This window comes from Schistocerca serialis, chromosome 10 (genome assembly GCF_023864345.2).
Source record: "Schistocerca serialis cubense isolate TAMUIC-IGC-003099 chromosome 10, iqSchSeri2.2, whole genome shotgun sequence".
Lineage (NCBI taxonomy): Eukaryota > Metazoa > Arthropoda > Insecta > Orthoptera > Acrididae > Schistocerca > Schistocerca serialis.
Window position 1 is genome coordinate 172,504,262 of NC_064647.1, and position 72,089 is coordinate 172,576,350.

At 39.2% G+C, this 72,089-nt stretch overlaps 1 long non-coding RNA gene across 2 annotated transcripts; it reads left to right on the plus strand.

Moving 5' to 3' along the window:
- Nucleotides 1-26,706: 26,706 nt before the first annotated feature.
- On the plus strand, nt 26,707-57,276 carry LOC126424537 (uncharacterized). Of its 2 annotated transcripts, XR_007576182.1 has the most exons (4): nt 26,707-26,776; nt 26,897-27,033; nt 28,840-29,034; nt 53,029-57,276. It is a non-coding gene; the product is annotated as an uncharacterized LOC126424537 (long non-coding RNA). The 2 variants fall into 2 exon arrangements; XR_007576181.1 differs by lacking the exon at nt 26,707-26,776 and having other exon boundaries at nt 26,783-27,033.
- Nucleotides 57,277-72,089: the final 14,813 nt, after the last annotated feature.

Below are 72,089 nucleotides of genomic sequence, written 5' to 3' on the forward strand. Positions count from 1 at the left end.
AGGACATCATCAGGGAGGGGGAGCTGGCGGAAGCCACCTTGGGAGAGGGTAAGGAGGGTGGAGAGATGGAGACCGGGTGGGACGTGCGAATACAGGCGCGGCAGCGCGCGTGGACGGGAGAGGATCGGGGAGACGAGCGGGTGAGGAGGATCGAGTTTGCGGGAGGTGTACAGGAGCCGTATCCTTTCAAGGAAAAGGAGGAGATGGGGGAAGGGGATGAGATCGTACAGGATCCGCATGGGGGAGTGGAGACGGATGCGATAGGCGAGGCGGAGAGCATGACGTTCAAGGATTTGGAGGGATTTAGAAAAGGTAGGGGGGGGGCGGAGATCCAAGCCGGATGGGCATAACAAAGGATAGGGCGGCTGAGGGAGTTATAGGTGTGGAGGATGGTGGAGGGTTCCAGACCCCACGTACAGCCAGAGAGGAGCTTGAGGAGACTGAGGCGGGAGCGTGCCTTGGCTTGGATTGTCCGGAGGTGGGGAGTCCAGGAGAGGCGAGGGTCGAGGGTGACGCCAAGGTACTTAAGGGTGGGAGTGAGGGCGATAGGACGGCCATAGATGGTGAGATAGAAATCAAGGAGGCGGAAGGAAGGGGTGGTTTTGCCTACAATGATCGCCTGGGTTTTTGAGGGATTGGCCTTGAGCAACCACTGGTTGCACCAAGCGGTGAACCGGTCAAGATGGGATTGGAGAAGGTGTTGGGAGCGCTGTACGGTGGGGGCAAGGGCAAGGAAGGCGGTGTCATCGGCAAACTGGAGAAGGTGGATGGGGGCTGACGGCGGCGGCATGTCCGCCGTGTACAAAAGGTACAAGAGGGGGGAGAGGACGGAGCCTTGGGGCACACCGGCAGAGGGGAGAAGGTGTAGGAATCTGTGTTATGGATGGTGACATAGGAAGGACGGCGGGAGAGAAAGGAGCCGATCAGACAGACGTAGTTAATGGGAAGGGCGAAGGTTTGGAGCTTGAAGAGGAGACCGGAATGCCATACGCGGTCATATGCACGTTCGAGGTCCAGGGAGAGGAAGATTGCGGAGCGACGGGAATTAAGATGTTCGGAAAGGAGATGAGTGAGGTGAAGGAGAAGGTCGTCGGAAGAGAAGGATACGGTACGTGGGCCCCAACGTGTTATAAGCGATAGCAACGCACTGCAGCGGCAGTTGCGGGATGTTTCTAGCTCGTAAATCACACTGTTTACTAAACGGGTGCGCGTAAAATTCTCACATTAACTCTATCAAAACGCACATTTCCTCCATTGCCCATAGGCTAGTCACTTCAATATCGATGTACATGTTTTAAGACGAAAAGGAAAGTACCATTTCCAATCAGTAAGGACACAAGCTCAAAAAAGTCCTATTACAAACAGTGCGATACCAATTTGCAATAGTTCTCCATTCCCACATTTTAGTAAAACCCTAAGGTCATTCTTACTTTATTACTTTTCCCACCCAGTAGGAGAATTTTTCCAAACACGTGAATTAAGAAACGTGAAAGAAAAAGGAGCAAAATATCGTTATACAAATAGCGCAAGCTGTCCTATAGATTAAGCCATCAAACGAAGTCACCCCTCAAAAAAAGGTGAACTTATATTTACATAACATCAAATATTATAGTATATACTTATATGAAACTAATAATAATGCGTCAGAACCTATTACTGGAAAACCCGTTGTTAATTGTGTGATTCGTTCCAATAAAATAATGAGAAAAATCATATTCGTGGCAAAAGAATTATTGTAAATTGCGTATTATGAGAGTAGGCTATTTGAAGGCAGCGACACACTGCAGATCCACCCAAAACGCATTGTTCTTGGTACAATTTGTTATAATTAAATTTCAATTAGTAACATATCTACGATTAAGGTTTTCAGCAAGGGGTAACACACTATAATTAGAAGCTCAGGCTGTATTGTTGGCCTAGCGTAATGAGTAGAATCACCGTCTTGACATTTCCAGATTTTTGTCCTAACATTCGCGTTTTTATTAGGTTCTGATACTTTATTATTGGTTTAATATAAGTATATACTATAATATTTGATGTTATGTAAATATAAGTTCACCTTTTTTTGAGGGGTGACTTCGTTCGAGTGGCTTAATATTCTAGACAGCTTGCGCCACTTCTATAGAGATATTTTGCTCCTTTTTCTTTTACGCTTCGTAATTCACATGTTGCAAAGATTCTCCTACTGAGTAGGATCAGTGATCAAGTAAGACTGACCTTGGGGTTTTACTAAAATGTGGGAATGATGAAATTATAAAACTTATTTATTATTCTTATGCGGAGAAGTATTCAAATTTTGTACCGCACTGTTTGTAAAGGAACTTTTATAAGCCTTATTGATTGGACATGGTACTTTCCTTTTCGTGGACGATGTAAGAAAAGTGTGTATTAATAGAGCTAACGTGGGAATTTTACTCGGGCCCGATGAGTAAACAGTGTGATTTACGAGGTAGAAACATCGCTCAACTGCCGCTGCAGTGCGTTGCGATCGCGTATACCACGTTGGGGCCCACGTACCGTGTACACAAGTCGCATCGTTCCTGAGCGTTCAGCAGCACGTTGAACTTCGCACGCTCAACGCTCAACGTTCGACAGCACGGTCCGTGTGCCGACGGCTTAACTTAATACGATGTATAGCAACAAAGGAGCATCTGCGTAGAATTGTTTGTGTGTTACGAGGCTCCTGGTGACTATTTTTTGTCGAATATCGTCACAGGCGATCAAAAATGGGTTCATAAAGCGGGCTTTCAATAACTACGTACCCTCCGACTCAGATTTGCAATATTAAAAGTTTTGGCTGGTTTCGTTCTGTAGGGGCCGGGTTACGTAGTTGCCGCATTACAGGTCAAATACTGCTGAGTCTACAGTATACGATAAGAATCCACGCACGAATCGAATGGTCGAAGGTTTATAGCACTCGGCAATTGCGAATTATGACCGTAACGTATAAATTTATAAATGAAATATTGCAGTTAAATAAAATCTGCAGGTACTATCTTAACGACTTTAAATGATGAGTATTATAGTAAACGTACCTTTGAGAATGCGGTATATTTCTGCAAAACACTTATTGGTGTTGATGGTCCAGCAATTCAATAAAACATAAGTTGAATAACAGGCAAACAATAGATTCCTGCTGGACGTAATTACACTACTGGCCACTAAAATCGCTACACCACAAAGATCACGTGCTACAGACGCGAAATTTCACGGACAGGAAGAAGATGCTGTGATATGCAAATGATTAGCTTTTCACAGCATTCACACAAGGCTGGCGCCGGTGGCGACACCTACAACGTGCTGACATGAGGAAAGTTTCCAACCGATTTCACGTGGCCTGTTGAAACGTTGTTGTGATGCCTCGTGTAAGGAGGAGAAATGCGTACCATCACGTTTCCGACTTTGATAAAGGTCGGATTGTAGACTATCGCGATTGCGGTTTATCATATCGCGACACTGCTGCTCGCGTTGGTCAAGATCCAATGACTGTTAGCAGAATAAGGAATCGGTGGGTTCAGGAGGGTAATACGGAACGCCGTGCTGGATCCCAACCACCTCCTATCATTAGCAGTCGAGATGACAGGCATCTTATCCACATGGCTGTAACGGATCGTGCAGCCACGTCTCGATCCCTGAGTCAACAGATGGGGACGTTTGCAAGACAACATCCGTCTTCACGAAGAGTTCGACGACGTTTGCAGCAGCACGGACTATCAACTCGGAAACCGTGGCTGCGGTTATCCTTGACGCTGCATCACAGGCAGGAGCGCCCGCGATGATGTTCTCAATGACGAACCTGGGTGCACGAATGGCTAAACGTCATTTTTTCGCATGAATCCAGGTTCTGTTTACAGCATCATGATGGTCGCATCCGTGTTTGGCGACATCGCGGTGAACGCACATTGGAAGCGTGTATTCGTCATCGCCATACTAGCGTATCACCCACCATGATAGTATGGGGTGCCATTGGTTACACGTCTCGGTCACCTCTTGTTCGCATTGACGGCACTTTGAACAGTGGACGTTACATTTCAGATGTGTTACGACCCGTGGCTCTACCCTTCATTCGATCCCTGCGAAACCCTACATTTCAGCAGGATATTGCACGACCGCATGTTGCAGGTCCTGTACGGGCCTTTCTGGATACAGAAAATGTTCGACTGGTGCCCTGGCCAGCACATTCTCCAGATCTCTCACCAATTGGAAACGTGTGGTCAATGGTGGCCGAGCAACTGGCTCGTCACAATACGCCAGTCACTACCCTTGATAAACTGTGGTATCGTGTTGAAGCCGCATGGGCAAGCTGTACCTGTACACGCCATCCAAGCTCTGTTTGACTCAATGCCCAGGCGTATCAAGGCCGTTATTATGGGTGGTTGTTCTGGGTACTGATTTCTCAGGATCTATGCACCCAAATTGCGTGAAAATGTAATCACATGTCAGTTCTAGTATAATGAATTTGTCCAATGAATACCTGTTTATCATCTGCATTTCTTCTTGGTGTAGCACTTTTAATGGCCAGTAGTGTAGCTATGAACAACAACATAGCTTGCGAGATATTCACTTCTAAACACATACTACGTCTTCACTGTAGAAGCCACAGAAATCTCACAAGTGCACAAGTCGACACTCGGAAGTATTTCTATCTGCCGCGACCACGCACAAACCGCCCTACTCTCCAGGTCCTTCCCGCGACTGTACGGTCGTCGCGGCGTCGCGTCCAGCACTTGCCGTGTCCAGTGCGACGATCCCTCGCGACGCACTCCTGAGAACTCCCGCACGTGTCCTCTCCAGAAACGATGCTCCTCCTCAACCACCATACGTCTCTCTTAGTAACGAGCGCTGTGATTGGCTAGAACGCTCCCCCCATGTCTCCAAGTCAACGTACACTCACAAACATATTGAAACACTTTCGAAATAGTGTATTTACATGTAAATAACTTGAAATTAAATAAATATTCCTACGGCTGGGGCATAAACACGCTCTAACACACATTATTAGATACATAAACAAATTAAATAAACATATATCAAAGGAATAGAACAAAAGGTACGCCAGTAGCCAAATGTCTCTGTGCTTTCTAAAACACAGTAAATATTGAACCAATTTCTTCATGAATAGTATATATCGAATATAAACAAAGACATATACGAATAAATATATTTACCGTTTTTTCGTGTCACTGTGGAGTACTTATTGCCTGACGCGATCGATAGTAATCGACCATTTTGACCACCAATAACTCATGTACTATTCATGTTATATGCCTGTAATTCAAACCAATTTAGGTTTACACTAATAGCTTTCTAAAGACACGTCTGTCGACGGAATCGTCTAGATTTTGGAAATTCGTTACTGTGTGTTACTCCTATAATTTACCATCAGATACTGAACTTTAAACTAATAAAGATATTGAATATATGATTACACTATCAGAATCGTCGTACAAATAATAGTAATGTAGATGTTTCTTTTTGAGGTATCGTGATTCACCTGGCTACTATTAATTTCTATACGAACTGTGAAATGTCTGCCATGATGGTTTCACAAAGTCCGCCATCTTCGGCACTCCTGGTGTGTCTCCTTCATCGACACAGCGTCACGAATGAATTCCCAGGGCGCAGAACTGCTATGGTCATTAGCGCCCGGGATGGACCGTGTGCTGGAGCTAGCCCTCTTACAGCGGCCAATGTCCGGCACCACACGGCCGGCCTGCCAAACCCCAGCTTGCCGAGCCCGGCCCGTGCGGCCGTGCCAACTCCGAACTTAGAATATTTTCAGGGCGCCACAATTCGCCCGTTACCTCACAATCACTTCAAACCAGAAACAAAACAGCAATCCATGGTGTGGCGAATCATCATATCTGCTCTAAAGAGAAGGTTCAAAGTAGCGCCCTGAGGTGGTGAAGTCAATAGCGACGGTCTTCTGGCACTCTGAAGTGGTTATTCTGTTTGATGTCCTCCATCATGATGCAACGATTAACTCTGAAGTGTTCTGTACTACCCTCAGGGAAGTTGAGAAACAACTCCGGCGTGTTTCTCGTCGCAAGAATACGAACGAACTTCTCTGTCTCCATGACAACGTGAGGCCCCTCACAGTTCCGCGGACCTGACAGGAGAGCTCACAAAATTTGGTTGAACCCTCCTTCCTCATCCACCCTACAGCCCGGATCTCGCACCTTCTGAATGCCATCTGTGTGGCCAAGTGAAGGATGCACTCCGCGGGCAGGAGTACGTCACTGATGAGCCGGTTATTGATGCAGCTAAACGTTGGTTCCACCGACGACCATTAGAGTGTGCCATATGGGCACACGCGCCTTCAGTGTCCCGTTGGGCTTGGCATGAAGGGATGACTGAGTGTTGCAATACTTGATATCGGATAAACGGCACAAATTTCGAACACCATTTATAAATGTAATGTGTTGTAAAAATAAATTACAAAATTTTTATCCTCGGTGTAAACAACGAAAAGCTCTTATTTTTGTGTTCCTTCCCTTCTGTCCTTTTTCTGTTTACTTGCACTATTTTTTGAAGAAAACGTGGATTTTACTGCTAACAACGCAGTTCAGAAGCTTATACTTATTTACTTATGACGCAATATAGTATGTTTTTGTTGTACTCCATGTGTTGTTTGTAATATGTATGCTGTGTTGCGTTCTATGCGTAAAGTGGCGTGTTTTGTGTGTACACATGCAGTGCATTAAGCTGTGTGATTTGTAGGCACTTACACGTATAGTTACACATCAACTGGCACCACACACACCAAAGTCTAGGCGCGCAGTCCGGAACCGCGCGACTGCTACGGTCGCAGGTTCGAATCCTGCCTCGGGCATGGATGTGTGTGACGTCCTTAGCTTAATTAGGTTTAAGTAGTTCTAAGTTCTAGGGGACTGATGACCACAGATGTTAAGTCCCATAGTGCTCAGAGCCACACCAAAGTGACAACACAACTTATCACGGGCAAATTATAGTCTTTTTTATGGAATTATTATTCCAAGGTTTAATGCCCACAATATGAAAGAGGTAATTAATGCAGCTAAACGTGATAGACCGTACAAGCTCAGGTTCGTTTAGCATTGCATTGCATCGCAGTGCAGTTTCACTTAAATTAGTACTGCTTTAATGTCATGCGTTCGCGTAGTGAAATATTATCGTGTGGCATGTTTATCACCGATCATTTCGGAGTAAGTTAATTTCTGTGAAGTTACGTAGCTAAGATTCCTGTTACGCGGCAACCACACGAATTGAATGAAAACTGCTATTAATCTTTGCAAATAAATGACACTGAAGCTAAGTAATTTAATTAGAATGCAAACTTTGCATGTTATTTCTGCAGCTCTGCGCCGCTTAATATTGGCAGTATTCAAATAAAGCTTTGTGGTCGTGCAAACGGTCGTCAACAATCAATGATAGGTTCGCGCTGTGTTGTGCTTTTTATGATATTCCTAATATGTAGGGTTGCTGAAGATACGTAAAGGTTTAAGACCAAATGAACACACATATTTGACAAAAAATGCAACAGTCTCTCTCACGTGTGTCCTCATCCAAGATCAGTACCTGAGAAGGTAATTACATAAAATCGTTCGACGGATTCACAGTTATCATTATTTTTAACGTAGAACAAAGAATAACATACATAATAAATCGTTATTGTTTTTAAATACAATTATGTTGAATGATAAATGTTTCTTTCGTAATTTCTACATACTTATTTGAAGAATCATAAGTCTTCATTCATTGCACTTTTCGTAACTCTATATAGAGAAATATCGTTCTCCTCATGGAAACAAGTCCGCAGCTCGTAGTGCTGCGGTACCGTTTTCGCATCCCGCGCACGGGGTCCTGGGTTCGATTCCCGGCAGGGTAAGGGATTTTCCATGCCTGTAGATGACTGAGTGTTGTTGTATCGTCTTCTTCATCATCATTCAAACCCATTACGGTTGGAGGCAAACCACCTCCCCTTGGACCTTGCCTAATACGGCGTTGCGGGCTTCCCGCATCGTCCCCTACGCTCCTCGGAGTATGGGGCTTCACCATCATGATGCGAACACTTACATACACTTTGCACGAAACAAACGGAGAGCGCGAGACCAGTGGATAAAATAATAATTCTTACCACAGTGTAAACATGTAATGGTCTGCACTACTGGCCATTAAAATTGCCACACCACGAAGATGACGTGCTACAGGCGCGAAATTTAACCGACAGGAAGAAAATGCTGTGATATCCAAATGATTAGCTCTTCACAGCATTCACACAAGGTTGGCGCCGATGCTGACATGAGGAAAGTTTCCAACCGATTTCTCATACACAAACAGCAGTTGATCGGCGTTGCCTGGTGAAACGTTGTTGTGATGCCTCGTGTAAGGAGGAGAAATGCGTACCATCACGTTTCCGACTTTGATAAAGGACGGATTGTAGCCTATCGCGATTGCGGTTTATCGTATCGCGACATTGCTGCTCGCGTTGGTCGAGATCTAATGACTGTCTGCAGAATATGGAATCGGTGGGTTCAGGAGGGTAATACGGAACGCCGTGCTGGATCCCGACGGCCTCGTATCACTAGCAGTCGAGATGACAGTCATCTTATCCGCTCTCGATCCCTGAGTCAACAGATGGGGCCGTTTGCAAGACAACAACCATCTGCACGAACAGTTCGACGACGTTTGCAGCAGCATGGACTATCAACTCGGAGACCGTGCATCACAGACAGGAGCGCCTGCGATGGTGTACTCAACGACGAACCTGGGTGCACGAATGGCTAAACGTCATTTTTTCGGATGAATCCAGGTTCTGTTTACAGCATCATGATGGTCGCATCCGTGTTTGGCGACATCGCGGTGAACGCACGTTGGAAGCGTATATTCGTGTGATGGTATGGGGTGCCAGTGGTTACACGTCTCGGTCACCTCTTGTTCGCATTGACGGCACTTTGAACAGTAGCCGGCCGGTGTGGCCGTGCGGTTAAAGGCACTTCAGTCTGGAACCGCGTGACCGCTGCGGTCGCAGGTTCGAATCCTGCCTCGGGCATGGATGTGTGTGATGTCCTTAGGTTAGTTAGGTTTAATTAGTTCTAAGTTCTAGGCGACTGATGACCTCAGAAGTTAAGTCGCATAGTGCTCAGAGCCATTTGAACCCTTTGAACAGTGGACGTTACATTTCAGATGTGTTACGACCCGTGGCTCTACCCTTCATTCGATCCTTGCGAAACCCTACATTTCAGCAGGATAATGCACGACCGCATGTTGCAGGTCCTGTACGGGCCTTTCTGGATACTGGAAATGTTCGACTGGTGCCCTGGCTAGCACATTCTCCAGATCTCTCACCAATTGAAAACGTCTGGTCAATGATGGCCGAGCAACTGTCTCGTCACAATACGCCAGTCACTAGACTTGATGAACTGTGGTATCGTGTTGAATCTGCATGGGCAGCTGTACCTGTACACGCCATCCGAGCTCTATTTGACTCAATGCCCAGGCGTATCAAGGCCGTTATTACGGCCAGAGGTGGTTGTTCTGGGTACTGATTTCTCAGTGTCTATGCACCCAAATTGCGTGAAAATGTAATCACATTTCAGTTCTAGTATAATATATTTGTCCAATGAATACTAGTTTATCACCTGCATTTCCTCTTGGTGTAGCAATTTTAATGGCCAGTAGTGTAACTCAATGGAAAAATACTTCCTGCCACACACGAGACTCCAACCCTGAGGCGTGCGCCGGCCGCAGTGGGCGAGCGGTTCTAGGTGCTTCAGTCTGGGACCGCGCAACCGCTACGGTCGCAGATTTTAATCCTGCCTCTGGCGTGGATGTGTGTGATGTCCTTAGGTTAGTTAGGTTTAAGTAGTTCTGAGTTCTAGGGGACTGATGACCTCAGATGTTAAGTCCCATAGAGCTCAGAGCCATTTGAACCAACCCTGAGGCGTGCGATCTATCTGACTTTGACAGAGGGCAGGTTGTGATGTCCCAGACGCTCGGCACGAACATTTCGGAAACTACACGACCCGTCGGGTGTTCGAGAAGTGCTGCGGTGAGCGTGAACGCGTGGCGATAACACGGTGGAACCGCGTCCAGACGTCATCGGGGTGGGCGGCCAAGCCTCATTACGGATGTCGGACGTTGTAGACTGGGCAGGCTGGTAAAACAGGACAGGCAACGATCTGTGGCGGGACTTCTACGCTGGGCAAAGTGTGTCTGAACACACAGTGCACCGAACACTTCTAACGATGGTTCTCCGCAGCCGACGACCCACGAACCCATGACAGAGGCACTGGACGTTGGCGCAGTGGCAGAGCGTTGCATGGTCTGATGATTCGCCAATTGGAGGGCGCGAATCCGTCGTCTTCGGGCGAACTTCTCCTTGACGCCTGTACTGCGGGACGTAGACAAGCCAGTGGCGTCTTAGTTATGCTCTGGGGAACAATCATGTGGGCAATGTGGTGCAAGGAACCATAACGGCCTAGAAGTATCGTACACCAGCTGGCAGACCACGTAGACCCCTTCATGACGATCATGTTTACCGATGGCAGAGGTTCAACAAGATGTCACAAGGCCTGGTGTTTGATGCTGTGGTTGGAGGAACACAATGACGAGTTCCAATCGATGTGTTGGCCCTCAACTGGCTAGATCTGAACCCTATCGAACACATGTGGGATGTCGTTGAACGTGCCTCAAGATCTTATCGCCTTCCTCCACAGAATTTACGGGAATCATGTGATAAGTGTGTGCAGATGCAGTGCCATCTCCCTCCAACGACCAATCAAGACCTCATTGCTTCCATGCCACGACACGTCGCTGCTGTTACTCGTGCCAAAGGTGGACATACCACCTATTCGGTAGGTGGTCATAATGTTAGGGCTGTTCAACGTTTATAAATGCACTCGTAGTTTTATAAGGCGATTTCTAATGTGTCCATAGTCTTCTTATTCATAACCAGGTGTAAAATAGTTCTTAATATTTTGTCTAGAACGCTAGTGGGGGTTTCACGTTTGTTCATAAATCGTTTCAGGCAGGAGAGGTTGTGCACCCACATGGTTTTGCCCCTTTTTGAGTGAACTAGTTCCACTCCAGTAGGGTTTACATTTCATTTCACCTTATAGGATGCTTGACATACCTGGAAGAACTCCCATCATTGGAGGCTAGTGTGCCTCTTTGAGGGCTAGATCTATGGCCTGATACTCACTAGGAACTTTTGTCATGGTTGGTAGTTCTCGCTCCGGCTGATTTTTCTACGTTTCCTCGATTCATCTTGCAGTTTACAGCAACATGCAACCCTTTTCCAGCTGGAAATTCAGTGCATTCTCTTACTAAATCAGGGAGCTTCTCCTCAAAAAGGACCTCACAGTGAGTGTAACGAGTGAAGTCATCTAGCAAGGAAATCAAAACGTCTTCCAACTCACACACTTCATTAGCTCATGTGTCGCCATTTCCGAGATAGTATTCTCCAAATAATCGGCATGTTTCTCTCATTATTCTTTGCGACCTTCCCCTCTCTTCTCTCTCAACAGTGTTATTCCTAAATACCATCAGGATTTCAGAAGATAACCGCGTGAGAACTACAAACTATACACACATATCAGTGGATAGCACATCTCTCCAAGTTTTTAACTCACATCACGGGTGCTAAATATGAGCACCGTTTGTGATGAGACAATAGTCAATCGATAGTTAATTTCTCGCCACTTACCATACATGTCCTAACACATCGTAGTCGATATCAGTGACAGCATTAATTATCCTTCCTTGTAAGTCCTAAGTGGCAGTGGAAGAAGGAACACCTGTCCGCATAGCCGAAGTCACTAACACACGCCTCTGTAAAGATGTTCGGCTCAGAAGTAATCCGTTTGAAAGGCCGGTGGTGCCAGTCTTGGCGCCAGTGACCTGGACAAATTCGTAACCTCTTCGAAGTGTCTCATAGAGTGAGGTAATGTGACACCTTTTGGGGGCAGTAAGCTTCGAAGCCACCTTGGTGCTGTCCGAAAGGAATAGAGTGGTTCCACCCGCTCCCTTTCGTTCATCCACAACACAACCCCAACACGACACTCCAGAATCGTCGACTAAGGCTTCGTTCACAGAGGCACCGACGACGGTCGTCAGATACCAACGCCAGAGGTCGCCCGATAACAAATGGTTCAAATGGCTCTGAGCACTATGGGACTTAACATCTGAGGTCATCAGTCCCCTAGAACTCAGAACTACTTAAACCTAAATAACCTAAGGTCATCATATACATCCATGCCCGAGACAGGATTCGAACCTGCGATTGTACCAGTCGCGCGGTTCCGGACTGAAGCACCTAGAACCGCTCGGCCACGGCGTCCGGCGCCCAATAACATCGACTGACGGTGTGATCATAGTGCGTCCGATCTCCTTCGTCAGTTTTTGGTAGGGTCAAGGAGGTTAGATTAGGTTAGAATTTTTGTATGGAGTAGGTTAGATTTTAACCTCTTAGGATGGGGTGGATACCAAGACGCTTCTGTGCTTGGATACAAGTGCTGCATGGCGGCTTCGGCTATTTTTTGTTGTTGTTGTTGTGGTCTTCAGTCCTGAGACTGGTTTGATGCAGCTCTCCTTGCTACTCTATCCTGTGCACGCTTCTTCATCTCTCAGTACCTACTGCAGCCTACATCCTTCTGAACCTGTTTAGTGTATTCATCTCTTGGTCTCCCTCTACGATTTTTACCCTCCACGCTGCTCTCCAGTACTAAATTGGTGATCCCTCGATGTCTCAGAACATGTCCTACCAACTGATCCCTTCTTCTGGTCAAGTTGTGCCGCAAACTCCTCTTCTCCCCAATTCTATTCAATACCTCCTCATTAGTTATGTGATCCACCCATCTAATCTTCAGCATTCTTCTGTAGCACCACATTTCGAAAGCTTCTATTCTCTTCTTGTCTAACCTATTTATCGTCCATCTTTCACTTCCATACATGGCTACACTCCATACAAATACTTTTAGAAGCAACTTCCAGACACTTAAATCTATACTCGATGTTAACAAATTTCTCTTCTTCAGAAACGGTTTCCTTGCCATCGCCAGTCTACATTTTATATCCTCTCTTCTTTGACCATCATCAATTATTTTGCTCCCCAAATAGTAAAACTCCTTTACTACTTTAAGCATCTCATTTCGGCAATTAGAGATTTTGAATACCTACGAATGAGCTTTCCTGTCTCGAAAAGAACGTGGTGAGTACTGTACACTCTGTCCTCAGTTATCGGAATTACCAATCAAGTTTTACGAATAAATATATGAGATGAGGGGAGAAACGTTCTGTTACATGCTCTAAATAATTCTTGGTGACCTTGAAAAGCAAGTCATGAACACTCTGTTTCGCAGTACTTATTTAAAGTTGCACAGACGTACATCAGTTAACCTCCAATGACTGTCATTTTGTATACGAATGAAAAACAAGCCTAAAGTGTAGCATTAAGATACTCTGAAAACCTAAAGTACTTGAAAGTAGAAATACATACCATACACATCGTTTGCAAACCACCTACCCTACTGGCAAACGCCAGTAAGCAGTAATAATTTGTAGACAACCAATGACAACATACCATAAAAAAGATCCAGTTTAGTAGTTACAGGCATATAAGAGACGCCACCTTTTTCACTAGAACAATTTTTTTCCGGCAGTGTGTGTACACTAAGGGAAAGTAGCGATAGTGTGGACATGTGGTAAGAGTGGACACAGAGCAGTTTCAGTGCAATAATCTTTCAAATATTTGTATGATCAGTTGGTAGTTCTTTAGGGTGTAGTAAACAATTACATAAAACTTGACGCTAGTTGGATAATTGTTGCCAGGAGCAGAAGTTAAAATATGATTTCAGGCTTATGATTATTGTGTTAAACAAGTTTCAAGATTAGTCCAGATGATTAGTACTGAAAACATTATAAGTTGTCGTTTATGAACCTCTAAACACTGACCTATCTTTTTCTTCTGTAGCATATTCTCTGAACAAACTGCATGTACTAAAATAGGGTTTTGTATCCAAAATAGCACTTTGGGGCAAATGTAGGCAGCTGAGGAGAAGTGTGGATGGTGCCCTCTGTTATCCTAATCCTGATTTAGGACAGATGCCAAGTTTGTTTCATAAATTTACTTTATAAATGATTTGAAGTGAATTATCTATATTTTAGAAGGTGATGATGTATATGGGAAAAACAGACAGGACTAATATTAGTGAAGAAAACGTCCAATGTGATAAAATAAATTTTTGTTCAAATACGGGGCAACTGAGCAGCATGTGGAAATTACAACTTTGAGCAATGCTTCACCTTCCACTTAAGGTGAAGACTTCGCTGAAATGCCAACTCCTGGAAATAGTACACATTTCTTAAATTTTGTTAGGCGAAAAACAAAATCAAGGAGTATGGCGTAAGTTGCACAACTGGATTCATGATTTCCTGTCAGAAAGTTCACAGTATGCAGTAATCGACAGAAAATCATCGAGTAAAACACAAGTTATTTCTGACATTCCCCAAGAAATTCCCTCTGCTGTTCCTAGTTTTTGCGAACGATTAAGCAGACAACTTAAGCTGTTTGCAGGTGATATCATTTACTGTCTAGAAAAATGATCAGAAGATCAAAACCAACTGCAAAATCACAATACCTGTATGGCCCAAAAAGTGGCATCTGTCTCTGAATATGGCAAAGCATGAGGTCACATATAAGATTCTAAAAGAAATCGGCTAAATTTTGGTTACACTATAAATAGCATAAATCTGAATGGTGTTTATTCAACTAAATACCTAGCAATTACAATCATGAAGAATTTAAATTGGAACAGTCACTCAGTTAATGCTGTGAGGAAGGCAAATAAAATACTGCATTTTATTGGCAGAACACTTACAGGATGCATCAAGTCTACTAAAGGGACTGCCTACACTAAGCTTGTCCACTAGAGTACTGCTGCACAATATGGGGTCCTTATCACATAGGATTGATGGAAGACATCCAAGTAGTCCAAAGAGAGGCAGCTCATTTTGTATCATCTCGAGATAGGGGAAAGAGTGTCAGGAATATGATAACTGAGTCGGGGTCACAGTCACTAAAACAAAAGTGTCTTTCGTTGTGACGAAATCTTTTCACAAAAATTCAATCGCTAACTTTCTTCTCAAACTGCAAAAATATTTTGTCATCAGCCCACACAGGAAAAAATAATAAATAATAAAATAAGAGAAATCAGAGCTGATACAGAAATATTTATCAGTTCATTTTTCCTACATGATGTTAGAGAATTGAAAGGTACAGAAATTGTCTGAAGGTGGTTCGGAGAACTCTCTGCCAGGCACTTAACAGTGAACTGCAGTGTAGTCAAGTAGATATAGATGTAGAAGTAGAAGGCAAAAGAAATCTGTAGTATACATTAGTACTCTAATCAATGATTAATTGAGGGCAGCAATGGTGGGTAAACTGAGACCAGCTTTAAAGAAGACATTTTATCAGAGGGAGAAGAAATGGAAGATTTCTGTAAAAAATAAAACTTATACTGGTACAGACAGTAAGTTAGAAAGCCTCTCATCAAGTGTGCCAAAATCTGAAAATGAGGGATGCTGTGAAAGAGAAGATGATGAAGCCCAAACTTTACAGAAGTTTGTAGATGATGAAGTGTGGTCTGGTAAGATTGTTTTTGTTCGTTCCATTACCAAGAAAACTATTAAGTAATATATTGGCCAGGTTAGGAATACCACTGTGGAAAGAGGAAATGTATGTCTGCTATCTGTGGAGAAGGGCTCTGGATGTATGTTCCCTATTATCCCCAGTAAGTCAGTAGCAGAGTGGTCTGACAGTACTTCCCTCCTGACTTCTGTAAAAACAACTAGGAGACAAAGGCAAGGGAGGATGCTACATTTTAATGTTAATTTTGAAATGTATAATGTTTGTTAGAGAAATAAAACATATTTGCTTTACAAGCTTGAAAAGGGCAAACACTCAACAGCTGTATTTGAGTTTTAATGAAGGATGAAAACAGCCAACTCGTTGCACAAAATTTATTTCATTGACCTGGTTTCGTTAATAGGGGTATCTTCATCAAAATACGAGGGTCATTCAATAATTAAAGTGACAAATGGGTCTGGGGAAACAACTGTTAGCAGGGCAACCTTGGTACTTTCATGGCTTTAAGTTGGCATCACTGTAATGAGACCTGTTCACATGATGTATCCACATTGTTTTGTTTATAACCTCAAAAATACATTTCAAGATGGCGAGTCCACTTGAAACGTCGACATTAGTTGAACTACATTCAGTTGTTCATTTCTTTTATCTTGTTGAAGGCGAGAAACCTGTGGATATATACTATAGAATGTTTAAAGTTTATGGTGAAGATTGTATGAATCGTACAAATTTTTACAAGTGGGTAGAGCAGTTCAAAAATGGTCGCAGCTCAGTGACTGATGAACACCATTCTTGCCGACCAGTTGCAGTTTCAACTCCCTCACTTGAAAAACGAATTGATGACATTATTCGTGCCGATCGGCTTGTGACTGTGGAAATAATAGTTGATAAGGTTCAAGTTAGTATTTGGACAGCTTATAACATTATCTGTAACAAGTGGAAGTACTGCAAAGCAGGTGCAACATGGGTCCCAATGGAGTTGACACAGCTACACAAGGAAACAAGGTTGAGAGCGTGCACAGAGCTAAAGGAACATTATGAAGGGAAGGTGAGCACTTCCTCAACAAAATTTTAACTTGTGATAAAACTTGGATTCACTATTACGAGCCAGAAACAAAAAGACAAAGCATGGAGTGGAAGCCCACCAACTCATCTGTCAAGGAAAAATTCAAAACCCAATCATCAGCAGGAAAAGTCACATCGAAGGTGTTTTGGGATGCTGAAGATCCAGTTTCTTGTTATGTCGAAGAGCAGCATACAATGAACAGCCAATACTACTTGGATTTGCTTTCAAACAAGGTGAAGCCCACCATGAGAGAGAGACATCGTAGATCTGAGCCGAGGTGTGATTCTTCAGCAAGACAATGCACATTCTCATATTGCTCAACTAACCCTTGAAACCATCGACAAAATGGCCTGGGAAGTACTGCCTCATCCCCCTCACAGTCCTGATTTAGCACCTAGTGATTTCCATTTGTTTGCTGCACTGAAGGAGGCATTACGTGGGAAGAGGTTCCAGGACAACAAGGACGTGAAAAAGTTTATGGAAATTGGTTCAAACAACAAGATAAAGAGTTCTTTACAGCTGGAATAAAAAAGCTTGCAGCCCTTTGGAACAAGTGCATAAATTTTAAAAGGGGGTATGTTGAAAAGTAGAAAAAATATTGTTTTGAAAAAATAAACAATTTTTTCTCTAGACCAATTTGTCTCTTTAATTATTGAATGACCCTCATAAGTTACAGTTGCCTATAAAAAATTTTAAAGAAGGTACAAGAATAATAAAGACTGAAAACCCCGAAGTAGCACAAGAACTATTATAAACAGAACAAGTATTACTTACACAGGTTCACATTGCTTGGTGAGAAAATAAAACCATATGAGCTGAAACGCTAAAGTCAAGTAAGTAAATGTTATGTGGGGGCTTTAATGTTGATTTACAGAATAACTTTTGCTTATTTGACTTGAGCACTTCAGCTCATATGGTTTTACTATTTGTCTATGCAGTGTGAACCTAGGTAAGTAATATGCATTCTGTTTTTAATTTTCTCTGTACTGCTGAAGATTTTGCAAATATTTCTTATTCTCCTACATTCATTAAAAATCTTTTGTAGGTAACTATATCTAACTCTGATGGAGATTCCCTTGATCGGTTCCAAAACCAGTTCAATGCAATAAAATTTGTGCAAGTTGTTGGCTGTTTCAATTATTCACTAAAAATTATATTTTGATAATTGTGAAATATATGAAGGAATAAATAAAACTTTTTGGGAAGATTGGCCTTATGTGTATCAAAACCACACTGTCCACTTTTACACCATATAATTTCAGCTATGGGGTTCCTCATGGCTGGAACTGCATGGGGTAAATGTGGATGAATTGTAGGACCTTTCTCTTCAGCTGGTGGTCAGAATACAGAATACACAAATAAGTGGTTTAATGCTTGTCTTAGTATGCAAACTCAATAATCCAATGTATTAAACTCTGAAAATCAGCCTCAAACAGTTTTAACATAAAACATGAAATATAAAAAGCGTCCACACAAGTATTACCCTCCCCTAGTGCTGGAAATGGGAAGCTGAAGTCATGAATTAAATATGTTTTCTCAACTGCGCAGAATTTTCAAACGAAGAAAATAATGTATAGAATGACTTACACATTCTTAGAAGTTCAAAAGTGTGTGAGAGAGACAAAGATAGGTTTTATTTGACATTAAGTGTACGCATTTGATTTTAACTGCACATAGGTTCAATAAAAAATTTTCGTACAATATCGTCATCTACCTCTGATCAAACAGAGTCGTTTCAGTGCTTGCATTCTGAAAATCGTACATTTTGGTAGTGAAAAGATCAGGAAGCCCTTCTGCTATTTGTACTGTTTACTATTGCACCTAATAGTTCGACTTAAATTAAAACGATCGCCTGTTTTGCCTTGATGTAGTCATTGCTGAACAAACGAAATTTCGCACAACAAATTAGTTACCAACTGTCTGGTTGTGAGCATTCCTTCACCAATGTATGCTGTATTTAAGTACAAAGATGTGTCTATCAGTTAAATGACTTCAAGTAGAGGGCAAGTTTCGCCTGAAACTATCTTCAATGAACATACTGATCTAGCAAACCAACCCATTTTTTCAGACCTTTAAAGACTCTTTAACCTTCAAAAACTAAGCAATTACTTTGAAGCTAAATGCCAAGAAAACATATATACACAATGAAATAGAGCCATAATATAATTAAACCATAATCAATATGCATAAAACAAGAACAGACATGTTAAATGTAATTTCAGTACAGAAGTTATGGAAGAAATATCATCCTGAACTCTAGTTTTATAGATTGTAAATAGCACATTTTAATTTCGCAATGATGAACCTATGTTTCTTTGATAATAACAAATGGAATTTAGTAAGTATACATATCTACTGTTGTCAGTGTTTACCTTTCGAAAATGTTATCAGTGTGCAACTTTCGAAAATGTGAGTGTTGGGCAAAGAAAATTAACGTTAGTTTAACTTTTTGGTTTGTGTACATCTTGGAAAACGCTACGTTCACCACAGTAACACTTCACTGTAATGTCGCTATGACTTGTACATGCCCACTTTCGACCGTATTGGATATCTTTCGACTTTTCTGGTCGTATCAAGTCTGTGGACATTCTGAGCAGCCTACTTGCCAGTCTGTCCAGCTGTTGGACTTCCCAATTTCATTACATTGCAGCTTCATTAGTCAACTTAGGTTATTCCACGAGAAGAATTCCGTGGGAAATTCACAATACTGACTGTTTAGCATCCTGCATGGTGCTCATACACAAGTGAAAACCGTTACTGTTAACTTCATGACTCAGGTGAGGACAGATGTTCGGTACTGCAAAATTATGTCATTGACTCAGTGGGAACAGAAGACAGCTATAGTGGTCCTAGTAATCGAAAGGAATCTAAATGTAAGGGTTGGAAAAAAAATTTAGAAAAGTCGGGGAAACTAAAACTGAATTTAAAGGTTCTTTGTGTGCTGATGAATCGAACCCTGAAAGGGCTGATGTAGAATCTGCAATGTAACTTTTGCGTCTTAACTGGGATGTGTTAAAAAGCATTCTATAAGTGAAAAACACGTCAGAAAAAGTTAAGGTGGTGACATCTAAAAGCCAGACAATTTTGAGTATATTTTTGAAATCAGTTACAATTGATATGTCTTTAAATAGTCAGGCTCACATTGCTGAAATTAAATTGGAATGATTCGTGGCAGAACACAATCTTCCTTTCAATGTTGTTGATCACCTGGAGAGAATAGTTAAGAGTTGCTTTTCTGGTCCTAAAATCGCCAATGCTATTCATCTGCATAGCACTAAATGTTCCTAGATCGTAAATAACATAGTTCCCAGATCATAAAGAATATGATAGGAGAGAGCCATAAGAACAAACTTCTAGAAAATCTCAGAAATTTAAAATTCAGTGTTCTTACTCATGAGTGAACACAGTATCTGTTAAAACGTTGTGTGTCGTGGTTAGATGCTTTGATAAAGACACAAATAAAATTGAAAGTAAATTTTGGAATCTTTGTGAAATTTTTGAGCAGGCTGAATATGGTAAGGCAAACGAAGGTGCAACAAGTAAAAACATTTCTTCTAATCTAATGCTTTCATTTTCTGAGTACAATGTTGCTGAAATCAAGATTATAGTATTTTCTTGTGATGGTTGTAATTCTATGATGGGCTCAATGAACTCTGCCGCTAATTGGTTAACTGAAAAATGTCCTGGATTACCATAATTGTTCTCAAATGTATATACCACTCACTTCACATAAGTGCCAGTGAAGCTTGTAAATGTCTTCCCAGAAGTTGTGAAGACTTGGATAGGATCATTTCTAACCATTTTAAAGCTAGTGCTAAGAGACAGGCACAACTACACGAATTTGAAAAGTTTTTAGATATCAAAATTAATTAATTGTTGCATCCATCACAGGCTATATGGCTATCTTTGAGCGCCTTTGTAGTAAGAATTTTAGAACAGTGGAATGCTTTGCATCCCCATTTTGATTCCAAATACCTAGAGAAGAGGCTAGTTGCAGTTGAAATTCGCTGATCCCTCAATTACAATTTTTTAAAGTTATTTTGTTTATTTTTGCCTATAGTTTACCGAAATTCAGATTTAAATAAATATATACAGAGTGGTATGGTTGTCATCATTGACTGGCATGAAAAGATGGTCGAAGGGAAAAAGGAAATGTTGCTTTACTACATGGACCAGCATGTGTTGTAACCAGTAAATTAATTGACACTGGCTCCAACAACAGGTCAAAGTTCCTTCCTGACAGCCAAATGTATTTAAGAGTTGAAGTTCCCAAGGCAATTCAGAAATCAGAAACACATAATGAACAGAATGGCATAAAAGACTTTTATCGCAGGTCAATTAATTTCATGCAGATGGGATGTTCAGAACAGAAAAGATATATAACTTTGATAATGATTTATTGCTTGCGCTTTTGAGGTCTAAAAGGGCTCTTTCAAACAAAGAAACCGTAAAAACTCCCTCTGTTATATTTCTTATGTCAAAATTGCCAAGAATAGTCTCTCTAGATGATGATACGCATCTACAACAAATTAGTGATGGCTAGATGAAACTTCCTATTGTAAACAATAGATGAAAATATTAAATACTGCTCAGAAGTGGCCATATTTTGGAGCAACGTACTCAATATAAAAACTCTATTTGGCGAGAGAAAATTCGCAGCCCTACCAGAGTTTGTGCTCTCATTTTATCACTTCCATATTCCAATGATGACTAAAAGCGATGAACGTTATACAAGTGAAAAATGGCAATAGGCTCATTATTTCCCGAGTGAATGGACGTTCACTTGCCAGCCAGTATGTGAGGAGCAGCAGCTCATGCAAAACTTTTACTCCTACTGTAAATATGCTCAGCAGCATTTGCGATCATTCACCTCCAGTTTTTCTGTTCCTGGCTGTCCAGAATGTGACGATGATTATGGTGATGATGACGCTGCATTCCAGTTTTAAGTCTTCTTCCAAAGTAAACAAATAACGAAGTAATTTTTATATAATTTAATGAACTATATTTAACTTTTATAAAAGTTTAAAAATCAGTAGCATTAAAATGTGAAGAAGTTATTGTGATATAATCGGACATGAGCTCTTCCCACTGCACTGTAACAATCATAATAGCGTTCTAATTCCGTTATTCTTGAAGATACACATGTAAGTGAGAAAAAGTTTAGAAAGGATTGAAATTATGATTAAAGTTTGTTGGAAGTCGCTAGGTGCTTTCATTATTAAATACTGGATGATTATAGGATAGGTAATTTGCACCGCATTTTAAGCAGAAGCGCGTTTTTGACGAATCTAATTATTTCTGGGTTCATATGTCCGGGACTGTTTGCTGCACAGTGATATATGTTCCATGTGCATTCAGTGATATGTGCAGATACTACATGCAAAATGTGTAGTGAATGGCATAATTCAAAAGAACTGATAAATTAAAACTCCATACCTGAGGGTGAAGTTTTATTGCTTGCCAATGTAAGCAGAAGCTAGTTTTGACTCGTGTAAGTTTCTATCACTTCACACACACCATGAACTATGTGCCGCACAGTGCTATAATTCTGCAGATGCATTCAGTGATATATGTAGATTCTGTCTGCAAAGTGTGTTGTGAATAGCATTAGTAGAATAAAATAGAATAGAATCTTTATTTGCCTTTCAGTATGTTTTTCATACAATTGTCATCGTCAGTGTGTTCAATGCATGTTTTAAAATTACAATAATTATTATTGTACATAATTGTGCCTGTGCAGGGCGAGCAGATACGTATGCTAAAGTAATATTGATAATACAACAATTATTCATTCACAATAGTAATAATAGATCATAACTGTTAAATATACAATAGTATCAAGATATAATTATGGTACATCTTATTTATACATGTAAAAAGTCTTTGTTGGAACATTACTGGAACAAACATTTAGGTACAATTCATATGGCAGTTCTTTGTTTCATGTAGCATATCTCTTTTGCGTCACTGTTTAGAAACCCATCAAGTGAGTAATATGGCGTGCATTTGAACCACACTTCTATTGTTTGCTTAAAATTATTCATTGGTAGTTTGCTCACAGTCTTTGAGAGTTTGTTATAAAATTTCTAGCTAAGGTGTTTATGTCTCTTTTGTGTTAATGTCAACCTTGTGTATGGTAGCTCTATGTTACTATTATTTCGAGTATTATGAACATGCACTTCAGATCTTAGATTAAAGTTCTTTATGGTCTCTTTAGCATATATTAAACAATTATAAATGTATATACTAGGTAGTGTCATTATCTTTAGTTCTTTAAAATGATTTTTGCAGCTTTGTCTTGCTGCTAGTCCTAAAATGCACCTAACTGCTTTCTTCTGCCACTTGAAGATGGTACTTGAACCCACTGAATTACCCAAAAGAAGTACCCCATATTGCAGTTGTGATTGGAATAAAAGCAAAGTATATGGAGATTAGCAGATTTTTACTGATAACGTCTCTCAGCTTGTGTAATAGAAAGAGAGTTCGAACAAGTTTCCCACATAGATAATTTGTGTGTCTGTCCCATGTAAGTTTTTGATCTATATGTAAACCTAGTGAGTTGATATTTTTTATATTCTGTTCAATTGGTTTCAGGCTGAAGTAAATTTCTTCAGTTTTCAATTTCTTTATTGATAAAACGTTGGCTCTGCACCAGCCACCATTCACTTCAGTTATTAACTTGTTGTATTTTATGACATCTTGCAGATTTTCTCCATTTGTTATTAGTGTCATATCATCAGCATACAGTACATTGTTGCATGGCATATAATTTGAGAAGTTACTGATGTAAGCAATGAACAGGAAAGGGCCAAGCACTGAGCCTTGTGGAATTCCTCTCTTTACTTTCATGGGTGTTGACTTTTGATAGTTTGCTTTTACTAATTGTATCCTATTGCTTAAGTATGATTGAAAAAAATTGTAATGGTTTATCTACAACACCATAATGTTCTAGTTTTTTATCATTATTTCATGTGTGACTGAGTCGAAGGCTTTTGTTAAATCTAACAGTGTAGCACAAGTGAGTTTCTTGTTTTCATATCCTTCATATATATTACTAAGGAGGCATTCAACTGCTTTGGTTGTCGATAGTTCAGATCGAAAGCCAAACTGGTTCTTACTCAATAATTTATTACTTTCAAAATAATTGTAAATTTGGATATGTATGCGGTTTTCTATTACTTTTGATATAGTGGGAACTATTGATATAGGTCTATAATTGTTTGGCATTTTTTGTCACCTTTCTTATAGGTCAGGAGTGTAACTGTCATTTTCAGACATTCAGGGAATACTCCTTCTTCAAGTATCCGGTTCGTTAGATATATTAGTGGCATTAAGAATGCAGTAGCTATGTGTTTAACAATACTGTTACTAAGCCCATAATAGTCCTCTGTTTTTGAGTTTTTAAGTTTCTTTATAGATTTGATAATGTGGTTGGAGTTGATTTTTGACCAAGAGAATTTCTTGGTTGCTGGTGCTTGTTGTTTAAGAAGGGTTACAGCACCTGAAATATTACGAGAATTATGTTTACCAAAAGAAGAAGAAGAAGAAAAAGAAGTAGAAGAAGAAGAAGAATGAGAGCTGGCACAATTTATAAAATATTCGTTAAGGATGTTGCAGTTTATAGGCACTGTGGCTTCCTATTTGCCCATATTGATTTCCCTTTTTGTTATATTCCAAGCTGCTTGACAGGCATTTTTTGAGCCTGCAATATATTCATCATTTACTTTACATTTAGCTGTTTTTATTTCATATGTGTACAACTTCTTATGGGTCACATAGTGTTTCCTGACTTCCTCGTTTTTATCACTATTATTTTTAGTACAAGTAGCAGTGTTCTCATTTGCATGAGCTCTGAAGTGTACCACTTATTAGAGTGCAGAGGTATTTTTCTGTTGTTAGGGGTTCATCTTTTTGTAATAAGTGGACAGTGAATATCTACTGCATTTTAATGATATATAAAGACTTAGAGAAACATTCATCAATACTTTTTATATTGTGTAGTGTGTTTGGCCAATCTACCACCTTCAGTTCATGTTTCAATAGTATAATATTGCTCCCTTTTAGTATTTAGTTCTCTCTGGGTTCAAACTGCCTGTTCCGACCCATATCCCATCATGATCAGATGACTCTAACTTAATCACATCAATCTTTAGTTGATCCTGATTTACATTACTAATTACATTATCAAGGCATGCATCTAGTCTAGTAGGTTTTTCATTTATACAGTTGCAGTTTAGTGTCTTTAGGCTGTTAACCATGTCATTTACATTTTTGTACTTTCCCTTATATCTATATTGAAGTCACCTGCAATAAAAAATTTGTGATTTTTGTGTTTAGTGAATAATTTGATTAGTGAATTTGGTTTATCTATAAGAACTTCCTCATCAGAGGCTGGTGTACGCTACACAGAAGCAATGATAACTTTTTGGGTATGCAATACTGTGGCTGCTACTTCAAATACACCTTCAATGCAATGTTTGTGTAGGTCTATCACTAAATGCTGCAGATTTAAGTTTTCTTTGATGTTGATTGAAACGTCACCATGTGCAATATTTTTTCTACAACATTTTGTGGCTAATATGTAGCCATAAGGTACACACAAATCTATTTCTGAGTCATGCAACCAATGCTCATTAATACACAGTACGCTACAGTTAATTTTGTCTGCCAAGTACTGTAACTCACTTAACATGAAATAATATTAAATCGTTTTTGTTACTGGGAGGAATACTTGTTGCTTTTTCTGTTGCATTATCTTTACTGTCCTTTGGAAACTGTTGTGACCAAATCCAACTTGTGTTAGATTTGGTCACTACTGCGAGTTTCCCTGTACCATACCTTTGAACTGAGGACTATAAATTGTTTTATTAGCAGAGCTTAATTTTTCTCTTACAATCCCAAAGATTTTTTGTTTTTTGTTTTTGCTTAGAAGTGACTTTCCAAAGCCATTTAGATGCTGACCACAGCTTGTACGGTAAGCTCTGTTACAGAGACAAGGTTTGCTAAGGGGCACAATTGTGGCGTGGCAGCAGTCTGAAATATCATTCACGTCAATCACTGGTACGTTCTTGAAATGTTTACATACTGAATCATAGAGGTTATTTGCATTTTTAATTTCGTTGTTCACACATGATTGTTCTATTAGATCATAACGTTGAGGTATTTTGGCCACTATTACATTGGTGTATGTTAGCTTACCCAGTGACTCTTTCAGTGCTTTTGTTGCTGCAACTGTTTCATTGTGACACACATCATTAGCACCTCCTACAATTACTTAATACTCCTTTGATGATAGATTCTTGCATTCTTCTTCAACACTGTCAGCAACTTGTCTTAATCTTGCATTAGGTATTACTAGTCCCTGAATTTTGAACCTTCCTTCTGCATCATCTGTTTTCAGTTTTATAGCTAACCTTCTTCCGAAACTGTCTGAGAAAACTTTTAAGTTATTTTAGTGTTTATTTTTTCGTAGCACCTTTGTGTTCGTTTGATGAGTAGTGAAGAAGTAACAAATTAAAACGTCATGACAGATGCTGAAGTTCGACCACATGAAAAGCGAAAATGTAGTGAGCGATAAACTTTTTTTCCTTGCAACATTTTATGGGGACTGTTAGCGAGGAAAGGTTTCGTAAAGATTTGAAATTATGTGTGAAGTTTGCTGGAAGTCGCCGCTAAGTGTCATCATTTTCGAGTAAAAGATGAACAAAGTTGTAATATTGGAGCGCCATGAGCTTCAAGACAAATGCTTACTTTCCAATTGTGATAATTATCTAATCGTGTTAAACTTAACTTACCCTTAATGAGTAGATTATAGCATGTTAAATTTTTAAATTCGATCACTAATTACGCGAAATATTAAAAATAAACTGTTTGTTTCCACTGGAAGCTGTCTGGATACGCCACTTGCAACAAAAAGTTCATTACAGACACACAAAACGGCGTTTATATTGTAGCTCTGTACGATCCCTCGACAAAATGAACTTCGCTGCAATTTTGCGAGCCAGTAACGCTGAAACGTTGGCAGCGCTGGCGCAGTTAGTCTAGAACAGTCATCCATCTTGATATTAAGGTGGGGTGTGACCGTGGTAAGTGTAGTAGCCGAAGATTTCGACAGGAAATTGGTGCAATCGTTGTGTTGATTTTTCATGTATTAGCAGTTTATTGCCTTGAGATAATGTGAATGGTTATGCTTTTTCAATATATAGCTATTTCCAAACATGAAAGAAATGTGTGGATGAGAGGTTTATATTCTCTTTAGAAATTATCTGCAACTGCGCAGTCATTGCGTATGCCTCATTAGTACCAAAAATTTGAGACGCGTTTATTAGTTACGCGCAAGTGGGTAAGTCATCTTTCCTCACGTTATTTGTTTTTATCTGTGTACTGACTTCTTTTTAATGGATCTATGTAATCATTTGAGGACCATTAGAGTACACAACGTAATTTTTAATAAAATTGTACGTGCTTTGTACAGCAGAGTAAAAAATGTAGTACTGTCAGAGCACTCATCCGAAACCGTAAAAAGAATGTAAAAACGAAGTATCGTGATTCCGGTAGCCATTCTTGCTCACGAATTAAAGCAGCAGATTATATATTCATTGTAATTTAGGAAACTATTGTTTCCGTTTCTTTCGTGGCAAGTAAGAACCTGCAAATTTGATACTAGTTATTTACGTAATTATATACGGTGTTGGGGAAAGTACACACTTCAGCTACCCGAAGGGGAAACTGTCGTGATTGATTGAATTGTGTTCTGATTTGTACGAAAAATTACAATGCATTACGGGAAAAACGAACTTACTCCTTTGGGCTTGAAAAAACTGAAATGACAAACAAAGCAAGAGCAGGTATTCTCTTATACCAGTGCCAGAATGTATAATACATCGTCTGCTAATGTGGAAGAATTTGTTTGGAAAAAAGACTGTTACTTTTCAATTCTTTTGCAAATGTTTTTGTTCGTATATCATGCTTAATTTATAAGGTATTGACCATGAAAATCACACAAACCGAGAGAGAGCGTGTGTTGTATCGTAGATCGCACGAAGAGCTTAACCGCCAGTCGTCATTACGTGAAGTGTAATTATCACAAATCGGGCAAAGAATGGTTTGTTTTTATAAATCTTCAATGTGCCGTTGCCTTGAAACGAAATACTTCCACACGAAAATTACGGAATCCAAAATGCATTCCCATGTAACGAGTCGATAGCAGTTGGTGACGTCAAAATGACGTCATGTTTGCACGTATTTTTGTAAAATGGAGGACACGTATTTCTTTATCGTGTAAAGGTCTGCGTGGCTCGTTTATCGTGGGAGTTGTTGCGTGTGGCAAAGTTTATATGTACTTTGTACTACGCAGCGTATGGCTGAAGCATAAATTGACTTAAGAGTAATATGTAAACCAGTATTGAAGCCATGGGTGTTAATAACTAAGTAACGGCTTAAAGTCACTCTTACGTTGTAACCAATTCCTGATGCGGCACTTTGTGTGCTTACTTGGGTAATCTTTAAATTTTGTCATTGCTACATGCCCTTAAACAGTGCTGTAGACAAGAAGTGTGTACCATCTTCAGTTGAGTTACTAGGGAACTAGAGATAAGTAATGGTGTATCTAAAAAGTGACGCCATTACAAAATGCGATTGTCTGTAGTTATTTCAAAAAAACATTGTTGTTACAGAATTTTATGTTTTATTTTTGTAGAGCATCTTTCGTATATGAAAGCGTTATTTCTTTGCATGGGAAAAAGTGGTATGTCTTGACAATATACTGTCAATGGAAAGGGGAGCGCATGCAAGACAGACATATTAGGAAAAGAACGTTGCTTTATCTGTTTTCTAAGTTATTACAAGCATACAAACTTCCGAATCAGATGCAATTAGCTTCGACATGTACACCAAAACTATCAGCTGTTACCGGGAATGTGCAATTACGTGTTTGACTATGCAGAAGAATTTATGCTGAAGTGATACTGCAGAGTTTTTAATTATCTGGTCTTCTTTCTTTCAGTGAAACTCATTGTAATAAATAAATTTGGACACAGAACTCCAGTTTTACAAGAAGTTCAAACAAAACCAGTTACAATGTGCTAGTTACAATTGCTTTTGGCTTCACAATGTCATAGTTAATGTATGCTATAAATGTCGTGTTTAGGTTACTCCCGTGTGAACCAGAACTCCCAGCTGATGATACTGGGACTTAAGTATTAACGAGAACAGTAGTGTGGCTAACAAGCTGTATTCCACAAGTCCACACTCGAATAGGACATAGCCTACCAAGAGCCATACAAGATCGTTTTTGCAGAATACCAGTTTACAATCTATGCGGAGTTCCTTTCTCAGATTGTTTGTAAGTACTCTTGATACACTACTACACTGTAAGATAATTTACTGATGCTTATTTCTGTTTTAAAGCAGAGAGTAATCAGTCTTCTCATTCATGTGTTGTATTCTGTAAATCCTAATTATGAAGGACATTGTGGGGATGTGGAGTGAATTAAACAGTACGTTAACTTGCAGAAGAAATCATTACAGACTGTTTGTTGCACAAACTAACAACAAATTAAAACTGTGGCTGATTTACTCACATTAATAGTTAAAAGGGATTAATTCATTACAGTGTAACTATAATCTTATGTAAAGGGAGTCAGTGCTGAAAACTAATGGAGACTTAAACTGGTGTATTCAACACATTACAGTAGCTGCAACCAGAAGCTGAAACCATTTAATTTTACAAAAACCAGTTATGTAACTTTTCGATATTGTTATCAATGCCCTAATGATGTCATATTTTGAAACAAGTACAAAAACATGTGACGTCTAGTTGATAAAATAAAAATATGTAGGTGGAGAGTTAAGCTAGAAATAGTCACTCTAGATAACTTCGACTAGTTTACTGTGGGTCTTGCAGCAGCTTGCCACAAAAGATAACACATCTACAGTCTGACATATTACTTTATTTCATGTTATATTAAACCCAAGTTGTGAATACATCATGTGACTTGTAGGTCAAGTCAGATACAAAGATACATTAATGATTTACATTATTTACCTGTGATTCTTAAATACAAACAGATAGCCGTACGAGATAAGTGTTCAGAGTAGATGATGATAAAATAAATGTATTACACATTTATAAGAGACAACTATATGTAAGTACAATGTGAACTATCTGTTATGGTTGAATGTCATAGGTAGTCAATTAGTTCTTTCTAAATAAGTAACCTTTCTATACATTAATCTTTTAATGAGTAGATATATCTAACAGATATTTCTTTAATTTAGCTTCATTTAGGGCAATTTCTGTTGTGGGAGGCAGTCAGTAATTTTGTTTCCATGCCATTTATCAGTGTTCTGCACCACCATCAGGTTTGTAAGTTGATACTGCAGATTTCCCTCTTGTCAGAGTTGTCATGGTTTATATTATGGTCATACAGACCATGGATTTCCTGGTTACTGAACACATTTTGGGCTGCAGTGGTCATGATTTGTCCGTTGGTGAGAACGTTACGGAATAGTCTTACAGGCTTATTTTGAGGTAAAAAAATTTTAGTTGCCAAAGCCAAATTTACCCAGCAGATAATTCCATAAAACGTGGGTGATAATAGCCATGAAGTACGTGGACAAATACTGTTGTCTCAAAACGAAGAGATAATTCTGATAGCACATGTAGATGAGCTCAATCTTTTAGGGTTGGCTGGATATGAGACAGTTAATTTTACTTCCAGTATGCAGTCCAAAGATATGACACATTGTCTTTCTATCAGTTGATTTCCAAGTCACATTTATATCATTTTTGGTTTTAGTGGATAAAACTGGTCTTAGTTGAATTAATTTGCATTGAACCAATTAACCGTTTCGTTGTTTATGCACTCCTCAAAACTGTCATCTGATCATCCACTCGTGAAGATTGTGGTCTTACCGGCAAATAAAGTAAATTTACAGGGCGGACTTGCACATAGTGGTAGATCTATAAACGACTGTGGCTTTAAAACTGAGCCTTGACAGGAACTGAGGAGTCCATTTAGATTGAGCAGAGGTGTGCCATACCCCACTTGAGTTATTGTAGATCCCGTTTTTCTCGCCAGGAGATGATGTATCCAATTACCCACAAAGCCCTTCATTCCAACTAGTTTGGCTTTCTTGCAGAGCCCTTTTGAAAACTAAATTGGCTCTTGCTGGTAACTCTGCTCCTCTTGAGGTGTCCAGTAATTGTAGCATGCATTAATTTTTCTAAAATTCTAGAGAAAACTGTTAATGAAATAGAATTGAGTGTTACTGAGCTGAGTTTCATCACCATGTATGTATATGGGCTTGAGTGGCATATTAGTCTTTCAGCAACAATGTCTTGTTGAATTGGGGCATTAAAATATGGCACAGGATAACTCCTATCCACAGATCTTAATATTTCAATAGATTGTTTAAAATGTTGTACAGTTGTTTAGTTAAAAGTTCCATCATTTGACTGTGGTAATGCATTTTGATGACTGAATTTACAGATTTTATTTATTTAGTGTATGGCTAGATATGAGACATCTGTCATGGTTGAAATTTACACTTGTATGTCTAGATTACGAATGTAGTCCATAGTTTGTGGAGTCGTGAAACCAAAGTCACTAGCACTGCCATTATATTTTCTTGTCCTACATTCGGTGATTTGCTGGATCGTCTGTTGTGTAGCACCAGTCGCGCTCAGGCATTGAAGTTATGTTCCACTTGAAGTGGGAGGCTGCACAGTTTGCATGGTTGGTTTGGATTCTGTTTACTGTGGACTATTATCTGCGAGGGAGGTTGAAACCAGGTTGTGGCATCTTCTTCGCAGGAGGCATTGTTGGGCAGCATTTGTCGTTGAGTCTCTTCTGCCACTCGATGGTAGTTGCTGTTCAAGTGCATGCCATCTCTTGGTGGTTTTCTTGAACACAGGCGATTAGCGTTTGTATTGCTGATGTCAGAATGTATCGGTAGTTCTGGATTGTCCATTATTTTGTTAAATTCTCCTAAGGGAACATCTTTACGTCGGAGATCTGGCAGGGAGCGAGACTTCGCACTGGTAGCCAGTGTATGGGAGTAGATTTTAATGTGCCAGTGATAAGCTGCATTGTGGTATTTAGAGTACTCCAACCATAGAGCTGAGCATCGCAGAGTTGGGACTGTAGAGCCCTGAGTTGTTCCACGTAGTTTACGAATTATGTTGTTGAGAGTTCTTATTTTTTGCAGCAACATTTTGGAGATGTTTGAAAGACAGTGTTCTATTCAATGTGACCCCTAGGTGATCAGATGTAAAGTATCTTTTTATCTCCTGATCAATATAAAGCCCAGAATTATGACTATTAATTTGCAGAAATTTGACCAAACTTAACATTGTGATACTTGAAAATGGCCAAAGGCTGAAATCATTGTTGTACAATAGAATAAACAGCATATACAGCCAAATTGTTTAATTTTCATTTAGATGTATTATGACTGTTGCCACCAAGCCATCTAAAGGGTATAAGATAATTGAAATAATCAATTTTTCAAAATATAATGTAAGTGGATAGGTAAAAAAATCTACTTACCACGTAATGACATGAGAATATGCATATAAAGGTGTTAAAAGTTCGCGAGCTTTCAGAGCCAGCGGCTCCTCCGGGCAGAATAATTGAGGTGTAAGGAACAAGGGTGAAGGAAAAGGACTGGTGAGTGGTGGTTGGTTTGGAAAAGTTGCCCTGAGCTGGGGTTTCGGGGACTTACCAGATGGGACGAAAAGGACATACTGATTATTGGGGATTGCATTGGACAAGATTAGAAAACTTGAGCTTAAAGGTGTAAGACAGGGTAGTACGCAAGACAGATTACTGACAAAACATTGTGCACAAATTATTAAGAGTGAAAATCTAAGTTCATTGTATGTGATTGGGAGGGGGGAGGTGTGAGTAAAAAAATATAGTTCAGAAAATAAAGAAATAGAAAATTTGAGTGAAAAAGAAAGTTACTGATTTTAAAAAAATCTGAGTTGAAGAAATTGATGTAAATTATGGCCAGGAAGGAAACCTGTTGCAGTTATTGAGAGGGACTTCTTAATAACTCTCACAATTGCCTAAATCTTGCCAGTCCTTTCATCCCCTCTTCTTTACCATTCACCCTTTCTGCCCCTTTATCAATCACCCACTTTCTCCTCCAGATGCGAAAATATTTTGTTGACATACATAGGGAGGAATAATCACCATGATAAAATAAGGGAAATTAGAGTTCATATGGAAAGGTATAGGTGTTCATTCTTTCTGCATGCTAGAAAAGATTGGAATAACAGAATTGTGAATGTGGTTTGAGGAACCCTCTGCCAGGCACTTAAATGGGATTTGCAGTCTCTCCATGTAGATGTAGATAGAGGTAGATGTAACAGAAGGGCTTACAGCCAATTCATGTGGTGGTGGTAAATTGGCAGTCCTTTGATATCTTGAACAGTGTCCTTTCAGCCAACCATTTCATTTGCTAAAGTTATGCCACAAATACCCTTTCTTCCCAGTTCTTCAGTACCTCCTCATAACCTTCGGCATTCTTCTGTAGCACCACATTTCCGAAGGTTCTATTCTCTTCTCGTCTCGGCTGTTCATTGTCCACATTTCGCATTCATACAAGCCTATACTTCAGAGACATTCAGAAAGAGCTTCCTAATACAGGGCTATTACAAATGATTGAAGCGATTTCATAAATTCACTGTAGCTCCATTCATTGACATATGGTCACGACACACTACAGATACATAGAAAAAGTCATAAAGTTTTGTTCGGCTGAAGCCGCACTTCAGGTTTCTGCTGCCAGAGCGCTCGAGAGAAAGCAGTGAGACAAAATGGCGACAGGAGCCGAGAAAGCGTATGTCGTGCTTGAAATGCACTCACATCAGTCAATCTTAACAGTGCAACGACACTTCAGTACGAAGTTCAACAAAGATCCACCAACTGTTAACTCCATTCGGCGATGGTATGTGCAGTTTAAAGCTTCTGGGTGCCTCTGTAAGGGGAAATCAACGGGTCGGCCTGCAGTGAGCGAAGAAACGGTTGAACGCGTTCGGGCAAGTTTCATGCGTAGCCCGCGGAAGTCGACGAATAAAGCAAGCAGGGAGCTAAACGTACCACAGCCGATGGTTTGGAAAATCTTACGGAAAAGGCTAAAGCAGAAGCATTTCTTAAAGAGGAGATTGGAAAGCCAATTGATTGGTCGTGGTGGAGATCACGATCAACAATTCATGTCATGGCCTCCACACTCTCCCGACTTAACCCCATGCGATTTCTTTCTGTGGGGTTATGTGAAAGATTCAGTGTTTAAACCTCCTCTACCAAGAAACATGCGAGAACTGTGAACTCGAATCAACGATGCTTTCGAACTCATTGATGGGGACATGCTGCGCCGAGTGTGGGAGGAACTTGATTATCGGCTTGATGTCTGCCGAATCACTACGGGGGCACATATCGAACATTTGTGAATGCCTAAAAAAACTTTTTGAGTTTTTGTATGTGTGTGTAACGCATTGTGAAAATATCTCAAATAATAAAGTTATTGTAGAGCTGTGAAATCGCTTCAATCATTTGTAATAACCCTGTACTTAAATCTATATTCAGTGTTGACAAATTGCTCTTCAGAAACACTTCCCTTGGCATTGCCAGTCTACATTTTGTATCTTCTCTACTTAGGTCATTAGCAATCACTTTATTGCCCAAATAGCAAAACTCATCTACTGCTCCATGGCTCATTTCTTAATCTGATCCCTGTGGCATTACCTGATTTAATTTGACAATATTCAGTTGCCCTTCTCTATCACGTTGTTGTTCATCTAATATCCTTTAAAGACACTGTCCATTCCGTTCAGCTCACTGTTGCGTTGCTTTTAATGCTCTCGGTTTGAAGTATCTTGAGGTCTCAGATTGTGATGTACTGAGAACATATTATGGAAACTGATGCTATGCAGAATAGTACCAAATGATGTAGGCTGAACAAGAGATGAATTTTAGAGATTGGTATCTCTCATATAATACAGTTGATCACGTGTTCAAGTTTAACAATTCAGTCGAAACAGAACACCAGAAATCCATCTCTTGCTTTTCCAAACACATATGGAAGAGAAATTGCCAATTATCAACCAAAGTTACAGAGCTTGCTGAATCTCTCAATTACCGAACATCAGCACTTTGAAAGGTTGTTGTTTATTAACTAGCCATGTTTGAAAGGTTGTTGTTTAATAACTAGCCTGACGTGTGACGTAGGTGATGCAGATATGACAGTTTCTGTGTGTGCCATCAACGCACACATTTTCAAATAAATGTTATACAGTGAATCCCAACTTCTACACTCTTCATGGTATTTTAAAAAATGATGTAAAATGCAGAAAAATGTAAAATGTATAAAATAACATTCTGAGCAGCAAAAGTTACATATGGAACCTCCCCCCTTGCGTTTTCGCACTGTATGTGTAATTTCAGACACACAAAAAGCCATCAAAATGCACCAGGGACTTGTTTATTATCTAATAAACCTTTATCATCAAATAAAGTGCTGATGTGATGGGAACTGGTCACTGTTGCTTAGTATGATGCTTTTCGAGACTTTATTCTTCTCGACTGCAAATATTTACGTAAGTATTCCATGTGGTGTTTGCTTGTGTTGTTGTGCGTCTCTTGCACTGTAATAACCTTCATGTTATCAGGTATTGTGCATCCTCAGTTAAGCAGAAAATAGCACACGTGCAGACTATCACTCACATTGTTTGTGAAGTATCACAAGTGCTTTCATAAATATTGAACTTCACAATGAGAGTAAATTCTCAAAACACATCTTGCTAAGCATGGAAAATACGTAACTTGTGTTGTTTAAAGCAAAACATTAGTCTTTGAGTAACTTAAAGTGAGTAAAGGTGTCATCTAGCACTAAAAGTGGCCAAACAACGAAACATGCAAAAATGGTTCAACGAAGGTGTCCAGATGATCACAACAATCATGAAGCTGCTCATGTGTGGTTGACAGTTTGGAAATGGTTGTGATTGGTCATGATACTTTGTTACTCCCATCAATCACCATGCTGCGCAGAATTTGGCAGTGGCAGGATGTATGGCATGAACTGTTAAACGTTTACTGTTTAGATATGCTGTGTAGAGGGCCCTGCTTTCAAGGAACTTAGCCATGGAAAGTTTGTGAACTCTACTTGATGGCCAACACCATGCCAGTGTAGTTTTACATAAATTATTTCAGTTTTTTCTCAAAGAACATTTTTTCATAAAGCATAAATCACAGGAAAACTATAAATACATTGATGCAAAATCAGATGCTAATTTCCTTTGCAGACACGGGAAATTTTATGGGTGCAATAAAAACGCCATAAATTTGAAAATGTTAATTCAGGGAACATAAATATGGGGTTGTACTGTAATTGTATTAAAAAGGTGCAAACTTTAATGTGACCTGGAATTGCGACAAGGCACTTACAGTATCTGGGCGCAGACGTTCACCACAACTGATATAATAGTGTGTTCATTAGTGCCGCTCAACAGAGATGTTGCGATGTTGCTCAATTAATAGCCAGTTGCTGACTATGCCAGCACTGAAATGTGAGCATCAGGCTAGCTAAATACAGATATTTCACATGAACTGACACTGTGATGTTAACTGTGTGCTTCGCAGTCGCAGGCTTTGAGTGGCATAGATGTCTTAACATTTACTTCCTGGGCAAAAACTTTCACTTCAGCTGATGCGGAGGTGTTAGCTAGAGTGCTTTCTGATCCCAGACTAGTGATTTTGTAGAGTGGTGGCCATTAATAAACTGATGTAAGAATATGATGTGACCTCCAAAGCTGCTTAACGCTTTGAAATTTGGTTAACTTAGGTTTTTCTATTCTGCATGGACTCACCAGACTTCACTGTTTGGTTTGAGGAAAAAGTTTAGCAATTCACAAAAGTATATGTAAGATTATTATTAGTCACCTGAAGTCCCCTATTTACAAGTGTAGCATCCATCTTGAAATTAGTGTTTTGATTCTAAATTATTCAAAATCTTAATTACTGGTTGCATTAGACACACTGTCTGATGCAGAAAATATACAGTGATAAAATTACTTTGCCAAAGTTCAGAATCACCCTAGCATTAGATCAAAATAGTTTTCAGTGTTCGAACTTCTAATGTCAATTATTTTGTAACTTAATTTCAGATAATTCCAAATATGTTCTCGGAAAGTAAAGGTGGCCAGTTTTGCTCAAAGTGTAACAATATCTCCTATGCTGTTGGTTTACTCAAAATGTTGTACCATCAGATCATTACTGTAACTTCAGTTAGCCATAAATTTTAAGTTTTACGTTAGATTTGATGTATTTTCTGTTCCAATTGATCCATAGTGAGGAGATCCTCCAAGGTGTAGAACTCGCCAGAAAAAAACAGAATATACAATAAATATGAACAATGAAAACATTATGCTAATGTAACTTTCACAGTTCCCAATGGAATGATTGTCATAGATGTGGTATAAATTTATGAAATTATTTAAACATAATTTCATATATATATATAACAATGACTAGAAGAATCATTTTACAACATGTACGTATAATGATCAAATCACTGCACCGAATTTTTACAGAAGCAAGATTGTAAAATTGTTCACTTTATTTTATATTATTACACACACACAACCACTTCTACTAAAAAATTGTCAATGGAGTGGGAGGAGTTGGTCACCAATAAATCCTAATTTAGTCTCCCCTTAAACTGAACGTTTTTATATGTAAACTCTTTATAGCTGCTGGCAAGTTATTGGAAATGAGTGGTCTTGAATAATGGACACTTTTTTGAACAAAAGTGACCTCAAATCTTCGTGAAGATTCTTATTTCCAGTATTGATTCCATGATCTGAGCTGTTGGTTTAAAATAGATATATCTCTAATGGCAAATTTCATAAAGGAATAGATATATTGGGAAGCAGTGGTTAATATCCCTAGTTCCCTAAACAGGCCTAGAGTTCATAGCACGAATAACTCTTACTACACATTTTTGTATCTGGGAAACTTTATCTTGGCTTGGTGAATTACCCCCCAAAAAAATAATCCCATATGACATTACGGAATGAAAGTAAGCATTGTATGTTAGCTTTTTCATTTTTATATTTACTCTGACAACACACATTACAAATAGGGGTTTGTTTGTTCTTCAGCAGTTCTGTGGTGTGCTGCTCCAAGTTGAATTCATCAAGCTGCAATCCCAAGAATTTATTATTGCCAACTTTGTTTTTCATATTTTAGGCTTAAAGTGGTGGGAAGACTCATAAAGGTTCTGAATTGCATGTGATGAATTACACGAAAATTGGCAATTGAGACCATAAATAATGAAAGTGAGATGTCATCCATGGGTGTTAAAATGAAACCACTAAACTTGGGTTGCATGATAAATCAAAATCAAATCTAAAGGCCGAAAAATAAAGTAAATACCTAGAAATTACAATGACAAACCACTTAAATTCCAAAGAACACGCAGAAAATGTTGTGTGAAGGCATGCTAAAGACTGCATTTTATTGGCAGAACATTTATAAGATGAAACAGATCTATTAAAGGGACTGCCTACACTATGCTTGTCCATCCTCTTCTGTACTGTGGTGTACTGAGAGATCCTTACCAGATAGGATTAATGGAGTACAATGAGAAAGGAAGAGTGTTTTAGGGACATGTTTCAGGATTTTAGGTGGGCATTACTAAAACAAGGTTTTTCGTTTGAGCAGAATCGTCTCTCACAATTTAAATCACCAACTTTCTTTTCGGAATGTGAAACTGTTGTTCTCAGTGACCGACGTAGGGAGAAACAATTATTGTAATAAAATCGGGGAAATTACGAGATCACGTGAAAGATACAGGTGTTAGTTTTTTCTGCACGCTGTTACAGAGTGAAGTAATAGAGAATCATTGTGAAGGTGGTTTGCTGACCACACTGCCAGGTGCTTACGTGTACCGGTATGAGGTTTTTTGTTTTTTTTTTTACATGAAACATCAATTTTGAATTGAAAAGTAAAAACATTGTATTCAAAGTACTGACCATTGCTTTCTATACATTTTGACCACCTTTCTGGCAATTTGTGGACACCATGCCAATAGAAATGTTAGTCGTAAGAATTGGTGTTCCTCAGCCAATGCATGTCCTGTTGATGAAAGCAAGTGGTAATCGGAAAGGGGCAAAGTCTGGTGAATACGGCGGGTGGGGTAGGAGCTCCCAGCCAAGTATTTTGATTGTATCCTGAACCAGTTTTGCTTTGTGTGCAGGTGCATTGTCGTGTAAAAAAAATTACTTTGCCATGTCTTCTGGCCCATTCTGGTCTTTTTTTCGATCAATGCATAGTTCAAATTGATCATTTGTTGTCTGTAGCGATTAGTATTCAGACTGACCGGGTTTTAGAAGCTTGTGATACACCACACCTTTCTGATCCCACCAAACACAGAGCATTGCCTTCTTGCCGAATCGATCTTTTGCAGTCGATGTTGAAGGTTGTCCCGGATTAACACATGATTTTTCCCATTTAGGATTCTGAAAATAAATCCATTTCTCATCGCCAGTAACAATTCTGCAAAATTGATTTTCTTTCATGTCTTTGAAGCAAAATTTGACAAATGGTTTTCCGGTTTTCCATCTGTCTTTCATTCAATTCATGTGGCACCCATTTTCCACACTTTTGGATCTTTCCCATAGCTTTCAAATGGTCAGAAATTGTTTGTTGTGCAACATTTAGCATTGCTGCCATTTGCTTCTGACTCAAAGTATCATCTTCATCCAATATTGCTTGCAATTTGGTGTCTTCGAATTTTTTTGGTGGTCTTCCATGTTCATTTCTAACATCAAAATCATTACTTCTGAACCGTTGAAACTATCTTTTGCATGTTGCTTCTGATAGAGCATGATCACCATATGCCTCGACAAGCATTCGATGCGACTCTGCAGCACTTTGTTTCAAATCCAAACAAAAAATTAATGCTTTCTGCAAATCACTTCCTGGTACAAAATTCGACATTGTTAGCACAGTGAAAATGTATGTTTGTTCCATGACTTGATGTATACTAAATATCTTTCACAGATGTCATACCAACCAAACAAAAAATTAAGGCTCGTTAACAACAAATGTTCCCTGTCAACACATCTGTATATTAACGCTTTATTCATATTGGTACACCTGATAACTGTGATTTACAGAGACTCCATGTAGATGTAGTGCATTTTTTCAGTTTTGTGACAAAAAATCGGTTAGTTAATGGATCTTTCTAAGGCTACCCTTGATTTACTATTTATTGCAATGTTTGTATAATATGCAAACAAAGCAAATTTGGCATCTGATAATATTGCTGATGAAAGATCGATACACACAAGAAAAAGCAAGGACCCTCAGATGGAGCCTTGTGGAAAGCCACATGTAATTAGTTCCCAGTTGGATGATTCGTGATAGCTTAATTTGTCTTCCTTCTAATTACTCTTTTTTTTGATTCCCGTCAGATATAGGAATGGAAACATTTTGCAGAATTTTGTTACACCATAATATTCTTACTTACTTACTTAACTGCCTATTGTGATTCACATAGCTGAATGCCTTTGACAGACCACAAAATGCACCAGTAGCCTGTAATTTCTGTAATATATATAAAGTACATTTTCACTGTATGTGGAGATAGCAGTCTAGACATCAGAAACCATCAGAAATACAAACCAACTTGGACAACGTATTATTTGTGGTCATAGTTAAGAAGCTGACTATATATAACATTTTCTAAAAATTTGGAGAATGTTAACAAAAGTGAAATTTGGTGGAAATTTGATAGTATTTCTTTCTCCTTTCTTAGTCTTACTTCCAGCACGTTTCAACCATTGAGGAAATGTCCCACTGATAAACTACTGGTTACACAAATATCTCAGCACACTCCTTAACTTGATATTTTATCGTAACCACTAGAATCTTTTTTTATTTTAAAAACTTCTGGGACAGCACATCTGTTTGAATAGTGAGGGTCTTATTAACGTTCATGAAGCTGTGTTTGTCTGTTCTGAGGTACTCCATGGCAGTATCTATTGAAGGACAGTCCCCATATTTCAGTTACGGACACAACATATTTGTTAAAAAGTTCTGCAACACTAAACTATGTTACCAATGTATCATTTACTCTCACTGCCCCTCTTCACATCTGGTTTTACCAGTCTCCTCCTTCACAATATCTGATACTGTCTTTATTTTGTTACCTGATGTGATTTGTTTAGTGTATTTGCTTTGGCATCCATATTACTACCTTCAATATTTTGCAATTGTCTTGTAATGTGCTATAGTGTCAACATCAGAACTGTTTTGGATTGACAGATAAGGTTTCCTTTCTGTTTTATATGATTACTCTATTCCTTGAGTAATCCATAGTCTTTGTAGAGTTCAGTCTAATCTGGGTTAGCTTTGGGGAAAACTGTGTTCAAATAAGATAAGTACTTTATTTATAAAGTGTTGTAGTCTTCATTCATGCACGTTAACAATATGTGCATCACTTCAGTTCCTGTCTTCGAGGAGTGCCCTAAAATAACCAATATTTGGCTTACTGACCAGCCCCTTCAGTCCTGATTTAATAGTTCTATACTGTGTTCAGTATTAACGTTTAACAAAAGAAGCTGTATGTTCGTGGTCTGAAAGGCAATTGACTATTGGTTTTGTGGTAGAATTTTGTTCATTACACTTTTTTATTCAGATATTATCAATGGCTGCTTGTAAGCAATTAGCTACCCTAGCTGGGAAGTTAACCAATTGAAATTAAGTCGAATGAGTGTTACTGATTCTAATGGATTCTTGCTAGGAGAATTTTTAAGGAAATCTTCATCGAAGTCACCAGCAACCATTATTTCTGTGTTTCTGTTCTTATAATCCAGTAGGGCTTCATGGTGATCCGTGATACGATTAAAATTACCTGCAAGTGCTTAACATAAACGTACTGTTATGAACCATTTATTGTGAAATTCTGTTTCTGTTGCACATGCTTCCATATGCTGTTCCAGGCAAAATATATGAACAGGGTGTATATGACCCGGGAGATCTGGGAAAAACCTGGTAATTTTTTCATCTGGGAGAAAACTGGAAAAACCCAGGAATTTTTAGAATTCCGGGAATTTTTTATTGTTTTAGTTAGTTAGGATTTGTAATTTTGCCTGGTAAGAACCAATAATCTAACAAAGGATACTACTGTATCCCATTACTGCAGAATAATGCTGCAGCAATAAAACATGGACGAGAGAAATCACAAAAATAAAACTTCAGTTACAAAGGAAATGCTCACATACAGCAAAAATACAGTGCTCATACAAGCATCTGTCACCAGCAAAATGTGTCAAAGGGTTTATGAAGACCATGCAATGTTTCATAACAACAAATTGTCTGAGTGTGATGTCAAAACTGTTTACATTAGATTCGTTTGAGCAGTTGTGAATGGTCTCATACGCATCTGCAGTTTAGTCACGTATGAGTAGTACCTTCACCCACTTCTGGCTACAGAAGTGTGGCTGTTAGCTGTACAAGCAGTAGCAGCAAGCAACCAGATGCTACCTGGAAAAATTTTACTGGCACGCCCAAGCTGCCACAGATTCGAGCACATGCAGCAGGCCCAGATCTAGTAGTCTTGGTGGGGGGGGGGGGAGGCAAACTGGGATGCTGCAGACAAAAGGGGACAGGGCTATAAGTGCTTAGCCGAATAAAGTCAAACGGGTGAATTCCAATTGCTGTTTATGTGGTTAACTGGGTTTGCGAATGATCAGATATCTTATAATTACAAGCAAAATCCAGAGATTGACTACCAGAGTGCAAATAAATAAGACTGGAATAACAGTTAAGAAAGATTACATATTATCTTCTCAGTGTATACAAGAAAGTGAAATTTTGTCAGAAAAGTTTTGGCCAGATCGCTACACTTACTAGTGTACAGCCCCCGTCTAGTAGTCGCTTACGTTCAATCCTGGGAGTAGCACGGAAAAAGTTTTGTACAGACACGTAATAACACCTAACAGGAGAATAAATGTGGGATAACTGAACTGGTGATTGTGGCAGGGTTGGTGAAGCTAACCAGAGAATGAGTATTAACACGGGCAGGAAGTTACAAAATTAGTAATGTCAAAATTGTTTGTTGGAAGGAGAAGAAACGGGGACATCACACAAATTATGGAAGAATGATTGTTCCAAATTTACAAAAATTTCGTACTACTGCGTTTCAATCTCTCACTTGAGAAGCTGGAGCATACAAATTAAATGTGAAACTATTTCCTAACATAAAGCTTTTTATTAGTAGTCCTAATAGGCATCTGATACTGGCACTTCATGAATTACATTGTCACGACCATTTGTGGTAAAACAGTCTTGTTTATTGGGGGTGTGTTAAATTGCTGCAATATTAGACAGGCCTATTTTGTTTCATCTAGCAGACGATGACAAAATAGAGGTAATCAGATTGAGAAAGCATACCAGTCTTTGGTACTGTTAGTATTTATTTTTTTGTAAGAGGGACAGGCTGACTGGGAGTGGGAGAGGCACCACAGGACATTTTAATTCACACAGTTGTGAATATAGTTTGACGACATCCATTGCAAAATACACACGTTTGAATTTCACAAAGTGAGATACTGACGTGAGATAGAAGAATGCTGTGTGAAGGAGTGGCACTGCACTGTGGCATGCTGAAGACCCAATATCATGTCTTAAAGACTGTTATGAAATATGTGCGCTACAAAATGAACATTTTTTAGTTAGATTTTCAAATTTTTGCATCCTATCTCACAGTTGGGAAGAGGGGGGGGGGGGGGGGGGATTGGAAATATCGTAGATCCGGGGCAGATATGCAGAGCAGTCTGAGTTGTAGTGGGGGAGGTGTGTAGCCTCCACATGACATGTTGATTAGTGATTTTGCTGTTTACTCAGTTTACTGCTTTCATGTCAAATGAAAACAAAATGGATTTATGTGCCTGGGAGCTATCAAGTGAATTAAAATACATTCACATAGTTGTGGAGGGCTAAAATGTTGTTAGTTTCAGATCTTACTTTATTCCTGCCTTTGACAGTCCAGCATTCTTGCAGAACAATGAAGTTATTTTTGTCAGTTTGCTAGGGAGATTTGGCTTTCATTAATCTTTCTGCTGAGGCAGTCAATTTATTTGAAAAGAAGTGTTTAATTCTACGCTACTGGGTAGCTTCAACTGTTCACTGCATTTAAAGTGCACATTTTCATCGTCTGGCACATGACATTATGCCACAATAAGAACCAAACATGAGATAATACAGTACTGGTACTCCAAGAAAATTTACACTGAAAAGTTTGTCAGGTCAAGGCCTACTTCATTAGAAATCTGGACATGCAAATGTGCACTATAAGCTGAATTATGCATTGTAATATGGTTCACGAAATTCAGATACTCTTGGTGTATCCTCTGATGTCTTGTTTAAGATCTTTAAATGTCCTACATGTATGAACATACGGGCCTCCTACGTAATCGTAGCTGTACAAGTGCGGTGATGCTTGTTACTTGGCACTCTCTGGCAACTACTGAAACGAACCTATTTGTAACAGGTCGCAGGAAAATATTGTAAATGGTGGTTTGAAAAGTGCTTTCAAAGTTAATTTCTTTTTAAGCAAGATGAATTACATGTAATGATGTACAATGGATTTCTTAGATCAGTGTGTTTGACTTCATTTAAAAATAAACTCTTTGAGGATGATCCATTTAGAAGAATTTAGAGCCCAGACGATCAGACATTCATGTCATTCTTAAACATTTTACTGGTACAGTCGTGTGATGTATCTTAAAGAGTAACACGTACAAAAGAGACCAACATTTTAAGTGGAAAGCTTAACTTCTTGCGGGTGTGGTAATTACAACAGAAAATACTAACTTGCACTCCCGTCACTTACTATGCAATGTGTGTAGCATAGAGCGTGTACTACAAAGAACTGATCTGGCAAAGATAGTTCTCTTGCTGTGGTAGGGTAGCAATATTATTGGGGGTGAGCCAGTGGGTCTACATCCCCACAAATCTTAAAAGACCAATATTATATGTGAAGGTTTGCTTTTCTTGTAGAAACACTGTGTATATTAATTTAAACCATTAACTTTCCCTGTTTGTGTATTCGTGCTACTTAAGTGATGTTGCTATTGGCTGACTAAATCATGTGTCCTATGCTCTGAATATCTGCTGTCATCAGCGTCATGGCAAGATCATGTGACACAAGCTGTGACTGGCTTACAAAAGCACATCATAATTGCAGTTTCAATGCTTCGGAAAGTAACATGCAGTGTTTGGTAGAATTCACATTTATACTTTTATAATACGAAAATAAGCAGCATACATGTTACTACACATCAGAGATCTTTCCAAAACTTGTTTCCCCTCCCCCAAGTTTCATTTTCTAAAGTGCCAAGAAAATCTACACTGGTGCATAAAACCAGCCGTTCAAAGGATTTATAGCTTCAGTTCAAAGTATACTGTCATTTAACACGGAAAAAGTGCGTGTTCGTCTGGGAGAATATTCATTTTTAACTGGGAAAAATCTGGGAATTTTTTCCCTTGCCCACACATACACCCTGATGAATGTCTGTCCTTAAATTTATGACAATTCCTGATGAGGCTGGCAACATTTCTTATCTACTGAAGTGAGATGCTAACCTGCATCTTGTAGCAACAACCTATACCATTGGTCAGTGTTCAGAGAGAAAGATTACTCATTTCTGGTGAAACCACTTCCATTATTGTAATCAAGAAAGTAAATATACAGAATTAAAATATAATTGTAACAGTGCTTGCATAAATAATTATTTTACATATTCCTGTGCAGGTTACCTATTGTGTATGTAGATCTGTTAGATATAGAATGAGAATGAAAAAAATGTTACACCTGGGAGCAGAAAACACGTCAGATGGATCCTCCCAGGGGGCTTGTCACTCTTTGGCGGGTTCATGCTTGGGTACAACGGGGTCCCAGCCTTTGCAGCACCACAGTGTTACTTACGGAGAATTCATGGGAAATTTTGTTAACTACCTGCTTTTAACTCTACTGTTGCAAGCCTCATATAAGCTTCTTACTGCCTGGACATATTTATTTAGATATCGAAATTTCTTATTGCTGCTCAAAACTTAAATAATGGGACTGTCTTCTGCAGATAAACAATCAAGTGAACCATCATTCCTCCTCTATAACCTATTTTCAGTCAGGCTATTGTACAAATAACACAGATTCCTCTATAATTTGCACAATTCTGAGGGGCTGCCTTCAGAAATTCTATAGGTACACTTCCGTATCTATAGCTTTTCTATTTCTCATTTGTTGGGAATTGTGCATACATCAACTAAGTCTACTAGTGTTCATTGTTTGGTTTGTTTCAACAGGATGGTTCTCATAATTAGCTGTGAATCCTGCCCTGTTTTTCCATCAGGAGATTCTTGTTAATAGGTTTTCCACTCTTCCACAGACAATAGACTCGGTCCTGGAAAGTTTTTGATGTGTTCACATCTCTTGATTAGCTTTTGTGGTTAATTTGCTTTGGTGTTGCCTGCTTTGTACCCTTTATCAACATTTAATCTGCCTTGACTGTTTCGTGTAAATAACTATTTCTTGTGAGTTTCTCTCTCTCTCTCTCTCTCTCTCTCTCTCTCTCTCTCTCTCTCTCTCTCTCTCTCTCTCTCTCACACACACACACACACACACACACACACACACACACACACACACACACACACACACACACACACAGTGCAGTATTACTACTTTGGCTACTCATTCTTAAGTTCTTAATATCTCGTACACTACACCCCTGTCCCTGAGGCAGAATTTTTGAAGTCTTTGTTCTCAGATACTGCTAAGATTCTCTGCCACATGTCTTAGTATGTGCCTCGTAAATTCATTACTGTATTTACAATTTTCTTGTTTTACAAGTAAATGATTTTTCTTCATTTACACTTATAATTTTACTAGACATTTTCTGTTTCCTCAACTGTTTTCAACCTTCAAACACTTCTGTTTTATATATCTTTTTCTACATCAGTTACACAGAATATTTTCTCACTATGCATTACTCATCTTCTGTCATAGTAATTAAATCCTGCATACAGTGGTACTAACTCTCTTGTTAAGAACTTCCTTTACGATGCATGATTTTCAACGAAGCAACTTCTTTACCAAAAACACAATGTAACCTTTCATTTATGTAGGGCAACATATACCTGTATTACATTGTTATCATACACATACAGTCATAGTGTGTATAATTTTGCTCAAATCAACTCTTATTATAGGCACAATATGGTTTCTTTTCCTTAATCTATACATTTGCACTAAGCAACTCTTTATTGTAAACACATTATGATCTCTCTTCTTTTCAAGGTTGCACGACAGTGTCTATTTGACTACACACTTAGTAGAATTACAATGCAACTTAAATATTCCATTCTCTTACACTTCAACTTTTAGGTTCATATTTTATCTGTCCTTGGCACTAGCATTAACGGCTATATTCTCTCTTGTCTTTCAGGTGCCTTGTTGGTACAAGGCTTCATTCATCTCTCACATTACCACTATTTCTAGTGCTCTGAAATTTCTTTATTTTTTTCCTAAAGCTCTTCGAGCAGGCAGGTATCTGATCAGCTCTCTACTAGGATGATGATTCACTAACTTGTTTCTGACACACATCTTCTCACAACATTTATCACCGGCTGTTGTAAACATGAACCAAAAACAATCTCAACATTTATATTGTTAAATACACAGAACTTAGAATTATAATCACTATATTGACTCCGTGTAACTCCTGATGATTATACTACTTAATGAAAACTCGGTAAAAAGCAGTTATTGCCAATACAAAATTTCATTCTCAATTTGTATAATTTGTGACGTGCTGAATTTAAATCATCTGTCGAATCATATGCTTAACAGGTAAATTCAAAGTTCTGTCAAATTCTTTTTCTTTTTTAAACAATACAACTCTATATCCATTAGCATATTTGTTTGTTATAATAATATGCTCTGACTCTATCAATATTGGAGCACCAAATCATCTACATTTACTCAGAAATTTCAATTTACCTGTCCTGTGAATAACATCGGTGGGTTCATTCCCACTGCATAACACGATAAGACCTTCATCTTTTGGTGCTGCAGAGAAGCATACATTGTCCCTTATTAGTGTCCAAGCACTTTCATTTAACGCTACACACTTTCGAAAACAACCCTTGGGCATCCTTGTAACAGGTCTTACTTGACACATCTCGTAATCATATGTCAACAATAGAACAAACATGTTTTCACACTGACTTTGGTTTGCCTTTTTACACAATAATTGATTGTTGCTCAGCTTTACATAATGTTTTAGCATCTATTGACAATATCTCTTTCTCTGGAGCAATATGTTTATAACTGTTTCCTTGCATTAACTTCTACAGGAAGTGGCCAAATTTTTTGTGTCAAACATGGTGCTGTCTGCAAGAGGAATGTTTAATATGTAACTTAAGATACTTCTTGCAGTGAAGACATCAAGAGAGATTACTTTTAGCTACTGATAACCATTGTCTGCTGTAAGTGCAATTGGGATTCACTTATGTTCAATATAATCTCTTATGAATCATAGAAATTCCACTACTTGGTCAAAAGATTGTGGTTTCAAAATACTTTTCTGTGCATCTACCAGTGTTTTAATTAGCAAATCATATTCCCATTCAAGCTCACTAAAGATCGGTGTTGGCTATGGTTATCCAAAAAGTAGCTCTGTAGTTTCCTGTCAGTGCAATGCTTGTTGTGTATGGTGTGCTGACAGAGGCCTTTCATCCCCTGTGTAATAACCTGTTCATTTCTCTCCATGAAACTTAAAACTGAGTTAAAACTTCTTGACGTGAGTTTTACTGTTGTAACTTGCTCTCTGGTTAACCGTAGCAGCTATTTTTGGTCTCTCTCCAACACACCAATTTTTGCTTTAATATTTATCATATTTATCTTGGTTCAAAATATATTTATGATACCACCAACTAAATTCAGTACTTGGTGTTTCGTTATTCTTCATTCGTGATGAGCTAATTGTACAATTATCCTTTGAGATGTCTATTTTTTCAATGTGCCATTGTAGTGCCTATTTCGCAATTTTGCACTAGTGTTAAGTAGTGTTCTACAGCTCTGAGCACAGACAGCTTAATTTTTGATGTTCCTCTGCATACACTTCGGTGTTTCCAAATTTATTCTTCAGGCCTACTAAAATGAAATTACTTACTCTCCATGTTATAAAGCCATATTTTCCCCATGTTATATAATACTGGGGATGACTGGAATTTTATAAGTTGTAGATCTGGATGAAGTGCCACTGTGGACCAAAGTAATCTCGGATGGTAGTACAGTAATTCCCACTACCAGATACGATGTGACCATCGTGTAACTAAAAGAACTTTCAGGCAATTGACATGCACTGTCAGGTGCTTGTCCATCTTAAATCTGACATTTGGTCCTCTACTTTGTTTTAGAATATATGGACTTCGTCATTGACAGTCTTAATGTCTTTGATCTTCCTCTGTGTACATATTCATCAAATAAAAACACCTTTATTTCGTAGTCAGAACTCTTTTGATTGGTGGATTCTATCATAATATTGTTTGTTCTTTGCTTTAGTTTAAGTATCAAGTTTGTGCACACTGGCACATAGTTCTCATTCATTCTTTTAACTGGAACACACAATCAGTGATCGGAAAATTATTTCTGCTGGGTTCGTTCATAAACCACCTGGTATATTACACACACACACACACACACACACACACACACACACACACACACACACACACAGTTCAAATTTTTGTGAGTGAGCAAATTATTTTCCACATTAAATGTCTTTTGGTCTTCATTGACTAGTCAAGCACGTACAAACTGTGCAGTTCATGTTTGTGTAAATGTTACCTAACAATTATATTAATGTTGACAGCATGAAATGAACAATTACATCACTGTGTTTGTCAGACCTTCTGACTAAAAAACTGCTGTGGTTGTCAACGTAATTAATTGTAGCGTAATATTTATAAGGTTTATCATTCGTTACCCTTACAGGTACGTTTATATTAAATATGTTGATGGAGTAGCTTACTATTCCAGTGGCATAATTGCTCAATCAACGAGAGACCAAAATAGGTCAGATATTGTGAATAGTTTGTTTATTTGAAAATGTTTGTTCAGTGGTAGGAGTGCCATGAACAACATACTGGATATCCTGGCTGATGAGAGGAGTATGGGGTGAAAGTGCATTTAAAGGCCACTCTTGTACAGTTTTCTGAATAACTCACTGTGGCCTCCACCAAAACCATATGCCAGTACAAAATTTAACAGCAGTAAATTTCCTAGAAAAAGGTCTCTCTCATTTTTTAAGACTAATTTTTGGCACATAGTGAGGGAGAGAATGGGAAAAATCTTGTGTATGGTTCATGAAGGTCGGATATAACATTGCAGGTTGCATAAAATGACAGTGGTAGAGGCAGCTAAACAGTTAGCATGTAAATGACTGTCAGACAGCCAACAAGCAAAATTAGTTCTTTTTGTGCTGGGCGTTGGCATTGTAATCAATCCCAAACACACACAAAACAGAAGAAATGGTCAATAATGTTCTTCAAAGTATTATTAAGCAATTGTCTGTTACTGGTCTCTCTCTCAATTTCAAAAAGCCAGAACATACTCAGTTCTGCACATCTAGAGGTATACACCAATAAGTACTTGGTGGGGTAATAGACTAGGGTGGAAATTTCAAAATTTTTAGGTGTCCATATTGGTGAGAATTTAACTTGCCCTTTGAACCAGTGCAAATCTTGAGGGACAAATCAGTAAGTTGATATTCCATGCATATTTACGTTCAGTTGTACAATATGGAAATAATGCTCTGGGGCAAATGATCTGTAGGAAAAGTGTTCCTGCTCAAACAGGCAATAAGAATAATTGGTTGCTTACCCGTGATCATCCTGTTCAAGAAGTTAGCCGTTTTGAATACTACTTCACCAGTAATTTATTTCCACGTGAAGCATCTAGTAAATTAAAAAAGTGTTGCAATTAGAAAACATGTTTCTTAGGTGTTTTCTAGATAATTCTAGGAATGTATCAACCAAACAAATTTTACTTCTATTGCATTTAAATACAGTGCTTTAGCAAATAATGAGCTCTAAAACAAAAGTTTTAAGTATTTAATTTTTTTGGCTAATTTGTTCACACCAACACTGCATACTAATGAAGCTACTTATATCGTCTTTGCAACTTAGTCTCAAACCCTCACTTTCAATTATGAGTGATGCCAAAACATTGTTTCCTTGTAGCATAAATGCTCAAAACTTTTTTTTTTGTTAAACTTCAGTTTTGACAATTTTTCCACTATTTGTGATCATAACTAACATGTATGTTCTTAATGACCTTAGTATTAGGAAAACAGTGTTTGATGTCTTGTGTGTGTCCTAATGATGGTGAAACAATGTATCAATAAAGTTAGCTTACCATGGAATCACTCACCATCATCCCAAAAGTTCTGACACTGACTGTATTCGTTGCCTTTGAGCGATGTCGGCACACTATGATCGCAGTTTGAACACACAACAATAAACATGAAACAGACAAAATTCTGTTAACCGTTCTTTTAAAAGTATTCTGGTTTTGCTAACTGAAGTGCCAGCATTTATCTGGGTGCCACTAGGAATTTGTCAGCAACATAAGCTTGGGAGGTGAATGTTGACTCAATTTATATAATCTCTGTACTGGGAAATTCAACTGAATAAGCATCTGTCTTAACAAAATTATAAGGGGTCCCAAGTCACACGATTGTTTTTATAATTTAAAATTTTTATGGTGCTGGGCACTAGATTGTAGCCTTGCGGGGTAGCCCACGTTTAAGAAGCTATTGGTTCACCTCCTTTGAAGAAAGAGGTATGTATAAGGGGCATTCAAATGAAACCTGGTTCCTAGTGTAAAGTAACGTTAATGATTTTATTAACTCTAAAATGTAGTTATACACAGTACACATACTCAAAAATAGCTGTCAACTGTTGGCACATTTATTCTATTGAGACACTAGCCGGTCGATTCAATCCTTGGAAGCAGCGAGTAGCCTGTCGGATCCAGGCCTGGACCAGTCTCACACTTGGGTGAAATGCCAGGGCTGTACAATGGATGTTCCAGCAGTTTCCCCAACGATACTGCTGCAGTGCCATCTTCACCACATTGGCCGTGTTTGGGCCATGGAGGAGGATAACGCCATTGGACAACATGCCTCGGCATTTCGAATTGATGGCTCGGTTAAGGTTCTGTAAAGTGGCTTGACAAGGCTGGGTATTGATAGTTGTTCCTCATTCCAGGAACTCTACAAGCAGTGGGCCCTTGTGGTCAAAATGAGGACATTATGATCTTACCAGAGCTGGTGTGCATCGCCTTTGACGTCTTTGGAGGTGGTGAAGTTGAATGTTTCCACTGCTTGCTCCGACAATTGCTTTCTGCTTCAAACTGGTGACACCATGTTTAGTCACCTGCGTCAATACACAGCAAAAAGCCGTATTCCTCCTCAAGATAATGTTGCAGATGCGAAGTTTGGCAGTCAGTTGGTGGGAACCCACAGCACACAAATTTTTTGAAAGTTCAAGTATTGATGCTGTATGGTATGGACGGTGCCCACACTAACACCCAGTAACTTGATGGATATTGTCAAGCGATTCTACGGTCGACCAAGACTAAAGCATTCACTTCCACAACCATTTCTGGTTTGATAACACAATGAGCCTGTCCAGGACAAGCATCGTCTTCCGGTTACTTGCGCTCCTCAAGGAATCATTTGTGCCATTCCTCGACACTTGAATTGTCTGACTGTACTCACTGTAGACAGCCTTCATCCATCAATACATTTCAGGGCCTCAAACTCCTTCCGCCACCAAAAATCGAATCACTCCTCATTGTCCTTGCTCACTCACCTGCATGTTCGGTAGTGGACGATAACTTTTGTGACCACCTTCTCTCTAGTGTGAAACCACACTGGCACTATGCAACATCAAATGGTGTGCATGTCAGTCTCTCTACAAATAGATGGCACCACCATACCCACAGTTATGTGGTGCCAACTTCTTGTAAGGCATGTTGCTGGCTGCTCAGCTGAAATTCTTGTTTGTTAGGTAATTGGTAAACCTTGTGCATTGGAAGGCAGGGAGTCTACATTCAGAAATGGCAACATCATATATTGTATACTGTTGTTCTAATTAATGTGAAAAATGTTTTGCTGATCACAAGGGTGCTGGTATCAGTGACATTCAGTACCCTGAAACTATTACCATCTTTTTTATTATCTTGCTTGTTGCAGGTCTGCTGCCATGGAATACAATAATGGAGCATTCTCCACAGGGGAGGAAAACAGGTATGAAGAGAACATGCTGGCTTTGTCCTTTCTTCGCTGTCTGAGGCGTTGGCTACTCTTCCAGTTATCTGCCAACAGCGGGATGCGGGAAAGTTCGACAACATGGTGCTGGTGTGCTGACCCGGGGGAGCCCCAGAGGCACACACCCTGCTTGCCTCGGTCAAGCACAAGACCTCCCGGAAATACGTGATACTAAACAATGACGTGTGGCTGTCCTGCTGTGACTTGTCTCTCCTGCAGATAAATCAGCAAATTACTGGAGATGAACATGTTATATTTATCTTGCTGACACTCGTGTTACAGTGACAGTGTTCTGCGCCAGGATGTGGACAGTGTCCCAGGGTCGGAGCAAATGGCAGGCACTAGTAGATGAATATGTCAGGAAGGAGGTGACCAGGTGCAGAGGAATGTTCACCAAGCTGCACCTGGTCACCTCCTTCCTGAAGTATTCTGACCGCCAGACTCAAGTACTACAGCGTGAGAGACATCTGGGGCTATGCGGAGCTCTGAAACTCGGCACGGGTGAGGCCTCCAGAAAGTGAAACAGTGGCTCTCCCTGTTAAGAAGATCCACCGAGCACAGGCTCACGACACACACATCGTGATGGCTATGAAGCGGTTCAAAGTGCTGCGACATGAGATTCTCCATTCCTGGGAACTATCTTGCCCATGGTGTGTACCCTTTACAGTATGGTGGTAAGAGAATAATTTTTTTTAATTATGCACTTAAACTTTTCTTCCATGGAATTACAGAAAAAATTATTGGTTAACCGTAGTCGGCCATTATTGGCAATCGTCAGAACATATTTTAAATCCGTTTCACTAAAATCTGCACTCTGAACCGCTCCACAGCCACCATGATGTGTGTTTCGTGAGCCAGTACTTGGTGGATCTTCTTAGCAGAGAGGCTATCATCCATCGGTGGCCATCATCAGAACAACTGAAATCAGCATTGGATACAGCAGTGTGTGTTCAGCCCTGTAAAATACTCTCATTTGATGATTTAGTGCCGTAGTTCTGTGTTTTGAGATGCATGGTTTATTGTAAATGTATTCTGTAGGTCTAAAGGCTGTTCCCATTTTGGAGCAATGTATTTCATAAACAGTATTTTCTAGGCTAGTCTCTTAAATGGTATACCTACATATAGAGAAACTCTATTTTTCCAAAGCTTTTGGAACCAATTGTGCAGTTTTCCCAGTTCAAATGAGATATGGGTAACTACTTATTCTGCTTATTCTTTAAGAATAGCTAGCTGTTTCTGTTGGGCACGAATTGGGACGGGGTGAGAGGTTGGGTGAAAGGTAAACAGTTGGGTGAGTGTGTGTGGACACTGGGTTACTTTAGATTGAGGCAAAGATGATTACAGGAGCGGAGGAGACACATTTTCTGGTGGACGAAAACTGCATGCTAGCTGAAACTAAAACCTGTCACATTTGCCTTTTGTGGGTAAATGCTCTTACTCAGTTATTCTTATTCAGGTTTCATTCATGATCAGCCCTGCCAGCTTTACTTCAGACAGTACCTTTCTGCTACTTTCCAAACCTCACTGGAGTTCTCTTGCATGTCTTGCTGTATTAGTACTGGAAGAAAGGGTGTTGCGGAGAAATCATTTGCCCCCAACCTAATGAAGTGTTTCTGGAACGAATTTTTGCTTGACAGCGAAGGGTGTGCTGTTGAAAAACTTAGTTTAATCCCAATAGTATTAATTCCACAAGATACAAGCATACGGGAGAATTTCTATGAAGTTTGGAAAGTAGAAGAGAGGAAAAGTGTAGCTTTAAGGGTGTGTCGTTAGTTGTCTGGGTAACTCGGCTGATAGCATTTCTCCACAAAGGCAAAGGTTTCAAGTTAGAGACACAGCCCAGCTCGCATCTTTCATTTTCCAAGAAGTTTCAACACAGCGCACACTCTGCAATACTACATAAAATTTCATTCACATAACTAGTATTCTAATGTGTGAATGCTACTAGTAATGCAATGAGCATGTGAGCACTTAGACTGCCCTGCAGCAGTGTACTTCGCATGTGCTCTCCCCATAACAAATCTTGAGACAGCAATAAGTCATCAGAATCAGGTCATCCCTGTCAGAACCAGTCAGGCTGTCCCACCAAAAATAGATAACGTCTTTAGTGGAGGTGAAACCTGTGCTATTTACAACTAAACTTGAAAGTATCAGAAGAAGAACTGCGCATGAATCTCTCCCCATTGTACAAAAAATGCTATTGCATTGCTATTAGTGAAAAAAATGAATGACTAACCTGCCCTAATAAATGCCTGCTTGTACAGTGTAATGCACTTAAGCATGCCAGCTTACTAGACACAGACAGGAGCCAGACCTGGATCAGATCCATGCTGCAGGTCAACTGTCGGCCGGTACACTAGCTAGCCTGCTTGTTGTTTTTACGCAGTTTTCCTTGCTCATTTGGGCAAGTGCTGGGCAGCTCTTTGGATTCCACCTCGGAGAATAATCACACACACGACCTAGCACAGAGTTTACAGGATGCAATGTCTGCCTTAGATTAGCTTCATGACTCTGGTGTCAGGAAGAGCCTTGAGTTTAGAGTTTAAATAATAAAATAAAATTTGCCATATATATGAAAGCTCAATTTCCTTTTACTGAATAAAAAACTGATCAACACGTAAAGCTGATAATTCAAACTTTTGGGGGTGTCAAAAAACCTTTTACTAAACATTCTTCAAATATCCTGAAGAAGGTGGAAGATGCTATAATGTCCACATGGACCTGCTTAACAAATTAAATTTATAATCATATTTTCATTATGTAGTCAATTGCCACCTTTTGGTCCAAGTAAATACCTTGTCTAAATCATTTTAGAATTGTTTTTGATCTTCTGACGACTTAATAATTGGGGAATCACAGCATCATCTGCAAATAAAGATGCCTGCTCTGATTGTTACCTGAATTGTTCATATAGATCAGGAACAGCAGAGAGCCTAAAAACTTAGAGTAGTGCAGATATCATTGTGTTACTTCACGACTTTCCGTCAATTACTATGAACTGTGACCTTTCTGACAGGAAGTTGCCAATCCAGTCACAATACTGAGATGATACTGTATAGGCACATAATTTGAAAGATGGTTGTAATTGTCAAACCTTTCTGTAAATCTAGAAATAGAGAATCAATTTGAGTTCCCCTCTTGATAGCCTCTATCACTTTGAATGAAAAGAACTAGTTGCATTTCACATTTTCAGAGTATGTGCTGTGTGTGAATAGATAATTTTCTTAGAGGTAATCCATAATGCTCACACAGTATGTTCCATAACCCACTACAAATAAATGTCAGTGATATGTGTATCTAATGTAAGAGATTAATCTTATTCCCTTTCTTGAATATTGATGTGACTTGTGCAGCTTTCCAGCCTTAAGGTACAGATCTTCTGTTAAGCGAGCCGTTGTGTATGGTGGCTAACTGTGGAACTATTATACTAGCATATTCCTAAAGGGACCTAATTGCTATAAAACTTGGACTGGAAGAATTGCCTTTATTAATAGATTTAAGTTGCTTCAGTACACTAGGACATCTGCTTTGAAGTTGTTCATGTTGGCAGCTGTTATTGATTCAAATTGTCCAATATTTACTTATGTCAATGTTAGATGCTGTAATGTCTTTAATATTTAAGTACATCAACCTGAGATGCATGTAAATACTTCTTTATCCTTCTATATATGTCTTTGTCAAAGTTGTATGACTTTGTGTACGTACTAAAGTGTAACATATGTAACATGTTAGTGGTTACGGAATGTAGTGTTTTATGTGACAGAAAACATGAAGTCCTTCCATAACAGAATGGTTTAGGTGGGAGTGAAAAGGTGAATTTGTGAGAGTTAGTGTGCCAAGTGTTCGTGTGGTTAGGCTTCGAAGAGTAAAGATACAGTGCTCAGTGAGATAAGGATTTGTGGAAAAGTGGATTAAATAAGACTACAAAGTGAATTATCTGCCACAGTATAATGGCATTTATTTGACTTGCTCTGAAATTTGCATTTCTGATGCCAAGAACAATTAGTCAGAGCACATTACATTAAGAGCCATGATTTCATTGTACAGCAGTGTCATATAGCCACAGGTTATTGCTTTATATCTGCCTTCAGGCAAAATAATGTTTTAAGTTTGTATATGCTTGCATGAACCATGTTTTGCTGAAATTTTCACATTATAAATGCTTAATTTCAACACTGTCACGAACCTTGATTTATCCTAAGTCACTCACCATAATAGGATCCTTTTCCTGTTAAAAGAATATTGAGTTTTAAAGCAAGTGTCAAACTGAACTGCAGTAATTGGGAGAACTCTTTAAGTTTAATGGAGTGATAGTTTTTGGAGTCGTAAGTAGTCCCTTGTGTGAAGTGCTCCGTATGACAGTTAAAAGTTCAAAGCATAGTAAAGAGATATTTAATTAAAGTTTCTGTATGAAGTGACCAACTTTCAAAATGATTAAAATCATTTCACAGTATAACATTTCCTAGAAAAACAGTAATTACAGAAACAGTTTAAGCCATTACAGATTAAATGCCTAGTGTACTTGCATAAAAGGCTTGTACTGTTATATTTTTTATCTAAGTACATTCATTATCAGTGTTTCTTGCATATATTTATCAGGAAGGAAATTGATCAGACAACAGTTACAGGGCCTGCACAGCCTATAGTCCTGGGACCATTAAACTAGATGTCGGTTAAGATAATGTTTGTCTTCTATGCTTCAAGTTTGTGTCTACTTAGAAGTTTGATTTGAAATATTTAATTCAACCATAACATGCAGGGCCTCCACATATAAATAATTTCTGCAATGCAGTGGCTTGCAAACAATGAAAATAACAGGTGTTCATGTTAGTTGAAGTGGTAGCTTGGTAACTGTTTCAAAATTAGTTCCACGGCCACACCGTGTCAAACAGGTTAGTATGTTAAACTGTTAAATGGCAGTTATCCTTTATTGCACACTAAAGAAATAAGTATACGTGAGCATGAAAGAATTATAGTTAAACAGAAAGCAGATTAGTGGCTGTTCACTTGGCTATTTAATGCTAGTGTTCTTTTTGTCTTGACTATCCAAGTAAGCGTTTTATTGAAATAGTTTTTCTGCAGTTTTACCTTTGGCTATTTATCTGGCTGTAATTATTTTTACGTAATTTAGACAAGCAACCATTTTGCATTTCCCCCAATTTGCACATAACAGATCATTGTCTAGCTTCTCACTGGAATAACTTTTCTTCCTTTAAATACCAAGCTCCTGCAGGAAATGAAAGGCCTTTTATTCTTTTCATCAGTACACGATCGTTCATTTGAAATCCTTTTATAGGGAAGGTTGGAATTACCACTGTAGTATTTAACCTGTGTGTTGTATTTGATCTATGCTTTCGTAGTTTGGTAGGAATATTGACTGTCTTAGCACGCCATAAAGCAAATTTTTATCTTCTGGATTTGAAGGTTATTGAGCTACAAAGCATTATCCATTTAATTCAGTTGATGTTACTAGACCCTTGAAATAACCTATTCATTTCCAGTGACAGAAGAGTTTTTCATTTCTTCTCCCTGAATATAATTCCATTTTCATATCGACGTTCTGTTGCCTTTTCTGCATGATCTTTGTACAGATAGAATAACATGGGGGCAGGATGCAACCCTGTCTCGTTCCCTTATCAGCTTCTGTCTCATATCCTTCTCTTAAGACTGCAGTATAATTTAGTTATACGACATAGGCACCAGTAGTGTTGGTCAGATTTCCCAGATGACTGAGAATGAATCCACAGTATTTTGAGTGTTTTTGAGGTTTTGTGTAATGTCCTACATCATAAGTGAGGCCCAACCTTCTGTTAGATATTTGTGAGATTTTTGTAGTAGGCTAATGTGTCTGAAATAGCTCGTCGTACCAAATGGGAAGTGGAACATGTTAAGGTGCACCATCTCGCATGAATACTGATTCATTGATGTTTTCTCAACCACTTATGGTGATCGAAATGCATCCATTTAATACCAGAACCTAAGTCACCATTCATGGTGTTGTGTAGCATATATTGAGCAGTAACCCAAATTACCAAAGTTTCACATCCATATGCAGGACTGCATGGACGGTGGGGCTATTTGCGTACTTTCGTGATCGACCTCCCTCAAATAGTGATAGCCAAGCAAAAGGCTCTTGTAAGCAACCATTAGATTTCCTGAGGCCTTGATATTGTCGCAGTGCACGTACATTGTAGGCCATTGCCATTTCCTTTTCCTCTCTTTGAAGAGCCCATCCTTGGGTACACCTTGGCCATTTTGTTTTAGATGGTCCCAAGATGGGTATTCCTGGAGCTGCAGAAAATGCACTAGCTATGATAAGCATGCCATTCTATCTACTGGCTGAGACGCTAGGACTCATTTAGCCACTACTTGAAGCCAACTAGAACATTGATTCATCCTCTAGCTCAGCTTATCTACGAGTACATGTGGACACAAAAACAGTATGAACCACCAACAAAATAAAACCCAGGCCACTGCGGTTTCACTTTTTACTGATCGTTGCTTTCCAAATTCCACACACACCAATAGCTTCATCTCCCATGTGGTAAGTGAAGTATTACAAAGGGAGAACTGACAGTTACTAAAATACATTGAGATAGTTTGTCTGTGTATGCATAAAATTTTAATTAACAGGAAATTTAGGTTACCAACAGTTTAATGCTTTGATCATTTGTAGACAGCTGTTAGTCATGTTTTCCTGCTTTCATATCACCTGTTTGTATTTGTTTATTTACCAATGAGGAAATTATTCTGGAGAAAATTGCTCAGTTTTGAGTTGCACTATTAAAGTATTGTTGAACTAGTCTTATCAGTGGAAAACATCTATCACCTGTAACAATGGAGACTCACTTAAAAAAAAAGCTTTTTGTACTTAGCAGTACTAAAAGTAGTACAAGACAGTTACTGCTCTTACTATGCTACCACTGTGTTCCAGTTATATTGTAAAGACTGTTGTTTTTCAGGTGTACAATGTGCTTTTAAATGCTTACGGAAGAAAACTATGGTCCAGAACATTGACACGTGTAGAACAGTGGACAGCCCCAGTATCTCTCTGCAGAGGGCAGTTGTGTAGCTAGAAAGCCTCAGTTGTGCCACAGAGTATCCAGATGGGGAGGCCAAGGCAGAATTTTCAGCAATAGTTGGCAGTGGGTGGACAGAGCTATGGCATAAGTACTTGGCATGGGGTGGTACAGGTTTGATTCTTCGTCACTTAGCAGTTCGCAATTAGCTTCACTATTATGAGCTAGAATCAAAAAAGAAAGCACACAGTCACCTGTCAAGAAAAAAATCAAAACCCAAGCATCAGCAGGAAAAGTCAGATTGACTGTGTTTTGGGATGCTGAAGGTTCAGATTTTTGTGATTATCTCAAAGTGCAGTGTACAATGAACAGCCAATACTACTCTGATTTGATTTTAAACAAGGTGAAGACAGCCGAGTGAGTGATGTCGTGGATCTGAGGAGAGGTGAGATTTTCCAGCAAGATAATGCACGTCCTCATATCGCTGAACTAACCTATGAAACCATCGACTAAATGGGTTAGGAAGTACTGCCTCACGCCCCTTATAATCCTGATTTAGCATTTAGTGATGGCCATTTGTTTGCTGCACTGAAGGAGGCATTATGTGGGAAGGTGTGTAATGGGCCCCCTTAGGGATATGGCAGCAAGAGAGGGGAAGAAAACCAATGTACATAACGGGGGGCAGTCATTCCAGATGTGAAAAGGGTCCTTCCAGATGCCATTAAGGGTACAGTGTGCACCCATCTGCAGGTGGTCGCTCATGTCGGCACCAATGACGTGTGTAGCTAGGGCTCTTCCGGTGGCTATCTGATTTGGTGAAGATTGCCGGTCCTGCTAGCGGGATGAAAGCAGAGCTCACCATCTGCAGCATTGTCGACAGGACTGACTGCAGACCTTTGGTCCAGAGCCGAGTGGAGGGTCTGAATCAGCGACTGAGATGGTTCTGCGACTGTATGGGCTGCAGATTCTTTGACTTGCGCCATAGGGTGGTGGGGGTTCGGATTCCACTGGATAGGTCAGGAGTCCACCACACAAGCAGGTGGCTACACGTGTAGCAGGGGCTGTGTGGCATGGACTGGGCGGTTTTTTAGGTTAGATGGCCTCGGGCATGGGCATGTACAGAAAGGGCAACAGCCTCAAAGGGTGCGGGCAAAGTCGGAACATGCGGGGACCATGCAGCAATTGGTATTGTAATTGTAAACTGTCGAAGCTGCATTGGTAAATTACCGGAACTTCAAGCGCTGATAGAAAGCACCGAAGTTGAAATCGGTATAGGTACAGAAAACTGGCTGAAGCCAGAGATAAATTCTGCCGATATTTTTACAAAGGCACAGATGGTGCTTAGAAAGGATAGATTGCATGCAACCTCAGGTGGCATGTTTGTTGCTGTTAGTAGTAGTTTATCCTGTAGTGAAATAGAAATGGATAGTTCTTGTGAATTATTATGGGTGGAGGTAATACTCAACAACTGAGTTAGGTTAATAATTGGCTCCTTTTACTGACCTCCTGACTCAGCAGCATTAGTGGCAGAACAACTGAGAGAAAATCTGGAATACATTTCACATAAATTTCCTCAGCATGTTATAGTCTTAGGTGGAGATTTCAATTTGCCAGATACAGACTGGGACACTCAGATGTTTAGTACGGGTGGCAGGGACAGAGCATCGAGTGACATTATACTGAGTGCACTATCCAAAAATTATCTCCAGCAATTAAACAGAGAACAGACTCGTGGACCTACTGATAACAGACCCGAACTTTTCAACTCCGTAAGTGCAGAACAGGAATCAGTGATCATAAGGCCGTTGCAGCATCCCTGAATATGGAAGTAAATAGGAATATAAAAAAGAGAGGAAGGTTTATCTGTATAGCAAGAGTAATAGGAGGCAGATTTCAGACTACCTAACAGATCAAAACGAAAATTTCTGTTCCAAAACTGACAGTGTTGAGTGTTTATGGAAAAAGTTACAGGCAATCGTAAAATGCATTGTAGACAGGTATGTGCCGAGTAAAACTGAGGGACGGGAAAAACCCACGTGGTTCAACAACAAAGTTAGGAAACTACTGCGAAAGCAAAGAGAGCTTCACTGCAAGTTTAAACGCAGTCAAAACCTCTCAGACAAACAGAAGCTAAACAATGTCAAAGTTAGCGTAAGGAGGGCTATGCGTGAAGCGTTCAGTGAATTTGAAAGTAAAATTATATGTACCGACTTGACAGAAACTCATAGGAAGTTTTGGTTTTATGTTAAATCAGTAACTTACTCGAAACAGCATACCCAAGACACTCCGGGACGGTGATGGCATTGAAACAGAGGATGACACTCGTAAAGCTGAAATACTATACACCTTTTTCCAAAGCTGTTTCACAGAGGAAGACCACACTGCAGTTCCTTCTCTAAATCCTCGTACAAACGAAAAAATGGCTGACATCGAAATAAGTGTCCAAGGAATAGAAAAGCAACTGGAATCACTCGACAGACGAAAGTCCACTGGACCTGACGGGATACCAATTCGATTCTACACAGAGTACGCGAAAGAACTTGCCCTCTTCTAATAGCCGTGTACCGCAAGTCTCTAGAGGAATGGAAGGTTCCAAATGATCGGAAAAGAGCACAGGTAGTCCCAGTCTTCAAGAAGGGTCGTCGAGCAGATGTGCAAAACGATAGACCTATATCTCTGACGTCGATCTGTTGTAGAATTTTAGAACATGTTTTTTGCTCACGTATCATGTCGTTTCTGGAAACCCAGAATCTAATCTGTAGGAATCAACATGGATTCCGGAAACAGCGGTCGTGTGAGACCCAACTCACTTTATTTGTTCATGAGACCCAGAAAATTAGATGCAGGCTCCCAGGTAGATGCCATTTTCCTTGACTTCCGGAAGGCGTTAGATACAGTTCCGTACTGTCGCCTGATAAGGTAAGAGCCTACTGAATATCAGACCAGCTGTGTGGCTGGATTGAAGAGTTTTTAGCAAACAGAACACAGCATGTTGATCTCAATGGAGAGACGTCTACAGACGTTAAAGTAACCTCTGGCGTGCTACCATGGGAGTGTTATGGGACCATTGCTTTCTACAATATAAATAAAGGACCTAGTAGATAGTGTTGGAAGTTCCATGCGGCTTTTCGCGGATGATGCTGTAGTATACAGGGAAGTTGCAGCATTAGAAAATTGCATTGAAATGCAGGAAGATCTGCAGTGGATGGGCTCTTGGTGCAGTGAGTGGCAACTGTCCCTTAACATAGACAACTGTAATGTACTGCAAGTACATAGAAAGAAGGATCCTTTATTGTATGATTATATTGATAGCTGAACAAACACTGGTAGCAGTTACTTATGTAAAATATCTGGGAGTATGCGTGCAGAACAATTTGAAGTGGAATGATCATACAAAGTTAATTGTTGGTTGAGATTCATTGGGAAAGTCCTTAGAAAATGTAGTCCATCAACAAAGGAGGTGGCTTAGAAAACACTCGTTCGACCTGTACTTCAGTATTGCTCATCAGTGTGGGATCCGTACCAGGTCGGGTTGACGGAGGAGATAGAGAAGATCCAAAGAAGAGCGGCGCGTTTCGTCACAGAGTTATTTGGTAAGCGTGATAGCGTTACGGAGATGTTTAGCAAACTCAAGTGGCAGACTCTGCAAGAGAGGCGCTCTGTATTGCCGTGTAGCTTGCAGTCCAGGGTCGAGAGGGTGCGTTTCTGGATGAGGTATCGAATGTATTGCTTCCCCCTACTTATACCTCCCGAGGAGATCACGAATTTAAAATTAGAGAGATTCGAGCGTGCACAAGTTTAGCATTGGAGGGCAGCATGGAGGGTAAAAATCGTAGAGGGAGAGCAAGAGATGAATACACTAAGCAGATTCAGAAGAATGTAGGTTGCAGTGGGTACTTGGAGATGAAGCAGCTTGCACGGGATAGAGTAGCATGGAGAACTGCGTCAAAGCACTATGGACTGAAGACGACGACAACTACTACTTACATATGATAGACTTCACATGTGATATAAGATAGATACACAATACATAATCTTCTTTGAACCTTTTATTATTAACAGAAAGCAGAGTAGTTCTTGACAGTGACTCCAGCTTTTATCATGGCTTCACCTACATATTTGTTCAGCCTTCCCAGTTACACAGGAAGCAGGAGTATGTTGCCAACCGTTTAAGACCCGGGTAATGTAGATTATTTATTGTCCCCTATTCAGAGTTGAATGTGCTGGAAGTCAGATCAGTTATTGTCATTACCTGCAGTCCAGAGGGGTGTGAGTTTTGCTGCAGACTGGGTACAGTGTTTGCTAAATGTAGGCTTAACTGTTAGAGTGAAGTACAAATGTGTGAATGTGAACAGTACTTCTCTAACCGGTGAAATATGGTACCTGATGTTCTTCAGTCTGTGGAATATAAACATTTTCATGTGCAAGGATGCAATCTTTATGTATTTACCTGGTGACATAATTTTATGCACAATATATTTGCCTTCCACACACAGGAATTTCTGAATAAATGTGTAAGGACTGGATTCAAATGAGTTTTAATTTATGGAGATCACATCTTTTCTTTAAACTAGAATGCAAATATCACTAAAATTTGACAGTGTTCGTCTCTTCTTCACGTAATCCTAAGGGAACTTCGTACCGCCACATGCCCCAACAATACATCAGCTTTGTTGTGGCAGTGTGGTGAAGAGGGTGTCCTTGGTGACAGTGTTGTGACAGTGTTAATTCCTCTGGAGGAGTGACTTGGCAGATGCATGGGCATGTGGAAGAAGTTGACTGTGTACCCCAAATCGCCTGTCTTTCCCCTGGGATGCTGCTAAAAGATGTGTGTTGAGTTGTACTAGAGGTAAGACTCCAGTCTTGTGTCTTGCAAGAGGAGGACTGCTCACCTTTGATGTCTGTCTAGCTCAACTGCAACTGCATTCACAGCATAAAGTTACCAGTGAGAACAGATACTAACATTGTGTCAAACCTTTTGGTCCAAAAATGTCCTGATGTTTAAGGATCCTAAAGTTATTACTTTCAGATACATGTTGTTTTAGTAGAGATAAACATACAATATTCAGATTCTAATAAGCTCGTGACTTCCTGCTACTCCAAGCTCAATGTGGTACAAACTCCTGCTGTGTTTGAACAAATTTACATTGAGACTACACATACTGTATATAGGTATATCAAACATTTTTGTTGATTTTTGAGTCAAGCTTACATTCAGAGGTGAACATATTACTTTCAAGAATATTCTAATTGACTGTGACCCCAGTAAAATATTATTTCATTTCTCAAATGCATCATAAATAAATATGTTGATCCCTTTCAATATACTAGAACAGTGTAAATAAAATTACCATATTTTGATCGTCTCAAAAACTCGTAACATTTAGATACAAGGACAAAGGAAGAATTAAAAACAAAGGAAATCATAGACTGCAACTGTGATTTTGAGAAGAAATTACAGTGAAAAGATTCTTTGTGGCTATAGTACTAACGCATCTCTGGACAGAACGAGCGAAAGCTCGAAAAAAGTTCGAAAATAAGACTAAATTGTGATTGTGCACTTCTTTTTATTTATTATTTGCTGATTGTACATATACCTGCACCTTTGAAGGTACTGCAGTATATTTTTTACCTATATCATGTTATCAGCAAACACCCCTAGTGTTTGAGAAGACAACACTACAGAAACTAAGACAGAAACAAAATAAGACATATCAGTGGATAGAGCATCTCAGTATGGGCATTGGTTCAGGTGCAGAAAATTTCACACCTGCGTGCAACTCATTGAAGTTGATGTATTTGGGCATCTGTTCTTAGGATACTCTAAGAGTAAGAACTAGTTCTGTGTGACATGGAGTGGGTAATTTGTCTAGGTGGTCTATGACGCCTTCTCTGTAGTCTAACTATGCTATAACACTTACTACAACCTTAAACTTGGAGAGATGTTCTACACAGTGATGTTCTGAAACCCTAGAGGTATTCACACATAACCCACTACTTTTATTATTAAATCTAGAATAGAACTATAGCCCTAAGACACTTTGTGAAGATAACACCAACAGAAATTGCCAGATCATGGGGTGATTGAAAGCTCAGGCAGAACCAGAGATTTCACAGCTAATATTTTAGACTGTGATACTTCACGTAATGAGCCAAAGCCTGTCTATGTTTATCGATGCTGTCTCGCTAAACAATGCAAACACTTGTGCAATGGTTTCAGTTGTAGTGTGCCAATGTTCAGTGTTCAGAACTGGTTGTGAAAATGGGATATTAATGTGTTACAGAAATGTGAAGACAATTATTTCAAATCATTGTACACAACTGTGCTCGAAAAAGTTTGGCTCTGCACTTTATTTTCCGTCACACTTTGTCTTCAATATCAAGTATTCCTTCGGCACTTGGTTAAAAATATTTGTAAGTGATTACCTAGGCATTACACCATCTTATGTAAACAAGTGCTTCATTTGCCCTGTACATAGCAGGCAAAAGGGAAGGCTGTTCCTTCATTTTGTTACATTCTCAGGAACTACGTAATATGCTGTGTGGTGCCGAAGTAAGTGATCATTCTCTTACCATCTGTGTTCTTACTGAAGCTTTGACTACTCGTTTTATCACTTGATATAGGCTTTATTACGTAGTTCGGAATATCAAGGACGTTTAACGAATGTAAGAGTGTCACAGCTAAATCACTGAGCTGATATATTTCAGTTATGACAAGTGACTGCTCACATTGTACTTTCAAGCAACAAAATTATATTTGAAATTGAATGGTCCATGGGAATGGACTCCTCTGTTATGTGTTGGTTTTAATTTTCCAAAATTTTTTGAAGGAATTTGTCGTTTGACACATTGAAACCAGATTCTATGTATGTGAATAATTGTTGTTCTAAAGAACACTAACCAGGGACAATATCCATTTGCTATAATTTCGTAAATTTGTGATCTTTCAGTGATTTGAGTGGTAGAACACTTGACTTAGCAATTGGAGAACTAAATTTCAAGATTTTTGTATGGTAAAACTATTCATCATCATGAAAGCATAGCAGGGTGCGATTTGTGCTTTTACCTGTGTGTGTGTGTGTGTGTGTGTGTGTGTGTGTGTGTGTGTGTGTGTGTGTGTGTGTGTGTGTGTGTGTGGGGGGGGGGGGGGGGAGATGTCTTCGGGGGTTATTAGAATTATATATGTTGGTAGCTTGAACCGTGCCGTTACGCATGGTTAAACATCTATTTATAAATAGATGTTAATGCTGAAACTCACTATTCATGTGTATGCACTGTCAGAAAAGCCATCCCTTGCTATGTCTTTAAAAGTACATTATAGGTAAAGCTTATTTACAAAATCCTCTACATACAGGTATATGAGGGGAATTCAAAAAGTAGAGGCACATTTGTGAAAAGCTGTACTTATTCTGATGATAGAAAACTGACACATATTAATAGTAAGACTTATTAAAAACTTTCAGTGTTCGGCTCCACAAATTTGAATTATATGTGAAGTTTTACTCCAGTGCATGGCAAATAAAGATCCCAGGTTGGGACGCATAAACTAGCACCAGAGGGGGGGATGGTCTGATGCAGGGGGGGGGGGGGGGGGAATTCCTCCTCATGCCCCCCTGCAAATCGCACACTGAAGCATAGATACATTTTTGTGCAAAGAAACATCTCTAATTTCCTAAAACAGAGAAATAATAATTGCAATTAAACATTACTTTTTCAATAGGAACACAGTTAAAGTGATGTTTTATCCCTTTGTCATTTTATCCGTCTGACTCAGCTTATTTCTGTAAACATGAATGCCAAAATATAATTGTTGCAGTAGGTGATTTACATCCCAGGTGGTCTTCACCACACCACTGATACTTTATATTTGCATTTGTAAAGGGTGACAAACGGATGCAGATGTACCATGTGTTGTTCATCTGATGCTGCTATGTTTCTTATTTTATGTGTGAACAACTTCTAACCAACACTCTGCCCCTGTTAATGGTCTACGATATCACATTAACGTGCTTTAATTAGAATTACAAAAGTGAACAGGACACAAAAGAAGAGACATACGTAACAGCAAGACCTGTGAGCTAGTAAACAGCAATAAAAGTAAATAGTGCACACACAAAGATTGTGAGATAAAGCTTCTTTTTTAATATGTTGGTGATGGTGGAGCAATGAACTGTCCACATCAGCAGCAGCTGCCCACCTACCTAACCGGATGCTGTCAAATGCTAGTGAGCAGCAGCTGCCACTGTTACAGCCTAATGTTATGTTGCCACCTGCACGTCTGTATTTCTCCATGATGGCTGGAACTTTGCAACAGGAAAAACAAATTGTTGAAACTGCTGGCAACTGGCAATCAGGCCATCAAATGCAGGCATGAGGTTTTTTGTTATAGAAATTATGGTGACTGGTGGAGATGCACAGCAGAAAGGGAGCACAAGGATTCAGGTCCACAGACTAGCACAAGTGGCCATACGTGAAAAAGACTTGGTGATGTATCTGTAATAAACAATAGGGTTGAAATGAAGGGAAACACTAACAGAAAGTAGTGCTAATTATTGTATATAACAGATACTGCATTCAAAGGATTCATGGGAACTGTTTAACAGAAAAATAATCACAAACTGAAAATGGGGTTGGTCACTACGATGAGCAAGGTAGTTAGACCAGCAGTCATTGCTCTTGATCTTGGCATGAAGAGCTCTTGAACACACTGAAACTGATTTGCAAAGGTAAAGTATTTTTAAGAGGTTGCAAAGAACAAGATGAGCATAGAGAGGATGAGAATGCACATGGAGACAGAACTCCTTACGTGGATCCTGTTACCTAGCTTGCCTGTGAGGTCTAGAGTGCTGGTGTGAGCAGCTGTGGCAGAAGTGAACCACTAACAAAAATGTGGCAGTTATTAAAATTAATAATCCAAAGATGGTGCCGTAATGTGCAGAGAGGTGTTTGACTTCTTCTGCTTGCCGTCATAACCTCAAACTTGAAATCTGTCTGTATCAGAAACTGGACCAAGATGGATGTTCTAAGCTAATCGATCTTCTACTAATGGTCCCTCTAGGTTTAGCTATCAAAATGACTAAGATCTAACACAAATGAAGTTCAGGACAGAGCGAGGAGGCAATGTAAGTTCAGTTTCTCGGCACCTGACCAAGGAGGAACTGCGTTCAGTTGGCACCTATTGTGGATTGGAGAGAAAAGCCTCAACAAGTAACCACCTTCAAAAGAGAAACAGCTGCTTCTCATTAGCTGCCACTTTGTGAATTCTAATTTATGGATCGACTACTTCTGCTATCAAATTGATGCTTTTGGTGCAGTGACTCCTGTACCTACGACAGTTTCTGACAGTTCTCCTTGCCCAGTCCAACAAGATTTATTACGTAAAACTCAGCCATTAAGTTTCATTGAATCTAAAGTAATTAGTGTAACAAAATTTGAACTAGTTGGGTATATTTGTTTAATTTTTATTAATTATGTTGTATTGGTGATGGTAGGATTAGCTATAAGATTTATTATTATTATTATTATTATTATTGTTATTATTGAGGGACATGATATAATTTCATGTGGCCATACAGCAAAGTGCAAATATTTGATTTGGCTGCCTCTAAGACAATTTGTGTGGCCCTAATCTATCCAAGTGTTCAACTGCAGAAAGGACCTACAAATCAGTGTCAGATCCGAATCTGAACCATGTGTCATTCCTGCCAACTCTTAAAATCGTTGAGAGGTATAAGATAGTTTAAATGCAGACTGAAAATTTCTGTGGTCCCATCAGGATCTGACCCTACAACTTCTGTTTCCAGGCACATTCTTCACCACCAGGACAAACAAAGGAGATGCTACATCTTTCCAATGCTTGCTATGAATGTTTTGGTTAGAAAAATACTGCCTTGTACATGTGATTACACCTGAGTTGATTCTTGTATGCAATGTCCATCTGCTGGCACAAAATACCAGTCAGATTACTATTCACATTTTGAGTTTCTTGCCAGGAGTGCAAACACTCCACCAAATGTGATTATAAACATTGAAGTTTACTACATTTGTATTACTAATGCTTTTAGCTGAGCATTAGTGCAGTGTTACAAACGTCAGCACATTTAACAAGTTTCTAGTGACATTTTACAATCCTAGAAGGACTAAAAGTGTGATCTTGGATTTGCAGGTGGTAAGTAGTTCCAACAATATTACCAATTACCATGAGACCATAACACTTTACCTCCACACTTTTACTTCAACTAGACCTAAATATGAAGAAATTGCCACCAGATCCCCACTATATGTGAACTTCACAATACCTCCCTGCGAGCTTTCCCACATCATCAGTTACAGGAGGTGAGAGTGAATCACAAGCCAATAACACATTTTGTTAGATCAACACTAATTAGTATCTGTTATCATATTTTAATATTTGCTTACATTAAATTTTAGTTTCATTATAATAGTCGTTCTTGACTCAGTCCTACGTCACTATTTCTTTCTTGTAAACATTAATTTTAATTACTGGCATATAATTGTTTTCAAATTTGGTCAGACAGTAATTGTCAGGCAACCTTTGATTGCTCCCCACTGGAAGGACGTTAGGTGTCTTTGCTACTTGCAGAAACCCACCTGCTTCAATGTTCTGACATTTTGGGTGGCAATTTCTGAAAACCTGCATTGTCTGTGATCTGAAAGTGGCATCGCCAGCCGCTTGCACCACCTGCCCTGCCCTTCCCAACACAGAATGCAAGTCTCGGGTATGTGTAATTTATTCCTCAATAGCTGTGCAGGAGGATTCTATTGTTACTCACTCCTGCCATTGAAATGTTTTTCTCCGACAGTGATTGGCAAACCTGACACATCCTCTGCATGCTATTTTGATACTATTAATTAATACACCCTCCACTACACTTGACAGTACATCTCACTAGTCATAATAATTAATATTTATCTTTGTTTATTCTGGCAAGGACACAGACTATTCTGTCCTGAAAATAAGTAGTCTAAATTACTTGAGATTGTTTGTCATTTGCTTGGAATGGGTTACTGTATTTAAGTTGACAACTGACATGCTAGTTCACATTTGGTTACAATCTAACGAGTAAGAACACCAATAATGCGGCAAAACCGAAAGGAATTCCCCAACTTTGTGGAAGATAAAAGACTTGAGAAATGTAGATATGTAATGATGTGCTGAAACAATCAGATGTTGGCGACACAGAAGGAAAAAAAAGATGTTATGGGCAACTTCTTCCATGACAACACATGTCAAGAAATAAGTTTGAGGAATGACATTGTGCAAAAACAAAGTGTTGCCATGAATTACAAAAATACTGGAGGTGTGCACAGGAGCAATCCCCAGTTTCAAAGATACCAAGTAGTCAGGAACAGACTCAAAAAAATGTTACCAAAAGATTTTTGCAATTCATTGGACACTGCATATTTATGTACAAAAATGTGTGTGTGTGTGTGTGTGTGTGTGTGTGTGTGTCACACACACACACACACACACACACACACACACAATGTGACCATTATAACAACCAAACATAGTAGTAGCAGCAAGCAAGCAACCAGCATGTGAGAGGAGTAGGCACTCACAGTGAAGGAAACTCCTGTGCCAAACAGCACCAAGAAATTACTGAGGTAGACGGTGGATATAAGATAGAATAACAGTGGTGTACCAAAATGTATGATGTCTGTTCCAAAAATTCCAGAACTTTGTCCACAAAATGTTTCTTCGCTTACCTCTTACTCATTGTGCATGGTCTTCTTCAAAATACTCTCCTCCACAATTGATACACTGCTCCCATTGCTGTTTCTACTTCTGGAAGCAGTCTTGGTATGCCTCCTGCTGGACTGCGTGAAGTACTGTCTGCAAATTTTCTTTTACCTTGTCTGCAGTTGCAAATCTTCATCCTTGCAATGTGGTTTTCAACTTTGGAAATAAAAGTCTGCAGGGGCCAGATCTGGACTGCCCAGAGG